Source organism: Suncus etruscus, chromosome 1 (assembly GCF_024139225.1).
Source record: "Suncus etruscus isolate mSunEtr1 chromosome 1, mSunEtr1.pri.cur, whole genome shotgun sequence".
Taxonomy (NCBI): domain Eukaryota; kingdom Metazoa; phylum Chordata; class Mammalia; order Eulipotyphla; family Soricidae; genus Suncus; species Suncus etruscus.
In genome coordinates, this window is record NC_064848.1 from 85,013,307 (window position 1) to 85,083,331 (window position 70,025).

Here is a 70,025-nt window from a genome sequence, read left to right on the forward strand (position 1 = left end):
GGTCAAAGTTTTAGCACAGCTCTAGCCTTTAACAGAATATGCAATAAAGGTTAGCAATTTGGGGCCACATAATATATAATTATTCAACTGCCCAGCATTGTACCACTTATTTCTTCCATTATAGAGATACTTTCTTTCTTAAATTGGTAAACTTGACACCAGACTCAATAATATAGTCACATTTATACCCATGGATTCTACCTCCAACCTAGCCCCAATACCTCAGATACAAACAAACAAACAAACAAACAAAACGGAAAGCACAGAGAAGCCTTGATGAGCAAGCTTTTCTGTAGATTAGTGTGTTTGCAAAGAGGACTCTGATAGGAGGACTTTACCAAAGTTGTGAAAGAAGTTACCTCCTTCATCATGTGGCATTTTGGTATTGAGTGCTTGTAATCTGCCCGACTGACTGCCCTGAAAAAATAGGAAGTCTGTTGCTTTGGTTTTTATTTTAATTTAGCTGTATTAAAAGCATCAAGTACTATTCCACTCAGCATCTTCTCATATAATCCCAGAGAAACTCTGGACAAATGAATCCTCAGGAGGTAAAGCCTCTTGCTGTAGTAATAAGAAGTAATAGTGGGGCCGGGCTGTGGCGCTAAAGGTAAGGTGCGCCTGCCTTGCCTGCACTAGCCTTGGACGGACCGCGGTTCGATCCCCCGGTGTCCCATATGGTCCCCCAAGCCAGGAGCAACTTCTGAGCGCATAGCCAGGAGTAACCCCTGAGCGTTACCGGGTGTGGCTCAAAAACAAAAAAAAAAAAAAAAAAAAAAAAAAGAGAAGTAATAGTAAGATTACTGCTTTCTGGAAGAGCTCTCACTATCTATTTGGCAAATGATGGGCTCATTGGAGTGGATTGTTTTCAAAGTGAACAGTGTTTTACTTTTGCATTTCTCAGGATCAGAGAGTCAGGAAGTGGCAAAACTCTAAAGCAAATTCCCCACTTCCTAAAGATCAGGTAGTAAATCTCCTAATTGATTATCTCATTACTGGATAACTTTTTATTTTAGAAATAATGTTTTTCTTCAGTTTTTAAGGATCCAACATTTCTAAAGTTATTACATCATCTCCAGGCAATAGACTATTGACTATATTTCTCAGTTTAGGCCAACGTTGACCACATTATTACTATTTAAAGGAAACAATGTTTATTTTCCTTATCCAACATGCATCACTTTGTTGCTTTTATTGAATCTAGGTTGCTGAATAATTTTGAACTAATGGCCAGTTACCTTTTTTTTTTGTTTTTTTTTTTTTTTTGTTTAGTTTAGTTTAGTTTTGTTTTGTTTTGGTTTTTGGGCCACACCCTGTGACGCTCAGGGGTTACTCCTGGCTATGCGCTCAGAAGTTGCTCCTGGCTTCTTGGGGGACCATATGGGACACCGGGGGATCGAACCTCGGTCCGTCCTAGGCTAGAGCAGGCAAGGCAGGCACCTTACCTCCAGCGCCACCGCCCGGCCCCGGCCAATTACCTTTTGACATCTATAAAAAAAAAAAAAAAAAAACTATGAAGACCTCAAAGAAGAGTTACCTCATTTTTTTCTACCAGAGCTCTATTGAGTTTCTAATACCCACACAGATTTAAAGCAGTTGACAAATACCTCTGTACAAAAGAATGCATATGTTTCAAATCTGTATATTTGAAATTAAAATTTGTATAAAATGCTTTTGCTTTGGAGATGAACCCTTAATGCTCCTTATTGAAAGAAAAACATTCCATTGTTGAGGCTGTGTTATGTAGGTAAAAGTCTTTGTGGTAGTTTCCCATATAAACTCATCACCTTACCTAAAATATTAATAGAAAGGCTGCCTCTGAGAGAGAAGGATATCTCTCTTCTGAGAGACAAGAATGTCACATGCAACAGTCAACTAACCCATCTCTTTGGAAGTTTCTTTATATTCCGTACCCTTGAAATCTGGCATCCAAAATTTCCCCCAACTCCTTTGAGCAAGGTTATCTGTCTTTTTAATAGGTTTGCCCATTTTTTTTTATGATTTTGAGTACTCTAGTTCTTTATAGTCCAAGAAATCCATCGATGTTCCTGGAATTTAGGTATTGAATAGAAGCAGATTGTTATGCTCAATTTAAGTTCTTTATTATTTTTCAAATGCAGCTTATCTGTAAATTAATAATTTCAGGAAATAATTTATTAAGAACCAAAAATAAAGACCAGTGGATTATATCTAGTTGCTTACTGCTCTCATGACTGTGATTAGCAATTACTCAGATTTCTTCCCTCATTGAAATGAAAATGGACTCCAGACATTTTGTGGTCAGTAGTAACTGATGTGATTAATTTACCCTTAATTGTAGTTACTGTTATGGATTTATTTATCCTGATTAAAACATTGAGAACATTCATTTTAGCTAACATTCTCTGGTTAGATAAAACCTAGGGTCTCTCACATGCAAGGCAAGTGTTCTTCCACTGAACTATATCTGGAGCCCCTTTATTTAATTCTTACAACAGTTATGCAAAAATGAACTAATTTATTCCCATAGTTTTACCTATTGGAAAACTAATCAGTAGGACAAATTCAGTTTGAACCCAGGTCTTCTGAATGCTCATTCTGTCAGACAAAACTGCCTCAGTTTGACCCACAAAGATCCATGATCAAAGATCCTTGCAAAAATTAAACATATCTTGTATTTGGGAGTAACTATTTCATTTCTCAAACCATTGCTGTTATACTTCGGTGGTTCTTGGAGTCCACTAGCCTCCTAAGAATGAGTGTAACATTGGCAGCCTACTGAAATCCTCTGTCTTTACACAATAAATAAAATCATTCTCAACTGGTATAAAGGGAAAATTCTGTACCAGTTTATTTTTTTTTTTTTTTTTTTTTTTTTTTTTTTTTGGTTTTTGGGCCACACCCGGTGACGCTCAGGGGTTACTCCTGGCTATGCGCTCAGAAGTCGCTCCTGGCTTGGGGGACCATATGGGATGCCGGGGGATCGAACCGCCGTCCGTCTCCTAGGCTAGCGCAGGTAAGGCAGGCACCTTACCTCGAGCGCCACCGCCCGGCCCCTGTACCAGTTTATTTTAAGAAAAGGCCAATCATTTATCAACTGTATCTGCTTTTGATGCAGGTTGGCACAGTTTATTTTTCTAATGTAATTTTTTTTTTTTTTTTTGCTTTTTGGGCCACACCCGGCGGTGCTCAGGGGTTACTCCTGGCTGTCTGCTCAGAAATAGCTCCTGGCAGGCACGGGGGACCATATGGGACACCGGGATTCGAACCAACCACCTTTGGTCCTGGATAGGCTGCTTGCAAGGCAAACGCCGCTGTGCTATCTCTCCGGGCCCTAATCTAATTTTAAAAGATGTTTTGACATAGGCTGATTGCTTAAGATGTAAACAGCTTCCAAACCTGTATCACAATTATGTGTCAGGTTTTGAACTTTGATTTTTAATCTTGTGTCAGTGGATTTTTATAATTCTTAGGTTAAAGTACCCTCATAGTAAAATAGACTTAGCCAATTATTTTCTGTATTTTTTCAGAACCTTTTGTTCTAAGTCTTCAGAAACAATTTATAGGCCATCCAGTTATATTTCTTCACTTTATCAATGAGAAAGTGAAAGCCTCGAGATTATGCCTCTACAATCTCCCAACAGACCATAAATCAGGACTAGAAAATTAGCCCAGAACTCAAGAGTTGGGAAGATTGGGATTTTAAAAGAACAGAGTTCAAGTGAGACAGGAAAACGGCTAAGTAGAAAAACTGCCTTTATTTATGAAGCAGAGGAATGTAAGTAAAGGCAAAAACTGCCTTTACAGGTTGTCACTCAGTCCTTTCCGGTGATACGTGATGAAATGGAGGCCTTGAAATCAATGATTGGAACAAGGGCTGGAGAAGAGTAGAATGGGCAGAGTGCTTGCTTTGCATGTGGCTAATCTGGGTTAAATCCTGTGCACTACATATGGTCCCCTGAGCACTGCCAGGACTGATCTTTGAGCACAGAGCCAGCATTAAACTCTGAACACAGCTGGGCATGGCTCAAAACAAAAATATAAAAATAAAAAAAGGCTTGGGACAATATTTTATACTTTTTCTCCCCACTCACTGTCCTTCTTTTGCCCCGTCACTTCGTTTCAGCCAAGACTGACTCCAGATCTACATTTGAATTGAACTGGAAAAAAGAAGAAAATAATCTATTAGAGAGAGTGCATGTTAAAAAAAAATTGCTCTTTAGGGGCAGAACAATGATAGTACAGCAGCTAAGGACTAAGCTAAGCAAAAGAATGTGCAAATAATTGTGAATTTCTGTGCATGGAATTGGGTCAGATACAACCAATGGCCACAGGCACAGAATGCAGCACTCCAGTAGAAAGGTGTTGCATGCAAAAGCAACCTTGGAAATTTGTGTATCTTCCCTGGTCCACCTTTGTAACTGAAAAAAAGGATTTGACAGGCACACAATTGAATAGATAACTAAGGGCCAAATCTGGATCTGAGAAGTGAACATATTAAGGATGAGTACAGAGAAAAAAGGGAAAATAGGATATAAAAAATGCATTGAGGTCAGGGGCCTAGCTAAGAGGTAGAGCATTTGCCTCACCTATGGAGAAATAGGTAAATTTCATCACTACAAATATGTGTGTATATATATGTATATGTATATACATACATATTTTTTCAAAATGGAAAATGGAAAGCTTTAAAACACTTGATAATGTAAGTGGTCTACTCTAAAGAATAAAAATAATTTTAGAATTCTGTCATATTGAAAGAATACAAGTGCTTTTCTATAGTAATTATGTCAAAAATGAATGGGTTTAGAGAAGAAATGAATCAAATAAAGTTAAGAGGAAGTTATGTTAATAAGAAGTACTTCAAAGAAACTAAGACACGGTAACATAGAAATCCACATAGGAAAGAAAAGAACACTGTTGATGCCTAAATAGTATTCAAACCATTTGAAGGGCAAACTTGAGGGTTTTTTCCTTAAGGCTCTTTCAAAAGAAAGGAGATGAAAATAATGCGTAAAGGCAATGAATTTGGAAGACAAAACAATAACATTACTGATATTTGTACTGCTGATGGAAAAACCACATTGAGAAACAAATATAGCAGACTATACAAATGAAATCTCTTCTGAGTAGAGTGAAAATGGAAACAGGCAAAAGTTTAAGTAGAAAGAGACGAATACCCAACTAAGCACCTTTAGCAAAGATACTTAACCTGCCAAAGAAAGACAATGAAAAGTCCTACAGGCATCCAGTTAAAATTTAACAAATATCAGAAAAAAAGAAGGGGCCATAAAGGTTGTATAGGGGTTAATTAAGGTGCTGACCTTGCATTCAGGAACTTGATTTAATTCCCAGATCAAATATGGTCCCCCAGATACTTCCAGGAGTGACCCCTGAGCAGGGCTGTTCGGAACCGAAGCTTTCTGAGCTCCCTCCCCACCACAAAGGAAAATAAGTAAATCTGCCTGTAGGGTTTTCTCCTAGCAAATGCCAGGAAGCAAGGGAATTTTATGACTTTGAAATTTTATACATTTTATATTGAGATACAGAAATATTTTTAGTTACAACAAGCATTCAGGAAATAAACTATAGACTATTCTTATAGAGCTATGGAACTGCAACCTACAAAGCTTGGTTATTTTGTTTTGTTTTATTGTGTTCAATGTCATCACAAAGGGTTCTGGGGTATAAAATGTCAGGTGATTTCCCCCCCCCCCCTCCAGTAGAAGAAAGATGTGTGCTTCTAGCTGGACGATCAGACTTGAAGTGATCGTAAAAGCATCCAAGGCCAGTGAGCTAAGCAATTGCCACACCATACCGTCATGTTTCTTCATTTTTATTTCCAAAAGAAATGCATAGTCAACTATGGTCAAGGAAATTTCAGATACATTTTCTTCAAACGAGATAGTTCTGAATTTCCCCACCACCCTGTGAAATAGTCTGTGTTGAAAGAGCCCACTGCCGCCCTGTGTGAGAAAGCAAAGGGCCTACTCGCCTGTGCTTTAGGATGTGATCATTTAAATTAGAAGCATGTGGACGCCAGCTCATTGTGCACTTCGAACTTAGAGACGCCTGTAGAGAATTAGGAAATTTCAATCTAGTTGTGTTCCAAAGTCATTAGAAACAGGGAAGCTTGTTTGAGAAATACAAATAAGAAAAATACCACATCAACAGTAGGCACTAGCCTGGATCAGTGAGATGCGACCCTTAGCTCTGCTAGAGGTTTTATGGAACAGTGTTGGAATTCTTATATTAAGAGGATAAAATCAGTATTTGGGGGAAAAATAAAAGGAAGTGCTTCTGGAATCTACATGGTTGGTGTGAGAACCCAAGCTATTTTGTTTGGGTTTTCTTTTGCTTGACCTGAAAGAACTTGAAAACACAAGACTGTCAAGTATCATTAGGCCTTAATGCTCCTTTTTTTTTTTTTCCAGTAATATCTGTTCCCTGAGTTTTCTAGTTCACTTAATCTCTAAATTACATTTCCAGAGCCACCAGCATGTTTGTTTTAAATTGAGCAATAGAATCATGAATGCATTTGTTGGGGTTCGCATAGTCCTTCACTCTGAAGCACAACAACCTCTTAGAGGCAGAAACTCTTCTGAACAAGTTCCAAATAGAACTTGTTGCAGAAGGCCTTCTGCTGCGCCATGATCGACAAATGTCTGTTTGCTGTAACTACTTCCAGAACCACTGATGCTTTTCTTTACAGTGTGTTTCCTACATGGCTGTATGTTCCAGATGAGAGCGACAAAACTACTCATGTTTTGGCTATTCTGGAGAGATCTATTTTTTAATGGACAGGAGACCGAGTGTACCTCCGTAAACACTGGAAACATTGCGAATGACGTCGCACATGGTCAGAACCTCAGATAATGTTATTGTGCTGTTTCAACCTTTTCTTCCTTCCACAGGGATATGGGTATATGCACACTCAGATGAGCATGTATGGGAGGGACAGTGCGTGGAAGGAAGGGTGTGTGATGTGTTTCCTATCATGAGTGTTAGAATTGGAAGGGATTTTTATGATTCAACTTAGTCCAACCCTTTAGTGGCTAGTTTAGTGGGGTCTTCCCTGTTTGCAAGGTTCTGGTTTGTTGGGTGATTGTTGTTTTATTTTTATTTCTGTTGTTTGGTTTGGCTTATGTACTTGCAGCTTGCTTAACCCAGATTTTTGAAAATAAAAATATTAACATATATTTTGTCTCTTATTAAAATAACTTGGTTGTTTTAACTTGAGCAGCATTGTGAATGGTTTCTTGAAAAAAATTTTTTGTGGTGACATGTAAAATAAAATCCACACACATTGTGAATCACACCACATGCCTTTGTGAATCACACCCCAGGCAGAAGGGTCTGAAGAAGCGGGATAACAGAGAAGCAGCCAAGCCAGGGGCCGGAGAGATAGCATGGAGGAAAGGCATTTGCCTTGCATGCAGCAGGATGGTAGTTCGAATCCCGGCATCCCATATGGTCTCCTGAGCCTGTCAGGAGCGATTTCTGAGCCAGGAGTAACCTGACTTTGTACAGAAATCGCACCTGGCAGGCTCGGGACCACATGGGATGCCGGAATTCGAACCACTGTCTATCCTGGATTGGCTGCCTACAAAGCAAATGCCCTACCACTGTGTTATCTCTCCAGCCCTGATGTTTTCTTTTGTATTTTACAACCTAAGTTTTTTGTTTTTTGTTGTTTTTTTTTTCGTTTTTGGGTCACACCCAGCAGTGCTCAGGAGTTACTCCTGGCTCTATGCTCAGAAATCGTTCCTGGCAGGCTCGGGGGACCATATGGGATGGCAGGATTTGAACCACCATCCTTCTGCATGCAAGGCAAATGCCCTATCTCCATACTATCTCTCTGGCCCTGAAACCTAAGCCTTTGGAAGTGGTTCCTTAGGTGCCTTGAGCCTAGACTCTTGAGCTAAAGCAGTGGTACAGGCCATCACTGCCTCTCCCTCTTATTTCCAATGGGAATCTCTTCACTTGGTGCTTGAGAGCTAATGGAAAGCTTTCTGGGGATTGTGTATTGGATACTGTATTGGTGACACTAATTTATGGTTTCTGCTCATTAAATAATTATGACGTTTGAAGGTACATTTAGTCCTACAAGCTTTTAGATTAGAGATTTACTGTTCTTTATAAAAAAAAAATCACTTCCCCTAAAAATAAGGTTGTTTTTTTGTTTTGTTTTTTTTTTTTTTTTTTGGTTTTTGGGCCACACCCGGCGGTGCTCAGGGGTGACTCCTGGCTGTCTGCTCAGAAATAGCTCCTGGCAGGCACGGGGGACCATATGGGACACCGGGATTCGAACCAACCACCTTTGGTCCTGGATCGGCTGCTTGCAAGGCAAACATCGCTGTGCTGTCTCTCCTGGCCCTAAAAATAAGTTTTTAATAAATAATTTCTGTAGAGTTTAAAAAAGGTGTATTCATCTTAGAAAAAAATTTAAATTTTAGACCACTGAACCCATTTTTAAATTTGCTGAATTTTCAAAATCCTATTGAAAATGTATATGTATACATGAAACCCTTTATGCACAAACACACTAGTTTAGGGGTTGGAGAGATAGTACAGCGGGTAAGGCACTAGCCTGGCACATTGTCAGTTCAAGTTTGATCCCCGGAATTGAATATGATAGGATCCCCTGAGAACCTACAAGCGTGCCCTGAGCACAGAGCCAAGAATAAGCCCTGACCACAGCCAGGTGTTACTCCAAAACAAATAAAAAAGCAACAACAATCTAACTAGTTTGAAGAATTTTGTTTTAGGGGATACACCTGGCAGTGCTGGGAACTACTCCAATCTGTTTGCTCAAGGTTCACTGCTGACAGTGCTCAGAAAGCTATTATTCCCTCAATGCTAGGAAGACCAGAGAGCGCTGGGCATCAAACCTCATGCCCTCCCACATGCTAAATATGTGCTCCAAACCACTGAGCTGTCTGGCCCCTGGCGCTAGATATTTTAAGGGTGGGGTGTTACTTTTATGTATAAATATATCTATATGCTAAAATATTTGGAATGTGCTTCTAAATCTATAGGTGCTGAGAAAAAGGATGATAGACATATTTCCTTTGAGGAGCTGATTGTTAATGGTATATGAGAGTTCATTATACTTTCTCTGTTATGCATTTATGCATGTGTGTTTTTTATAAGGTAGAATTTAGTGCGCGCGCACATGCGCGTGCGCGCGCGCGCGCACACACACACACACACACACACACACACACACACACACACACACACACACACACACCTGTAATGGGGGGCCAAAACAGCATTCAAAGGACTAGGGTACATGCTCTGCACTACGGAGTCCCAGATTCAAACCTTGACACTGGATGCTCACTTTGCAATGCCAAAGTGACCCCAAAACAAAAAGTTCCCACACTAGAAATACCATAACCCTTCTCAACTGTATCATAGAATCACAGAATCTTCCAGATGAAAGAGAAGAGTAATGGTGCAGACTAGCACAGATGAAATTCTGTCATGGCCTTTTAAACTGTGGGTCTAACATCCACACCACAGGGTCATAAAACTATTTGGAGGAGTGAAAAATGGTTTTAAAATAAATTAGTGGGCCCGGAGGGATAGCACAGTGGCGTTTGCATTGCAAGCAGCCAATCCAGGACCAAAGGTGGTTGGTTCGAATCCCGGTGTCCCATATGGTCCCCCGTGCCTGCCAGGAGCTATTTCTGAGCAGACAGCCAGGAGTAACCCCTGAGCACCGCTGGGTGTGGCCCAAAAACCAAAAAAAAATAAAAATAAAAAATAATAATAAAATAAATTAGTGATGGGGTCAGAGAAATAGTACATAGAGGCTAGGGTATTTGCCTTGCACCCTGTCGACCTCAGTTCTATCCCCCCCCCCACATCCCATATACCGTGGTCCCCCAAGCCTGCTAGTAATAATTTCTGGGGGCCAGAGAGATAGCAGGGAGGTAAGGCATTTGTCTTGCATGCAGAAGGATGGTAGTTCAAATCCTGGCATCCCATATGGTCCCCCGTGCCTGCCAGGGGTGATTTCTGAGTGTAGAGCCAGGAGTAATCCCTGAATACTGCCGGGTGTGACCCAAAAACCAAAAAAAGAATATATATTCCTGAGCTCAGATCCAGAAGAAAACCGAGTGCTGCCAGGTATGGTTCATGAACCCAAAAAAAAAAAAAATGGTGATCATCAGTAAATATTGGCTGATAGACCTATCTTATCTACCTGGGGTCATATAGACATTTTTCATGCAAACAACTCAGGGATGGGAGCATTGGCAGCCCTACCCCATGGCACTGAAGGTGGGAATGCAGATTAGATGCAGGCACCAAAAGCATGAAACTTGATTGACAGCTGAAATTTGGTATCTTGGGACCTACAGGTTGGGAGCATAAATACCAAATGTAGATCTGCAGGAGTTGGGGCATCAGTCCCAACAGCTTGGGGACAGCAACATTTAGGCACACACAGAGCTGGGGTCTGCTCTGCAGGAGGCCCTACATGGACTGACTCAAAATCACCTGGGTCACTGAGCCTCCAGAGCAGTTCCAGAAATGCCAGGATAGCAGCCTCAGAGAGAACCAGAGTCTGCAGGCATCCAAGGAGGCAGGAGTGCCCTGTCACTTAGGAGTTCAGGCTCCTTTCCATTGTCCTAGCAAGTCTGCTGTGAGCACACATTGGTACACTTGAGGCTGTCCTGCCTCCTTTGTGATGTCCTTTCAGATTAGGACCTGCACCAGTGGCTGGCCAGGAGTGTCTTCTCGACCCGCATCATCTCCATCTGTTTCTATTTCCCTGGTTCATGCCTTCCTCTGCCTAAGACCATCTTCACCGCCATTCTTACTAGAAAGGCACTAGGGACAGTGCATGAAAGACATTAAACAAGATATATTTCAGCAATAAACAAGAGTCATGTATTTCTCCTGGGATCCCAAAGAAATACGGATAAGAAATAAAAACTCCTGCTGGGGTATTTACAATGTACTCAGCTGTTGAAATGTTAGAAATGCAATCAAGGAAGTCATTTAGCACATTTTTAATACAGTTAACTATGGTAATAATGTGGCAGAGTTTGGCCAAATTTGAGGAACCCAGTGAATCTTTGAGGACATTATGAATGAATCCCACCCCCCAGTACCCGGATAACAGATGTTGACAGTGAAGAGCAATGCCTTTTCCTGGTTGGTTAATTCTTTGTGTCCCACAATAGTGGCCAGAATGGAAAGAAGATTGGCATTTTCTTGGGCAGGGATCAGCACGATCTGATGCCTCTTTTCATCTTTTTTGTTTGTTTGTTTGTTTTTGGGTCACACCCGGCTGTGCTCAGAGGTTACTCCTGGCTCTAAACTCAGAAATCGCTCCTGGCAAGCTCGGGGGACCATATGGGATGCCAGGATTTGAACCACCGTCCTTCTGCATGCAAGGCAAATGCATTACCTCCACCCCCATCACCCCTTATTCTTAGGACAAGTGTTGCTCAAGTACTGCCCACTCCTGTGTTTCTCTGCACTCTCATTACTCATTTTTCAGTGGAACTAACCTGCCAAGACTATTTTCCAAACATTGTTTGTAATGTACCTCTTCATATTTTTGTGATGACTATCTACTTGGTAGCTTTTTTTTCCACTTATTTATTTTTGGTTTTGGGGCTACACCTGATGTTCAGAGGTTACTCCTAGCTCTGTGCTCAGAAATCACTCCTAACAGGCTCGGGACCAAATGGAATGCTGAGGATCCAACCTGGGCCGACCTCCTGCAAGGCAAATGCCATACCTACTATGCTATTGATTCGGCCCTTTCATTTATTTTGAATCACTGTGAAATTATTACAAAATTGTTCATGATTGAGTTTCAGTCATGAAACTAATTTTTTATTTCTGTCTTTGTAAGAGGGATAACAGGCTGGGGCTGGAACAAAAGTACAGTAAGTAGGGCCTTTGCCTAGCACAAAGACAATCTGGGTTCCATTACCAATGTCCCATATGGTCCTCCAAGCAGACCAGAAGTACTCCCTGAGCATTGCCAGGTGTGGCCCCAAACCCCCTCCCCCAAAAAGAAGATAATATAACTAACTTACATGGTGTGTTGACGATGAAGTAAAACAATTATACAAGCACTCAGAACAATGCCTGGTGAATAGAAACTATAACATAGTTAGGTCAGGACCAGAGATAGCTCAGCAGCCTAGGGCAAGGCATTGCATGAAGGAGGCCCAGGTTCAATCCCCAGGAATGCATTCCCCCTCCACTTCTTACAGTAGGCATGCCCCCCAGCACCATTGGGTATGGCCCCCAAATACCTACAAAAACAGTAATAGCTAGGCTTGCCCTCTCAAGCCGATGGTCTCCCTTGACCACACACACACACACACACACACACACACACACCCACACACACACACAACATATATGAGTTTTCCATTTTGAAGAAGCCCATGTTCTCTCCTGAACACGTACTTTATTACCCTCACATCTAGGAAATTTTGTTCAATTAAAAACTATCTTGCTGGGTCCAGAGAGATAGCACAGCGGCATTTGCCTTGCAAGCAGCCTATCCAGGACCAAAGGTGGTTGGTTCGAATCCCGGTGTCCCATATGGTCCCCCGTGCCTGCCAGGAGCTATTTCTGAGCAGACAGCCAGGAGTAACCCCTGAGCACCCCCGGGTGTGACCCTAAAACTAAATAAAAAAAAAATCTATCTTGCTGGGGCTGGAGAGATATCATGGAGGTAAGGCATTTGTCTTTCATGCAGAAGGACGGTGGTTCAAATTCCAGCATCCCATATGGTCCCCCGTGCCTGCCAGGGGCGATTTCTGAGCATAGAGCCAGGAGTAACCCCTGAGCGCTGCCGGGTATGACCCAAAAGCAAAACAAAACAAAACAAAATTTAAAAAAATGAAAACAAAAACTATCTTGCTTCATCAAAAACAAAAATAGTGGGGCCAGAGTGATAGTACAGTGATAGGGCATTTACTTCACATGCAGAAACCCAGGATGGAGCCAAGTTTGATTCCCAGCATCTCATATGGTACCCCGAGCCTACCAGGAGCAATTTCTGAGCAGAGCCAGAAGTAACCCCTGAGCACTGCCAGGTGTGGCCCAAAAACAAACAAAAAAAAAAGTAACAGTTGTCATTATTTTAATACATAAATCTGCATGACTTGCAACATATAAAAAGGCCAAACTATTAAAAATGTAAATGTTGGGGCCGGAGAGATAGCATGGAGGTAAAGCGTTTGCCTTGCAGACAGGACTGTGGTTCAAATTCTGGCATTCCATATGGCCCTCTGAGCCTGCCAGGAGCAATTTCTGAGCATAGAGCCAGGAGTAACCCCTGAGCGCGGTGTGAACCCCCCCCCCCAAAATGTCAATCACATTGACCTCCCAGGGGCTAAAGCCAGAGGAGGAGACACAGGAAAAAAAATTATTTTTAAATGTAAACGTTAGTCTGTTTACATAAAGAAGGCCCCTGTTGGGGTCAGAGAGATAGCATGGAGGTAAGGTGTTTGCCTTGCGTGCAGAAGGTCGGTGGTTCGAATTCCGGAATCCCATATGGTCCTCCGAGCCGTCCAGGAGTAACCCCTGAGTGCTGCCAGGTGTGACCCAAAATCCAAAGAAAAAAAAAAAAAGAAGGCCCCTGTTGGATGCCAAGCACTGCCAGGCATAACCTAAAATACAAAGTGTTATAGTGATTTTATTTATACATCCAGCAAATGGGATTTTCCCCTAAGAGTTGCAGGTATAAATTCTCCAAGAAATACTAATATCAGCTACATTTTTGTTTGGGTTTGGTGTGTGGGCCATACCCAATAGTGCTCAGAATTTAGTCCTGGTTCTGTGCTCAAGGATCACTCCTGGAGAGGCTTGGGGGCTCATATGGGATGCCAGAGATAAAATCCAGGTTGGTTGTGTACCCTGCCTACTATGTTCTCTCCAACCTCAGAACTACATTTTTGTTTTGTTTTGGGGCCACACCCAGTAGAGGTCAGGGCATACTCTGATTTTGCATTCAAGAATCCCTCTTGGAGGACTTGCGGGAAAGTACGGGGTGTTTAGAATTGAACCTGGGCTGGCCACATGCATGGCAAGTATCTTAACTTACCCACTGTACTGTCTCTCCAGCTCCTGACTTACATTTTTTTTAATATATAAAATCTTTGAGCACCATGATTACAAGCATGACTGTAGTTGGGTTTCAGTCATAAACAGTGCACCCCACTTTACCAATGCAACATTCCTACCACCAATGCCCCCCTCTCCTTCCCAATCCTTGCCTGTATTTGAGACAGGCATTCTATTTCTCTCACTCATCAAGACTGTCATGATAGTTGTTAGTGTTGTTATTTCCCTAATTGCATCACTACTCTTTGTGGTGAGCTTCATATTGTGAGCTGGTCCTTCCACCCCTCATCTCTATTGTCTCGAGATTATTACAATAATGTCCTTAATTTTTCTTAAAATTTATAGATCAGTATGATTATTCTGTTTCTCTCTCTCCCTTTGACTTATTTTACTTAGCAGAATAGATTCAATGTACATCCACATTTAGTAAAATTTCATGACTCCATCTATCCTGATGGCTGCATATTATTCCATTGTGTATATGTACCAGTTTCTTTAGCCATTCATCTGTTGAAGGGCATCTTGGTTGTTTTCAGAGTCTGGCTATTGTAAATAGTGCTGCAATGAATATAGGTGAATGAATATAGGAAGGGATTTTTGAATTTTATTTTTGTGTTCTTAGGGTACATCCCTAGGAGTGGTATAGCTGGATCATACATATGGGAGATCAGTTTGCAGTTTGTGTTTTCTTTTTTCCTTTCCTTTTTGTTTTTGGGTCATATCTGGCAGTGCTCAGGGGTTACTCCTGGCTCTGTGCTCAGAAATCGCTCCTGGCAGGTACAGGGGGACCATAAGGAATGCCGGGATTCGAACCACCATCCATCCTGGATCGGCTGCTTGCAAGGCAAATGCCTTACTGCTGTGCTATCTCTATGCCCCCAATTTTCAGTTTTTTGAGGAATCTCCATATTGTTTTACATAAAGGCTGGACTAGACGGCATTCACACCAGCAGTGAATGAGAATTCCTTTCTCCCCACATCCCTGCCAGCACTGATTGTTCTTGGTCTTTGTGGTGTGCCAGTCTCTGTGGTGTGAGATGGTACCTCACAGTTGTTTTGATTTACATTTCCCTGATGATTAGTGATGTAGAACTTTTTGTTGTTTTTTGAACCACACCCTGTGATGCTCAGGGATCACTCCTGGCAATGCACTCAGAAATCGCTCCTGGCTTGGAGGACCATATGGGATGCCAGGGGATAGAACCACTGTCTGTCCTAGGCTAGCATGCGCAAGGCAGGCACCTTTATGGCCAGCATGTGTCTTTTGGCCATTTGTATTTCTTCTTTGAGGAAGTGTCATTTCTTATCCCCATTTTGTGGGGTTAGATTTTTTTTTTCTTGTAAAGTTCCGTTAGTGCCTTGTATATTTTGGATATTAGCCCCTTATCTGATGGGTATTGGGTGAATAGTTTCTCCTACTCAGTGGGTGGCTCTTGTATCCTGGGAACTATTTCCTTTGAGGTGCAGAAGCTTCTCAGCTTAATATATTCTCATCTGTTTATCTCTGCTTTCACTTGTTTGGAAAGTGCTGTTTCCTCCTTAAAGATGCCTTTAGTTTTAATGTCCTGGAGTGTTTTACCTACATGTTGTTCTATATACCTTATGGTTTCAGGCCTGATATCAAGGTCTTTAATCCATTTGGAATTGACCATTGTGCATGGTATTAGATGAGGCTCTGAGTTAACTTTTTTTAAGTGGTTAACCACAAATATTATTATCAATGAAGATAAACTAAAAGCCTTTCCCCTAAAATCTGGTACAAGACAAGGCTGCCCCCTCTCACCACTCCTATTCAACATGGTGTTGGAAGTACTTGCCATAGCGACTAGGCAAGTAAAAGGTATCAAGGGCATCCAGATAGGTAAGGAAGAAGTCAACCTCTCACTGTTTACAGATGACATAATATATTTAAAAAAAACCCTAAAGACTCTGCCAAAAAGCTTCTAGAAAAAATATTCATGTAGCAAAGTGGCAGGCTACAAAATTAACATGTAAAAGTCATAGCTTTCTTATACACTAATAAAGATAGAGAAGAAATGGACATTAAAAAAACAATCCCAGGCCTGGAGAGATAGCACAGCGGCGTTTGCCTTGCAAGTAGCCAATTCAGGACCTAAGGTGGTTGGTTCGAATCCCGGTGTCCCATATGGTCCCCCGTGCCTGCCAGGAGCTATTTCTGAGCAGACAGCCAGGAGTAACCCCTGAGCATTGCCGGGTGTGGCCCAAAAAACAAAAACAATCCCATTCACATTAGTGCCCCACAAACTCAAATATCTTGGGTTCAACTTAACTAAAGAGGTAAAGGACCTATACAAAGAAAACTACAAAAGCCTGCTTCAACAAATAGTAAGTGGCTAACCAGTTGTGCCAACACCACCACTTACTGAAGAGGCTTTCCTTGCTCCATTTTGGATTTTTTTTTTGGGGGGGGGTCCACACCTGGCAGTGCTCAGGGGTTACTCCTGGCTCTGTGATCAGAAATCGCTCCTGGCAGGCTCGGAACATATGGGACGCTGGGATTCAAACCACTGACCTTCTGCATGAAAGGCAAACGCCTTACCTCCATGCTATCTCTCCAGCCCCCATTTTGGATTTCTTGCCCCTTTATCAAAGACTAGTTGATTGTATGCCTGGGGGTTTACATTTATTTTTAATGGCATGTTTTAAAAGCTGATGTTAAATGGGGGGGTGGGGAGTTTGGTTTATTTTGTATATTAATCAGTCAGTATGCCCAGTTAGCCCAGTCAGCCAAAATGGAGGACTTGACCTTGATTATTTCAAAGTGATGCTGAACTGCACTAACGAATGAATACACTAGTGCTCTTCATTTCATATCATAACCATATTTGCAAAAGTCTTTGCCTCGCTGGTCCTAATTCATGTCAAGAACAGATGAAATAATAATAGGAGACACCTTCTCATGGTTTGTCCCTGAGAAAAAAAGAAATTTACTTTTCAAGTTAGTGAGTCATTTCAATTTTATTCAGAATCACACAAAACACTACTATCATCTGTATTATTTAGTAGTGGCTTTCAAAATTTTTACCAGGACTCAATAAAAAAAAATACTTACCTCATGACCCAGTTCATATTTATTAAATAGCTAGTTATTCACCATGTACAATAAACCAAATACTATTTGCATGGAATACAGCAGTGAACAAAGAGGAAGAAGAGAGAGAAATGCAACTCCTTAGCCTCAAAGACTTTACATACTAGTGGAACTTAACAACCAACATTCAATACACATAAACTGAAGATTCATGAAAATAAAACTTCACATATTACTACAAATCTATTTTTATTTTTCCAATGAAAAATTATGCTGGTCACATCCCACAAAGCCATGCAGGGGTCTTCAAACTTTTTAAACAGGGGGCCAGTTCACTGTCCCTCAGACCATTGGAGGGTCTGACTATAGTAAAAACAAAACTTATGAACGAATTCCTATGCACACTGCATATATCTTATTTTGCAATGAAGAAACAAAACAGATACAAATACAATATGTGGCCTGCGGGCCATAGTTTGAGGACCACTGCTCGGAATGCGTTGAGTGAGACCTGCACTTTAAAAGTAACTCTTTAGACAGTTATGGAGTGGGCAGCATATGTAAAGAGAGGTGAAGGAAGTCACCTCAGCTTAACCCCCCGGGTCAAGAAAGGCTATGCTCTAAATCACATCAGGGCTTCTCACAGTCACCCTCACAACTTTGTTCCTGCTTTGCTCTGAGGATGAAACTTTGACCTCTGTCTGCAGCAGAGGTCTCTGAACGCAGCAGCCCTGCAGCATTCTCAGATTCCTTGGGATCCTTGCAGACCACCCTGTGCAATCACAACATTCCAGCTTTGGGCTGCTCCCAGCAATGCCCAAGATTCCACCGTGGCTTCCTTAAAGTGAAGCTGTTTCTCTTGAGCATGTCTCTCTCCCATGTACAGACCAGTGCTTGACATGGTGGTACTTCCAACACATTTGGAACCAAATACAGTTTTTAAGTGACTTATGGAGGCAGACATAGGAAACACTGAAGGTAGAACTGCAATATTCAGGCTCTATCTGTTATATCTACTGCAGGATCCTAAGGCTAACTATAAGCTGCCACTGGGTTAAAAAAAAAGATATTTATCCCTAGGTTATAAAAGTCAGGTAGTAGGTAGAGTTTTCAAAAGTATAAAAACAATGAACCCAAATGCTTTTTTTTTTTTTTCATTTCCCTAGTATCAGTAGATTTAGAACCAGATCAGACAGAGACATAGAAGAGCAGGATGCTCCTGTAGGTGGGAGAAGAGTCTGAGGCCCCAAGGGAGGAAGGGCACAGACTGGAAAGTGGTCATTCCAGTGGGGACTGCTGCCAACTCACCCAAATTAAAAAAAGAAAAAAAAAAAACCAGTTGAATTGTCAAGGGAAGACTCTCAACACAGCCGTGCCTGGAACTGTCTGGGCAGGCTGCAGTGAGTCTGGGTCAGAAGCAGCTGTGTGGCTGGTGCAGTTCTCCCTGGGAGAAATGGGAGAAAAAGTGAAGCACAGGGAAATGAACTTTGGGGAGGGATTTGTTTGTTTGTTTTGGGGCCACACCTGGCAGCACTCAAAGGTTACTCCTGGCAGGGTCTGGAGACCTTATGGGATACCAGGGATCAAACTCAAGTTGGCTGCATGCAAGACAGACACCTTACACACTGTGCCATCACTCTAGCCCCCATTAAGTTTTCTTAAAAGGAAATTTTAGCCAAATGATTTTGACCTTAAGGATCTATAAAAGTCAATGAATTTATAAGTATCTATCACAAGTAAATTCTCTAACTCATGATTTTATTTTGAATTAGAGATTCTAATTCTGTAGGACTAAAGTAGTGGGGCCTGTAATTTTTTTTTCTGTCCTTTTTCTGGTGTTGGGAATTAGAACCAGGGCCTCCAAGATGAGCACTCTAAGACTGCATTATTTAAATAAGCATCTCTGAGATCAGATGCTGTTCAAGGTGTAGGAGGTGACAGACTTGTTTAACCAAACTCCTTCCTCCTTGAAGTAAATAAAAGGGGGCTCCACTTGCACATATCTTTAATCAGCACAAAATAGACAAGACTCAGACAGCTACGCCATTTGGTGGGTCACACAAAATAGGGACATATACAAATGTGAAAAATAGCCACATTTCTTATTGCTGTTGTTATTAGCATTTAGTCATATCATTTATAGTGGCACATATTTACAAAACATGTTAAGACTGGCAATCCAGGGGCGGTTGAGGTGGCTCTAGAGGTGTCTGCCTTGCAAGCGCTAGCCAAGGAAGGACCGAGGTTCAGTCCCCCGGCGTCCCATATGATCCCCCCAAGCCAGGGGCAATTTCTGAGCGCTTAGCCAGGAGTAACCCCTGAGCATCAAACGGGTGTTGCCGAAAAACAAAACAAAACAAAAAAAAGACTGGTAATCCAGTCTTATTTGGGATTTTCTCTTAAGTTGTGAATAGGGGAACTAGTTATGAGTTAGAGCATTTCAGAATGAGAGACCGATGACACTAATATCAAATGTATTAACAACAAATTTGAATGTGACTTATTTCAGTAACCTTGAGCCTAAAGGTTCACATTTTTTCAAAAGCACCCTTGTTTCTTGAAAGTAGTATCAATGATTCTTGACATGTAGACATGATATATTGAGTCCAACAAATATAGTGGAAATGGGGAGATCAATTTTTGTGGTAGACCAGAACACAGCCAGATTTCAGAGTCAAAAATCAAACTGCTGGGGTTTAAAAAAACTGCAATACAAAAGAGTGATAGTCACAGGTAACATAATTCTCTCTTCAATAAAAGAGCTTCTTAGAACATTCAGCATCCTGTCACTCTCCTTTTTGGCTTTCATTTACACAAATACCTTCCTTTTAACAAAGCAAAAAAAAAAAAAAAAATCAGTTCACCAAAATTCTAAAAGTCACAGTTTGTATAGCACTGAGCGATCATAGCTTTGGCATCTGACGTTACAAAGTCATTTTCATTGCAAATTATGTTCTTCATTCTGGGTCCAGACGAGGTAAGACAGGAAGAATAAGATTCCCAAAAGCAGAGTCTTGAGTTATGAAGTATCCAGACGAGTGTGCATGAGCATGCTGGGAATTAGTTAAAAAAAAAAAAAAAAAAAAAACAGTCAAAATATTTCTGCCAAGGATTAAAGTTACTTACCCTTTGAGTGCTTGAGACCAAATTTATTTCAAAAAGCAGCTCCTATGTTGCTGATTTTGTCTAATGCCTGGGAGACATACAATAATAAAGGATTGATATTAACCAGTTACTCATTTATGGCCCCACTCTCCTCTGATTCTTCAGCCAATAAGTAAGCCCATGGCACATGAATCACTTTATTCCTGGGAATGAGGGAAACCAGCAAAAGGCCCACAGTCCTTTGCTTTTAACCAGTGAAGAAGAGTATGATGGGAAGTGGATGCAAGGAAAGGCAGGGAAGTTAGCTAGACTGGTGATGAAGAGCCCAAGATAGTGTAGAGATTGTATAACATAAAATATAAAAGCACAGGGGCCGGAGAGATAGCATGGAGGTAAGGCGTTTGCCTTTCATGCAGGAGGTCATCGGTTCGAATCCCGGCGCCCCATATGGTCCCCTGTGCCTGCCAGGAGCAATTTCTGAGCCTGGAGCCAGGAATAACCCCTGAGCACAGCCAGGTGTGACCCAAAAACCAAAAAAAAAAAAAAAAAAAAAAAAAATATAAAAGCACAGGTAACTCCTTGTCACTGAAAGAAGACTGGTTTAGGTTCTCACAGTGAGATGGTTTGGTCTAATCTCAAAATCCTCATCTCACATTTAAAAGACTAAGTAGGGGTTGGAGCAGTGGCACCTGCCCACACTAGCTTAGGACGAACTGCAGTTCGATCCCTCGGCGTCCCATATGGTCCCCCAAGTCAAGAGCCATTTCTGAGTGCATAGCTAGGAGTAACCCCGGAGCGTCACTGGGTATGGCCCAAAACCACACAATAAATAAATAAATAAATAAATAAATAAATAAATAAATAGCCTAAGTGAAGGTCTTGAGGTCTGAAAGATAGTACAGTGGGTAGGGCATTTGCCTTGCAGTTGCTGACCTGGATTGGATGCCGGTATCCCATATGGTGCCTCAGAGCATCAGGAGTGATTCCTGAGTACAGAGCTAGGAGTAAACTCTGAATTTTTTTTTTTTTTTTGGTTTTTGAGTCACACCCAGCATTGCTCACGGGTTACAACTGACTCTCTGCTCAGTAATTGCTCCTGGCAGGCTCGGGAACCGTATGGGATGCCAGGGATCGAACCTGGGTCCGTCCCAGATTGGCTGGTACAAGGCAAACGCCCTACCGCTGTGTTATCTCTTTCTTCCACACCAATTTTTTGGGGGGTGTTACACCCGGCAGCGCTCAGGAGTTACCCCTGGCTCTACACTCAGAAATAGCTCCTAGTTAGGCCGGAGAGATAGCATGAAGGTAAGGTGTTTGCCTTGCGTGCAGAAGGTCAGTGGTTCAAATCCTGGCATACCATATGGTCCTGAGCCTGCCAGGAGCGATTTCTGAGCATAGAACCAGGAGTAAGCCCTGAGCGCTGCCAGGTGTGACCCAAAAACCAAAAAAAGAAAAAGAAAAAGAAAAAGAAATAGCTCCTTGCAGGTTCGGGGGATCAAATGGGATGCTGGGATTCGATTCACTGTCCTTCTGCAAGCACACAATTTTTTTTGAAAGGCACAAGTAAAGATTTGGTTTGGAGTTCCTAGGAATCTTCAATTATTCAATACCAATGTAATACTAAACCTCATTAGCATGTGGAAGAACAATAGTTTTTAAACGTGATCACAGATTCCCATGATCAGGAAGTTTTGGATACAGGCATGCTAACCATTAAAAAAAAAGGTTCTAGGGTCTAGGGGCCAGAGTGATAGCACAATGGTGAAGTGTTTACCTTGTATACAGCCAACACAGGAAGGACCCCAGTTCGAATCCCGGCATCCCATATGGTCCCTCAAGCCTGCCAGGAGAGATTTATAAGCACAGAGCCAGGAGTAACCACTGAGCACCACTGGGTATGACGCAAAAATTAAAAAAAAAGAGGTTCTAAATAGTAAACAACAGGGTTAGGGGGCAAGAGAGATGGTTTAAAAGGCAGAGCACAGGGCCAGAGAGATAGCAGAGCAGTAAGGCACATGCCTTACAAGTGGATGACCCAGGGTGGACCTGGGTTCAATTCCCAGCACTCAATATGGTCCCCCGAGCCTGCCAGGAGTGATTTCTGAGTGCAGAGCCAGAAGTAACCCCTGAGTGCCTCTGGGTTTGACCCCCCCCCATGAAAAAAAAGGCAAAGCACATGCTTCACATGTTGGAGCCCCAGGTTGGAACCCTAGCACCTCATGGTTCCTAGGCACATCCAGGAGCGCTAAGCTAGGAGTAGCCTGTGAGGAACCAGAGTGTGTTCCTACAACTAAACTGAAAAGGCGAGAGAGCATGCCCTGTATGCCTGAGTCCTGGTCTCAGAGTGCAAAGCCCCAGCACCTCCAGAGTAGGCCTGAGCATGGCCAGACGTGGTACACCCATGTCAAAAAAACAAACTGAGGCCAGAGAGATAGCATGGAGGTAGGACATTTGCCTTGCATACAGGACAGTGGTTCGAATCCTGGCATCTCATATGGTCCCCCGAGCCTGCCAGGAGTGATTTCTGAGCATAGAGCCAGGAGTAACCTGAGTGCTGCCGGGTATGACCCAAAAACCAAAAACAAAACAAAACAAAAAAACAAACAAACGCGTAGGGCTAGAGGATAGCACGGTGAGGAGGGCATTTGCCTTGCACACAGATGATCCAGGTTTGATCCCAGTCATCCCATCTGGTCACCTGAGTCTGCCAGGAGTAACTCCTTAGTGCAGATCCAGGAGTAACTCCTGAGCGCTGATGAGTATGACCCAAAAAGCAAAACAAACAAACTAAACCAAACCAATAAGACTATGAGAGGATACACTAGCACGACAAATTAAAAACAAATAGGGGGCCAGAGTGATAGCGCAGTGGTAGGGCATTTGCCTTGCACATGGCTAACCCAGGACAGACCTGAGTTTGATCCCCAGCATCCTATATGGTCCCCTGAGCCTGCCAGGAGTGATTTCTGAACACATAGCCAAAGTAACCAATGAGCATCACTGGATCTGGCCCAAAATCAAAACAAAACCAAAAAAAAAAAAAACAAGAAAAAAAAATATATATGTGTGTGTGTGTATTATATATATAATTACATGTTCTATTAAGTAGGCAGTTCAACCCCTTTTCCCCTTGAATTCAGAAAAAGATTTAGAAGGAAAGAAAAGAAGGTAGAAAAGCTCCAAGGTTGGATCAGAGCTGTAGTACAGCAGGTGAAATGCTTGCCTTAAACGTTGCCAACTTGGGTTCAATCCCTGGCAGTCCACATATTGCCCCTGGGCACTGCCAGGAGAAATTCCAGAGTGCAGAGCCAGGAGTTAAAGCCAGTAAAATAAGTTAACCACTGAGCATTGCAGGTGTGGCCCCAAACAAAAACCAAAAAAAGCTCTCTTTTCTCTAGAAGTTTCTCTAGGAAGATTCCCAGCAGTTCAGCTTTCAAAACTATTCAGTCCATCTGAACATACTAAATTGGGGGGGGGGGGGGGGAAGGGGGGATGCTCAAACCTGGCAGTGCTCAGAGGCAACTCTCATTTCTTTTTTTTTTTTTTTTTTTTTTGGTTTTTGGGCCACACCCGGCAATGCTCAGGGGTTACTCCTGGCTGTCTGCTCAGAAATAGCTCCTGGCAGGCACAGGGGACCATATGGGACACCGGGATTCGAACCAACCACCTTTGGTCCTGGATCGGCTGCTTGCAAGGCAAACGCCGCTGTGCTATCTCTCCAGGCCCGGCAACTCTCATTTCTAATGGGGGACTATGTGGCACCAGGGATCTAAGCCAGATCGCACATGCAAAGCCTTCTTTCGCCCCTGAGCTATGTGTCTGGCCCACCAGTGCCCTAAATTCTTTCATGCATAAGCAATCCCTTGCCAGGTACAGCACAGAATCAATCATGATCGCATCAGCCCCATAATGGAGAGTTTTATTACTGCTGTCTTGGTCCTTCCAATTCTTTGGGCATGGGGCCATAGTGGTGTGGTAAGGTGTTTGCCTTGGACGCAGCTGACCCAGGACAAAACATGGTTTGATCCCCCGACGTCCCATATGGTTCCCCAAACCAGGAGCAATTTCTGAGCACATAGCCAGGAGTCACCCCTGAGAGTCACAGGATGTGACCCAAAAACAAAACAATTCTCTGGGCATGACTGATCATTAGCAAGCTACGGCAATTGTGTATGGACATTTTTATTGATATCGCTGCACTACAATGCAAAACAGGTACAGTGCAGGTTTCCAAGACGCAGGCAGTCCCTGACGAGAAAGCCTGCCATTCTCTGTGCTCCTCACCTGTAGCGCGGCCTTCTGTTGGGCTGCAATGTGCTGCTGCTCTGCATGGTCCCGGAAGTCCTTATTCAGTGCCGGTCTTGAGAGAGCAATGCTACAAAGAGAATCACAGTTACTTGGCTGCCCTTCACTTCTCAATCAACAGCCGTCATTATATAGTCTTTATAGGGAATAAAAAAATAAGACCTTCCAGGATGTCTTTTTCTCCCTGTCTCCCACTGTCTACATTAATGATATGAAGAAAGTCTCTATTATTTATTGAAACTTCAAATGCTCGCCTTCTGATGGATAATTTATGGTTTGCTGTTTTTTTTGTTTTTTTTTTTGTTTTTTTTTTTTGTGGTTTTTGGGTCACACCCGGCATTGCTCAGGGGTTACTCCTGGCTCCATGCTCAGAAATTGCTCCTGGCAGACACAGGGGACAACATGGGACGCCGGGATTCGAACAGATGACCTCCTGCATGAAAGGCAAACGCCCTACCTCCATGCTATCTCTCCGGCCCCTGGTTTGCTGCTTTTAGGCACTGAAAGTACTCCAGGTTCTACACAAAGTTACTAGTGTGATGCAACAGCAGTAGGGCGTTTGCCTTGCACACGGCCGGTCGAGGACAGACCTAGTTTCGATTCCTGGTATCCCATATGATCTCCCAAGCCTGCCAGGAGCAATTTCTGAGCACAGAGCCAGGAGTAACCCCTGGGTGCCACTGGTGTGGCCCCAAAACTAAAAATAATAATAAGTGTGATGAAAATGGAAGTGTCTCATGTTTCATGCAGAAAGTTGAGCATGGGAGCTAGAGTGATAGCAACCCATTGGTAGAGAACCTGCCTTGCATGCAGCTGACCCAGATTTAATCCCCAGCATCTCATACTGAACCCACCAGGAGTGAATTCTGAGCGCAGACCCAGGAGTAACCCCTGAGCACCACTGGGTGTTTTGTGGCTGTCCCACAAAACAAATTAAGAAAGTAAAGCATGCAAAGAAAAGCAGAAGAACTTAGCATCTTTGAAGAAATCAAACATGTTTGAAGAAATCAAGGAGAATTTGAAATAGGATCAGGAAAGGGTAATATAGATTAACAAAAACAAAGCAGGTAAAGAACACAAGGGCCAGGATATGAAGATGTAAAGTTAAGAAATGTAGCTATCGGAGTTGGAGAGACAGTGCAATTGGCAGGGTGCTTGCCTTGAACACAGCAGACCCGGGTTCAACCTCTATGTTCCCCCAAGCACTGCCACAAGTGATCTCTGAGAGCAGAGCCAAGAGTAAGCACTGTGGGGAGGGGGCCCCAAACAACAAACAAAATGCAGACATCAGTGTGATGCTAAGAGAAAACGTTCCATCATAAAAAGTGTATTATAGTTCAGTGCCCATGATTCAGCTGTTCACTAATTGAAGAAAATAAGAGAATAGCATTCCAACAAAGAGAATTTTTTTTTTTGGTGGTTTTATGGGTCACACCCGGCAGTGCTCAGGGGATACTTCTGGGTCTACACTTAGAAATTGCTCCTGGCAGGCTTGGGGGACCATATGGGATGCCAGGATTCGAACCACCGTCCTTCTGCATGCAAGGCAAATGCCTTACCTCCATGCTATCTCTCCAGCCCCCAAGGAGGAGAATTTTTAAATGAAAAAAGCACCAGAGATGGAAGACTGAAAGACAGGAACAAAGAGAGGGACAGGGAAAAGGAAAGTGGGGGGAGGGAGAGACAGACTGAGAGAAGGCAACTGTTTGCAATCCAGGAAGAGAACCCTCATTAGAACCTGACCATGCTGTACCCTGATATTTTCCTGTGGCAGGCGGGGTTGGGAGTCTGAGTCACAGTCAGTAGTGCTCAGGGGCTACTCCTGATGATGTTCAGAGACCAGACATGCAAAGCAGGCACCTTAACCCCTGTGCTCTCTCTGACCTGGTACCAGTCTTGGATTTAAGGAGCTTCGGAACCATGAGAAAATTGATTTATTTCCTAAAGCTGAACAACAAGAAATAAAAGTGAGTGGCTAGGAGCAGGGTCAGCATGAACAGCGATCAAAGTATAAACATAAGAGAAAGGGAAGTGCCTGGAGTAAGGGAAACAAAAGGAAAAACTAAATATTTAAATTCCATTGTGATGGTTCTGGTTACTAGAAGATCGACATAATTCATGATAACAAGAAACTTGAATTTATCAAGTAGAGCTAGGAAGGGAGACTACTGGGTTTGGAACAGAGTAATTCTAAAATGTCAGTGGAACACAGAAGCAAAGATGTTCCAGAGAACATCTGGACAGATGGGCAGGCACAGATGCAAATGTGTAATGTGTAAGAATGTCCCCTAAAGGACAAGCTGAAAAAATGGATGCATCTGTCCCGGGAAAAGATGCAAACTAGGGGATCTGGGATATATTTCAAGAGCTGAAGTACAGGATTTCTTTGCTAGAACCACTCATTCAATCCTCACTATTATAAGATCCTCCAAGTGGTACCAGGAACAATCCCTGAAGAATAGCATGTGACCCGCACACCTGCAAAGTATTTGTTAAGTAGCTTTAATTTTTTAAACACTTTTTTAAAATTTAGTTACTGGGCCAGAGTGATAACACAGCAGTAGGGCATTTGCCTTGCATGCAGCCAACCAGGGAAACCCGGGACAGGCCAGGGTTCAATCCCTGGCATCCCATATGGTCTCCTGAGCCTGCCAGGATTGATTTCTGAGTACAGAGCCAGGAGTAACCCCTGAGCACCACTGGGTGTGGCCCCCAAAATTTTAGTTACCATAAGATTACAGTTATTCATGACTGGGTTTCAAGCATACAATATTTCAACATCCATCCCTTCACCAGTGTCCACTTCCTTCCACCCAAAGACAGCCGTGGGATATAATGAAAATGAAGCCTCACCGAGAATACTTTACGCAGCCAGACTCTCATTCAGATCTGAAGGAAAGATATACAACTTCATGGATAAATGACAGCTCAGAAACTTCATAGACTCAAAACTATCTTCACAAGAAGAACTAAAGGGGCTACTTTAGGACAAAACAAATCCCACAACCAGGTCAAATTCCTGCAAGAGTATGGGACAAATTCCAAGACAAAAGTCTCTCTCAAAGTCACATGCACCACTGAAAAGACAGAGTGGCAGGATAGGTTAGGAGCCTGACTGGAAAAGGGTGTGTATTAGGAGAGGGCAGAGTGGAGTCATGAACTGATGGAGGAGATAGTAAATAGAATTAATTCAAGGGTTCAACCACATGAATTTAATCTACTTTGTAAAATGCCTAAAAAGTGGACATAGGCAATCATTTCTTTTTTTTTTGGTTTTTGGGCCACACCCGGTGACGTTCAGGGGTTACTCCTGGCTATGCGCTCAGAAGTCGCTCCTGGCTTGGGGGACCATATGGGACGCCGGGGGATCGAACCGGGGTCCGTCCGAGGCTAGCGCAGTCAAGGCAGGTACCTTACCTTTAGCACCACCGCCCGGCCCCAGGCAATCATTTCTATAGTGAATAAAAGCTAAATAAATCCCTTAAAAAAAAAAAAAAGGCTTGGGGCTGGAATGGTGGCGCAACTGGTAAGGTGTCTGTCTTGCTCGGGCTAGCCTAGGATCGAACCACAGTTCAATCCCCCAGCATCCCAAGCCAGGAGCGATTTCTGAGCACATAGCCAGGAGTAACCCCTGAGTGTCACTGGGTGTGGCCCCAAAACCAAAAATAATAATAATTTTTTAAAAATTACAAAAAAGGCTGTAAGATCTTTTAATTAAAATTGCTAAAACTTATTTAGTTTTTCAAAGCTAACTTGAAAGCAAAAAAAGTCATTTATAGATTCCATTGTTAAAGAAACAAAACCATTAACAATTAATTTGAGTTTTAGTGTTCAAAACATTTCTTATATCACTGAATCTAATAGCCACTTTATTCTTCAATACCTAGCTCCAGGATGATTTGTTGAAGATTGGTTCTGCATTAGTAATTTTCTTTTCTCCTTGTCCAATTCTGCCAAGATTGCAACTCTATTTTTGTTTTGAAAACCTACAAAAGATGAGAGAAGGCGGGTGGGACAGAAAAAGAAAAAAGAAAATCATTCTAGATCTCTTTTATTACTAGGCCAGCTGGAAGCCCTGACACAAAATTTTATTCTCTAACACTGTAATGCATAATGGACTCCCCAGTAAGTACTACCCTGAGTTCCTGCTCCTGAACTCCCCATTTCTCACCAACTATAAAGACATAATATAGAATCTATAAAGCAGAATACGAAGCCTACTATTGATGGAGAACTTTTCAAAGCTTGATTCCTAAAGCATCTGATGCCCCAAAGTTGTAGGAACTCATCTCTAGTCTGCTCAGAGGAAAGTTTGAAACCTTTATGAATAAAAAAAAACTCTTTCATGGGAGGGAAACACACTAAACATACAGGATTGCTTTCTCTCAACTGAGTTTATTCAGAAATGATACACAATGTTTCAAGGAACAAGGAACCAGGAAATACTACAGATTGGAAAATTATTCTGAGATAGGAAGGGAGTGTAATTGAAAGGGTACAGAAAGGCGTTCCTCTACATACTTAATACTTAATATATAAGTCTCCAATCTATAAACTAGATTTTAAAATTTTGGATCAAGTGCTAGCATATAAACCCCAAGAGAATATACAAAATTCTCATTTTTCTTTTTCAATTACTGTAATTTAAGCACCATCTACAAGAATATTCACATTCATGGTTTTGCTGGAGTTACTGCATTTCATCACCACCATGCCCATGTTCCCCACCTATGTACATAGATTATTTCTCAACTCCCTCTTCCTCTCCCCTCCTCCCTATCCTCTGCTTGATCCAGTGTTCAGGGGTTATTCCTGGCTCTACTCTCTGAAATTGTTCCTGGCAGGTTCAAGGAACCATATGCCAGGGATAGAACCCAGGTATGTATAAGGCAAATGCCCTACCTTCTGTGCTCTTACTCCAGCCCCCATCTCAGTTTTGTAATACAAGAATAAGGTTTATCATGATTGGATATTGTCCATTTTTTTGTTTTCTCTATATTCCACATATGAGTGAGGTTACTCAATATTTGTCCTCCCTCTGATTTATTTCACTTATTAACATGATGCCTTCCAGGTCTATCCAAGTCGGAGCAAACTGCATGATTGCATCTTTTCTAATAGCTGCATAGTATTCTATTGTGTACCTAAATCACATTTTTTCTTTAGTTTCTTTAGTTTCTGGATCAGACTCTGTGATGCTCAGGCTTACTCCTGGCTCTACAGTCATGAATTATCCTGGGCAATGCTCTGGGTAATACATATGGGATGTCTGGGACCAAACCCTGGGTTGGCCACATGCAAAGCCAGCACCCTATCTGCTGTGTTATTTCTCTGACTACAACACAACTTCTTTATCCATCTTACTATCATATTCTGGATGTTGTACTAAGTGCTAAAATGAACACAATTGTGCATACAAATACCTTCTTGAATTAATCTTTCACGATAGATGCCAAAAAGTAAAATTTCTGGGTCAGATGGAAGCTCTATACTTACTTAGAGCTTGGTTAATTTAAACCAGAGGTAACCCAATTTTCTCCTCACAATTCCCTTAAATCTCAGTAATTTTTTCACAGTCAAGTCTTTATTAAGTGGTTAGGTTCAAAGCCATGGTGTGGCAAGGAAAGGTGTGTACCACTGGTGAGCAAAGTTTGTGCCCCCAGTAGGATTCACTCCCAGCAGTGCCTACAGATTTGTGCTGTGCTGGGGATCAAACCCAGGCCTTCCACATGCCAACTGAACACTCCAGTTCTTTGTGTTGCTGTCTCCTTAAGTCTCCCTACGTAACACCTCCCTTTTCCCACTTAGTTCAACCAGCTTTATCTCCAACATATATTTTTATCTCTAACATAACTTTCCTGAATTCAGTTCCTACTCTAAGTAGGCAAAATTATCTCTTACATCGCATTCTAGTGCTTTATTCCTTTTTTTAATATAATTTTTATTTTGATCGTAGTGGTTTACTTATTGGCTTTATTCCTAAATATAGGCAGCCAAGAGCCATTTTCACAGGAAAGGTACAGACAGATCTATTAGGCTTTTTAGTCTCTGATTATGATGCTTCCTTCTTGCATTTTAAAAAATAATCTCATAATAGGGGCCAGAGAGATAGCATGGAGGTAGGATGTTTGCCTTGCATGCAGAAGGAGGGTGGTTCGAATCCCAGCATCCTATATGTTCCCCCAAGCCTACCAGGGGTGATTTCTGAGCATAGAGCCTAGAGTAACCCCTGAGCCAAAAACCAAAAACCAAAAAAAAAAAAAATTAAAAAAATTAAAAAAAATCTCATATTAACAGTGCCTGCCCATTTTTACATTGCATTATAAAAGCTAGGAGATATTTGGGTAATAATAGCAGCTTATTTCAAATCTCAAATTTAAAGTAGTCTATCTGCTTATGGGAAGTAATTAAGAATACTTTTTGTTTGTCTGTTTGTTTATGGGTCACACCCGGCAGCACTCAGGGGTTACTCCTGGCTCTATGCTCAGAAATCGCTCCTGGCAGGCTCGGCGGACCATATGGGATGCCAGGATTGGAACCACTGACCTTCTGTACGAAAGGCAAAAGCCTTAGCTTCATGCTCTCTCTCCGGCCCCCAATTAAGAATACTTTTCGGGGCTGGAATGGTGGCCTGGGGCGTAAGGCGTCTGCTTTGTGCGCACTAGCCTAAGACAGACCAGGGTTTGATCCCCCGCTGTCCCATATGATTCCCCAAGTCAGGGGCTATTTCTGAGCATATAGCCAGGAATAACCCCTGAGCGCCACCGGGAGTGGCTCAAAAACAAACAAACAAAAAACCCCAATACTTTTCTTTTTTTGGGGGGGCCACACCCTGTGACGCTCAGGGGTTACTCCTGACTATGCGCTCAGAAGTTGCTCCTGGCTTCTTGGGGGACCATATGGGACGCCGGGGGGATCGAACCGCGGTCCGTCCTAGGCTAGCGCAGGCAAGGCAGGCACCTTACCTCCAGCGCCACCGGCCGGCCCCTCAATACTTTTCTAAGGCAAGGGATGTGGCTGACGTAGATCCAGGCAGGCAGGATCCATGCTGGTAGGTAGAAGCTTTAGTTCTATGCTAGGCCAGGGAATCATACCTGAGATAGTGTTCAGAGACTACTTCCAACTCTGTGCTGGGGGTCACACCTGGTTGTGCTTGGAGGACCAGACAGTCACAGCAAAGCAAACACCTTACCCCCTGAACTAGCCCTCTGGCATAGATTTCCACTCTACAATTTACTTAAACTTATTCTAAATAGTGTACTAATATATATATATATATATATATATATATATATATATATATATATATATACACTATTTTTCATACCATTAGACGAATTCTCTCCTACCCAAAGTGCAGCTTTGGAGTGAATGCTGCCTGGAGCTGAAGCCTGAGTGCAGGGGAGGAGAGCATCTAAAAATTATGTGTGTTTATGTTGTGAAAACTACGGTAATAATTAGCAAAGTGGTTTATCAGTCTGTTTATAAGTTGTGGATTTTTTAAATTATTCTTTTTTGGGGGGTATACCCAGTGATGCTCAGGGGTTACTCCTGGCTATGTGCTCAGAAATCACTCCTGGCTTGGGGACCATATGAGACGCCAGGGGATCAAACCCTGTTTCGTCCTAGGTTAGTGCATGCAAGGCAAACACTCACCACCACTCCAGCCCCCCCCCCCCTTTTTTTAAATTATTCTGGTCTTTGGGTCACACCCAGTATGCTCAGGACTTACTCCTGGCTCTGCATTCAAGGAATCACTCTTGGTAGGGCTCAAGGGACCCCATATGGTGCCAGAGATCAAATCCAGGTCAGCCACATACAAAGTGCTCTACCCACAGTACTACTACCTATCCACCCAAGGTGGTCCTTTTTTTGGGGGGTAGAGGGGGTTTGGATCACACTTGGCAACGCTCAGGAATTACTCCTGGCTCTACGCTCAGAAACCGCTTCTGGCAGGCTTGAGGCACCATTTGGGATGCCAGCATTCGTCCTTCTGCATGCAAGGCAAACCCCCTAACTCCATGCTATCTCTCCAGTCCCTAATATGCCTTTTTTAAATATTCTTAGAATCATGAGATGTTAAATATATTTGATATGTTCATATTTGATATGAATTTCTTAATATTTATAATTTTTCCTAATAAAATAAACTCAAAGCAATAGTTCCTAAATTTTTCTACTTTTAGAACCATACCTCTACCTCCATTCACAATCATATGGAGTTTCATTTCCACATTCATTTATAAACATTTAACTCCCACACACTGCTTTGTGATTAAAATATCATTAACTAGGGGCTGGGCGGTGGCGCTACAGGTAAGGTGCCTGCCTTGCCTGAGCTAGCCTTGGACGAACCACAGTTCGATCCCCCGGTGTCCCATATGGTCCCCCAAGCCAGGAGCAACTTCTGAGCGCATAGCCAGGAGTAACCCCTGATCGTTACTGGGTGTGGCCCAAAAACCAAAAACCAAAAAAAAAAAAAAAAAAAAAGGGGCTGGGCGGTGGCGCTGGAGGTAAGGTGCCTGCCTTGCCTGCGCTAGCCTAGGACGGACCGCGGTTCGATCCCCCGGCGTCCCATATGGTCCCCCAAGAAGCCAGGAGCAACTTCTGAGCGCATAGCCAGGAGTAACCCCTGAGCGTCACAGGGTGTGGCCCAAAAACCAAAAAAAAAAAAAAATATATCATTAACTAACTAGCATTCATTAAGTTGCACTTAAACCCTAGAACCTTATATTCGCTTTCTAGAAATAGCTCTATCACATTTAAATAAGGGTTAGCTGGAATTCTTTTTTATTTTTTTACTGGAAATAAAGCAGTATTATACTTAAGATACCTGTTAGAAATTTCACTGTGGCATTATGCTTCAAATTATTTGTTACGGGGTCAGAAATAAGACAGGGGTAATACTTGTTTTGCATTCTGAATACAGTTAGATCCCAAGCACTGCAGTGGGTTCTACTGAGCATCTCTCAGGATCACTCCTGAGCACCACTGGATGTGGCCCAACTCCCTCCCCAACAGCCCAATGGTCTACTGATTCAGCATACATTTATTTATTGTCTATCCGTCATAGACAAGTGCTAAGGCCAGCACAAAAGAAACATGATTCTAGTCCTCAGGGTCCTCAGTCTAAGGGAAGCAAAAACGAATAGGTCACATGAATAAATGCATTCTTAGTCTCTAAAAGGAGCCATGTAAAAAATCACATAAGCGGGCCCGGAGAGATAGCACAGTGGCGTTTGCCTTGCAAGCAGCCGATTCAGGACCAAAGGTGGTTGGTTCGAATCCCGGTGTCCCATATGGTCCCCCGTGCCTGCCAGGAGCTATTTCTGAGCAGACAATCAGGAGTAACCCCTAAGCACGGCTTGGTGTGGCCCAAACTGCCCCCCCCCCCCAAAATCACATAAGCAACATTCCCACATTGCCTACCATACTCCTTAATATATAAAATGTGTCCAGGGGTAAAAATTCAAACCTTATGAAAGTTACACTGCGATATCTAAATCTTAACAGAACAGGGGCCAGAACGATTATAAATCTGATACTGTGTTTGCCTTATATACTGCTTACTCAAGGTTTGATCCCTGGAACAATCACCCTGGAGCCCTTGCAGGAGTGGCCCTTGAGCACAGAGCCAGGGTTAAGACTTGAGCACTGCCAGGTATGCAAAAAAAAAAAAAAAAAAAGAAAGAAAGAAAGGAAAGAAAGAAAGGAAGGAAGGAAGGAAGGAAGGAAGGAAGGAAGGAAGGAAGGAAGGAAGAAAGGATGGGAGGAAGGAAGGGAGGAAGGAAGAAAGGAAGGAAGGAAGGAAGGAAGGAAGGAAGGAAGGAAGGAAGGAAGGAAGGAAGGAAGGAAGGAAGGAAGGAAGGAAGGAAGGAAAGAAAGAAAGAAAGAAAGAAAGAAAGAAAGAAAGAAAGAAAGAAAGAAAGAAAGAAAGAAAGAAAGAAAGAAAGAAAGAAAGAAAGAAAGAAAGAAAGAAAAGAAAAGAAAAGAAAAGAAAAGAAAAGAAAAGAAAAGAAAAGAAAAGAAAAGATTGCACATGGCCAACCCGGGACAGACCTGGGTTCGATTCCCAGCATCCCATATTGTCCCGAGCCTGCCAGGAGCGACTTCTGAGCCAGAAACCAAGAGTAACCCCTGAGCGCTGTCCGGTGTGGCCCCAAAGCAAACACAAAACTAACAACAAAACTGACTTCAAGTCAAGGAGTAAGGTTCCAAGGACTGGAGCTAGGAATAGACAACTGAACAGCAACGAGTGTGGCCCCCGAAACAATAAAACTCAAGGGGGGAAGCCCAGGGTCGGGAGTGGGGTGGTGGGAAATCATCACCTCAATAAAGACCACGAAACATACCTCAGAGAATGCAAAAGCGAAGTGGGTTTAATCCAGAGCTCTGGGGCTCAGAGGGCAGCCACATGGACTGAAAGCAGAAGCACTGGGTAATCTAGGAAGGTGTCTTTTAAGGAACCGCCCTAGTCCGGGGTTAAATACCATGTCCAATCAGAGGGCAAACTTGTCCTTTTTCAAAAGAAAAGGGGAGAACCTTGGGAGGAGCAAGCAGAAGTCCATTCCTTTGCCCAAATATGTTAAGTTCCTCTTAGGATGGGTGTTGGCTGATGGCAGAAGGCCATTGACGCCTCAAGGTGAAATATGTTCCAGATCAAGGGGATCAAGAAGGCAGAGAGGCTTAACAGGCAACAATATCTAGTCAAGGTGGGGGGTGGAGAAGGGCTTAACAGGCATCCATCACATATCTGAGTTATTATAATATCTATTTTAAATGTTCCCCTAACACTCTGGCCTGCAGTGAAGGATTTTTATGAAGGAGTGCAACCTTGGCGAAAGACCAGTTTGAAAATCTACCTGTATCTTAAAATTTTAAATATTAATTCTCTTTAACGAAATAAATATTGGGAGCAGAGTAAACATTGCACATTCCAGTGGATATCAGAAACAATGTGAGGGGTCAGAGTGATAAAACAGGTAGGTTGCTTGCCTTGCATGCACTGCTAACCCGGGTTTGATCCCTGGCATCCCATATGGTTCCCCCAGCACTGTCACGAGTAATTCTTGAGTGCAGAGGCAAAAGTAAACCTTAAAGACCACCAGGTTTAGCCAAAAAAAAAAAAAAAGTAAATAACAATTAAAACGTGAGATTACAGTGTGTCTTCTAAGACTTCTAAGTCACTAGTCCTGGGGCCGGCGAGGTGGCGCTAGAGGTAAGGTGTCTGCCTTGCAAGTGCTAGCCAAGGAAAGGACCACGGTTCGATCCCCCAGCGTCCCATATGGTTCCCCCCAAGCCAGGGGCAATTTCTGAGCGCGTAGCCAGGAGTAACCCCTGAGCATCAAACGGGTGTGGCCCGAAAAACCAAAAAAAAAAAAAAAAAGAAGTCACTAGTCCTGATTCCTGATTACTATTACAGTATTAGACTGCTGGATCAGACAGAGAAGCAGTAAACACAATGGGATTCTGTCCTCTACAAGAAATATCAATAAGGGCCGGAGAGATTATCATGGAGATAAGGCATTTGCCTTGCATGCAGAAGGTCAGCGGTTCGAATCCCGGCATCTCATGTGGTCCTCTGAGCCTGCCAGGAGTGATTTCTGAGCATAGAGCCAGAAGTAACCCCTGAACACTGCCGAGTGTGACCCAAAAACCAATATATATTATATTATATTATATTATATTATATTATATTATATTATATTATATTATATTATATTATATTATATTATATTATATTATATTACATTACATTATATTACATTATATTATATTATTATATTATATAATTAATAAATTAGAGGGCACAGGCTAAGGTTTTTTTAAGTCATGGTTCTTGCAGTTCTCATTTTAAGATAATTATGGCATTTGGAATTTCAAATGTTCATATTCAGTTCCTATACCAAAGAGTACAGAAGTAATTTAATACAGAGTAAATGCAATAGATCAGAATAATTAAATTTTTTCACTAAGAGCCTGAGTCTGTAGAACATGACACGATCTCCCCCTGCTGGTGTCTATTCGAAGTGGTTAACAGTGCCAGCTACATCACTGACAAAAGAACAAAAGCCAAAGACTAATCTAAATTTATCTCCTTTTTTGTTTGTTTTGTTTTTTGGGCCACACCTGGAGGCAATCGAGTTATTCTTGGCTCTGCACTCAAAAATCGCTCTTGGCAGGCTCGGGGAAGCATATGGGATGCCAGGTCTGTCCTGGATCAGCTTTGTGCAAGGCAAACACCCTACAGCTGTGCTATCACACTGGCCCTCCAAATTCATCTCTATTCAGATTAGTGGCTTTGACTTTGGATCCAATTAAAAGTAACACTAAAAATTTGTTATTTTATTGCAAATGCCAAAAAATAAAAATTAAATTAAAAGTAACCTGCAAATTGTAAATCTCCATCATTAGAATAGAGACAAAATCTAAAGTTTATCTTAATTTTGACAGGACTGATTTTGAACAATGCATCTTCCTAACATAGTCTTAGTTTTCATTTTGGTTCTAATTAACCTATTTTTTTTTTTTTGCTTGTTTGTTTTTGGGTTACACCCCGCAGTGCTCAAGGGTTACTCCTGGCTCTATGCTCAGAAATCGCTCCTGGCAGGCTCAGGGGACCATATGGGATGCCGGGATTTGAGCCACCGTCCTTGTGTATGCAAGGCAAATGCCCTACCTCCAAGCTCTCTCTCCGGCCCCTAATTAACCTTTTTTCATTTTTGGTTTTTGGCTCACACCCAGCGAGCTCAGAGGTTACTCCTGGCTCTACACTCAGAAATCACTCCCAGCAGGCTCGGGGGACCTTATGGGATGCCAGGATTTGAACCACCGAACTTCTGCATGCAAGGCAAACACTTTTACCTCCATGCTATTTCTCCGGCCCCATTAACCTATTTTTAATCTGAGTCCTTATAACCTAGTAATAAGAGGAGGTCAAAGACCATAGGGAAGGCTAAGGATATATTTAGTGATATAGCCCAAGTGTTGAAGACCCCGATTCAATTCCTGGCACCACCAAGACAAAACAAAACACATCAGAGATTCGAGAATGTTGGCTGTGAGCAATCCAGAAAGCCCAGAGACCACACTTGGTTATTTGAGAGAACAGAACAGCACAAGTGGCTCCTCAAACCTGTGTTCTCCCTTGAACATATCTCTCACTTGCTTCTCTTGGCTTACATTTTCCACTCTAGAGAAAGCTTGTGCTCCTTCAATAAAAACTCTTGCTTCTTGCAGAAGGACGGTGGTTCGAATTCCGGCATCCCATATGGTTCCCTGAGCCTGCCAGAAGCAATTTCTGAATGCACAGCCAGGAGTAATTCCTGAGCTCTGCCGAGTGTGGCCCAAAAACAAAACAAAACAAACAAACAAAAAAGCCCTCTTGCTTCACTTAAAAAAGAAGAGGCACCTGAGCAGTGGTGCAAATGGTAGGGCGCTTGCCTTGCACGCGCTAACCTAGGACAAACCAGAGTTCAATCGCCGGGCATCTCATATGGCCCCCCCCCCAAGCCAGGAGCAATTTCTGAGCGCATAGCCAAGAGTAACCCCTGAGTGTCACCGGTCTGTTCCCCCCCCAAAAAAAAAGAGACAGAGAAAGGGACCAAAGTGATAGCACATGCCTTGCATGTGACCAACATGGGACAAACCCTGGTTCAATCTCCAGCATCCCATATGGTCCCCCATGCCTGCCAGGAGTGACTTCTGAGCCAGAGCGAGGAGTAACCTTTGAGCAGCTCCGACGCCAAAAAGAGAGAGAGAGAGAGAGAGAGAGAGAGAGAGAGAGAGAGAGAGAGAGAGAGAGAGAGCAACGCTAGCCAGTTATAACTGGCACACTATCACCAAGGCTAGCATGAGAGTTCTATTAAACTCAAGTAACTTTGGTTTGTCCTAACTGCAATGAAATACATAACAGATTCAGTGGGATGCAAGTAGTGGAGTACTCTGGTGAGACTAATTGTCCCACAACTATAACTGCAAATGCTGAATAAAATATCGAGAATTCATTATTAGAAGGCACTGGGGAGGGGCCGGCGAGGTGGCGCTAGAGGTAAGGTGTCTGCCTTGCAAGCACTAGCCAAGGAAGGACCGTGGTTCGATCCCCCAGTTTCCCATATGGTTCCCCCAAGCCAGGGGCAATTTCTGAGCACTTAGCCAGGAATAACCCCTGAGCATCAAACGGGTGTGGCCCGAAAATCCAAAAACAAAAACAAAAACAAAAAAAAGGCAGCACTGGGGACAGCCATAGTCAGCAGGCACGGCACTTAGTAAGTTCTGGAAGCCTATGGATTTGCCTGGCACATTTCCTGATACACAAACAGCTTAGCTCATATCATCTTAATGGCCTGAAGTACATTGTTTGAAACTGGGAAAAAGTTGGAAATTAGGGTAGAGACTCTGAAGTAGAGGCAAGAGTAAAGCGTAAGGCACAGCACAGCACAGCACAGCATACACACACACACACACACATACACACACACACACACACACACACACACACAGTGTGCACATGAGCAAACACATGAGCACACACACAGACACGAGTGTCATTCAAAGCTTTTGCTTGTTGCTGGACTACTTATATGGTTTCAATAGGCTCCTCAGGGAACCCAGGAATCAGGTAAAAGGAGGAGGAAAAGACTTGAACAGAAGGGCCAGAGTGATAGCACAGCAGTAGGGCATTTGCCTTGCAAGCAACTGATCCAGGATGGACCTCGGTTCGATCCCCGGTGTCCCATATGGTCCCCCAAGCCAGGAACAATTTCTGAGAATATAGCCAGGAGTAAGCCCAGAGTGTCACCAGGTGTGGCCCCAAAACAAAATAAAACAAAACAAAAAAAGACTTGAACAGAGTTTATGGCTACTTCCAAACACTTGGAGTTTGGGATAAGTCACATTTGTCTACTAGAATAAAAAATCACATCTTGGTGAATGACAACAGAATCTAAGATCTAGAGCAGGGGTCTCAAACTCACGGCCCAAGGGCCGGAAATAGCCCTCTGTACAACATTTTGTGCCCTGCCCTAGAGGAATCTTTTTTTGTTTTGTTTTGTTTTAGTTGTTTGGGTCACAACCCCCAATGTTCAAGGCTTACTACGACTTTGCACTCAAGGATCACCCTGACTTTGCCTCCTGTGGCCCCCAGGTAAATTGATTTTGAGACCCCTGATCTAGAGGCTAGAAAAATAGAACAGTGGGGAGGGTATTTGCCTTCCATGCTGCCGACCTGAGTTCAATCCTCAGCATTCCATAGGGTCACCTAAGCACTGCCAAGAGCAACCCTTGAGCACTGCCAGGTGTGGTCTAAAAAAAGAAAAGAATCCAGGTTCTACCATGGCTTAGCTATGATACCTATTATCCAGTAAAAAAAAAATTTTGAAAGAAAAATGGGAAGATATTTAAAACACATGCACCACATCCAGTCCGCCATGTTTGCCAGGAGCGATCCTTGAGCACACAGCCAGGAGTAAGCCCTAAGGACAGCCTGGTGTGGCAAATAAGTCACTAAATAAATAATAAGCTCGAAGCTGGAGAGATAGCATGGAGGTAAGGCATTTGCCTTGCATGCAGAAGGTCGGTGGTTCAAATCCCGCATCCCATATGGTCCCCCGAGCCTGCCAGGAGCGATTTCTGAGCACTGCCAGGTGTGACACCCCCCCCCAAAAAAAAAAAAAAAAAGGAAAGAAACACAAGTTGTTGTAATGATGAGTTACTCACACTCATCACACTCATAGAATGACTAAAAGTAAAGAGTCTGTCAACACTGTATATGAACAACCAGAATTTGCAGAAACTTCAAGAGGAAACGTAAAATGGTACAAACTTTTGGGCAAAGGTTTGGCCATTTTCAAAAAGTTAATTCCGCTATTTCATTTCTATCTGCTCATCCAGAAGAATCTGAAATATATGTCTACAAAAAGTCTTAGAACAGGGTCCAGAGCAATAGCACAGCAAGTAGGCTAAGTTGCCTTGCATGTGGCCAACCTGGGTTTGATCCCCGGCATCCCATGGTACCATGAGCCTGCTAGGAGTAATTATTCCTGAGTGCAGAACCAAGAGTAAGTCCTGAGTGCCACTGGGTGTGACCCCAAAACAAGACAAAACAAAACAAACAAAAGAGTTCCTATAAATAAATCCTAGAAGTCTTTTCACAAAAGCACAAATTGAGACAAGCCCTTAGCCCTCAAGCAAGAGAATGAACAAACAAGCAATGGAAAAGTCACACAGATACTATCACCCCACAAGAAAAAAAAAATGAACCTCTGACACTTTTTTTCTTTTCTGGTTTTTTTTGGGGGGCCACACCCAGTGGCACTCAGGGGTAATCCTGGTTCTGCCAGGTGGTAGGCTTGAGGGACCATATGGGATGCCAGGAATAGAACCCTGGTCCATCATGGGTTGGCGGCATGCAAGGCAAAAAGCCTTACTGCTGTGCTATCTCTCCAGCCCCAAAACTTCTGACATTTAACACTCAGGTGTTCAATGAGGGAAAGAAGCTGAGCATATAGGAAACACACTCCTCAAACACCCTTTACAGAAACTAAAAATTATATAGAAATAGAAAATGTATAGAAATGTTTGCAGGGGTTGGAGAGATAGCATGGAGGTAGGGTGTTTGCCTTGCATGCAGAAGGATGGTGGTTTGAATCCGGCATCCCACATAGTGCCTTGAGCCTGCCAGGGGTGATTTCTGAATGGAGAGCCAGGAGTAACTCTTGAGCGCCACCGGGTGTGAACACCCCCCAAAAGAAATGTATTCAAAACTGAGGCTGGAAAAATAGCACAGAGCTAGGGTGTTTCTCTTGCACACAGCCAATCCAGAATAGACAGTGATTCAAATCCTGTCATCCCATAGGGTCCCCTATGCCTGCCAGGAAAGATTTCTCACTCACTTTTTTTTGTTTGTTTTGGTTTTGGTTTTTGGGCCACACCTGGTGATGCTCAGGGGTTACTCCTGGCTATGCACTCAGAAATTGCTCCTGGCTTGGGGAACCATATGGGACAAGAGGGAGTGGAGTGGGGTCCATCAGAGTTCTGTCCTAGGTCAGCTGATTACAAGGCAAATGCCCTACTGTTGTGCCACACTGCTCAGGAGTGATTTCTGAGTAGAGAGCCAGGAGTAACTAACCCCTGAGCACTGCCGGGTGTGACCCAAAACCAAAAAAAGAAAGAAATATATGCAAAACTAAGATGAACACTATGTATGTTAAATATTACTGTGAAAGATTTGTAATTCACTTTGACCACAATAAAAATTAAAAAAAAAACTAAGATGGAAAAAAAAATCAACAAAGAAGAGAGATCAACCTTCAGTCTTGACAGAAAAGGCAATAGAGGCGTATCAAGTTTTTAAGCAGAACACTGTGCAGTTTGGCCTTTCTATTTTATATTCTAAAAGCTTACTTTTGGGGTGGGGATTTTGGGTCACACCTGGCATCACACAGAAGTTACTTCTGGCTCGGCACTCAGATGTCATTCCTAGCAGGCACGGGGAACCATATGGGATGCTGGGATTCGAATCACTATTTGTCCTAAATCTGCTGCATGCAAGGCAAATGTCCTACTACTGTGCTATCTCTCCATCCCCCTAGGTGTTTTTGTTTTTCAACCACACCCCGTGACACCCAGGGGTTATTCCTGGCTATGCACACAGAAATTGCTCCTAGCTTGGGGGGACTATATGGACGCCATGGTCTAGAAACTCTTTTTTTTTTTTGGCTTTTGGTTTTTGGTTTTTGGGTCACACCTGGCAGCACTCAGGGGATACTCCTGGCTCCATGCTCATAAATTGCCCCTGGCAGATACAGGGGACCATATGGGATGCCGGGATTCGAACCACCATCCTTCTGCATGAAAGGCAAACACCTTATCTCCATGCTATCTCTCCGGTTAGAAACTTTTTTTTCTTTTTTTTTTTTTTTTTTTTTGGTTTTTTGGGCCACACCCATTTGATGCTCAGGGGTTACTACTGGCTAAGGCTCAGAAATTTCCCTGGCTTGGGGGGACCATATGGGACGCCGAGAGATTGAACCGTGGTCTTCCTTGGCTAGCGCTTGCAAGGCAGACACCTTACCTCTAGCACTACCTCTCCGGCCCCTAGAAACTCATTTTTTTTTTTTTTTTTGATTTTTGGGCCACACCCGGTAACACTCAGGGGTTACTCCTGGCTATGTGCTCAGAAGTTGCTCCTGGCTTGGGGGACCATATGGGACACCGGGGGATCGAACCGCGGTCCGTCCAAGGCTAGCGCAGGCAAGGCAGGCACCTTACCTTTAGCGCCACCGCCCGGCCCCTAGAAACTCATTTTTTAAGAAACTGAGGTTGTGTCTAATCAGATTTGCTTTTGAGCTCTCTCAACAAAGGTGACATGTATATTTAATTTTAGGAAAAATGAACAGAAAAGCAAGGATCCTGCATCAAGACATTTCTAATTATTTATTGGAAGAAGGGGAGTTTGGGCCACACCCGGTGGTGCTCAGGGGTTACCACTGGCTCTGCACTCAAAAATCGCTACTGGCATGCTCAGGGGACCATGTGGGATGCTGGGGTTAGAACCCGGGTCTGTCTCAGGTCAACTCCATGCAAGGCAAATGTCCTACTGCTGTGCTATCCCTCTGGCCCCCAACATTTCTTTTTTTTTGGGGGGGGGGTCACACCCGGGCACGCTCAGGGGTTACTCCTGGCTCTATGCTCAGAAATCGCTCCTGACAGGCTCGGGAGACCATATGGGATGCCGGGATTCGAACCATCAACCTTCTGCATGCAAGGCAAACGCCCTACCTTCATGCTATCTCTCCGGCTCCATGCCCCCAACATTTCTAATTCTAAAAAATGGTTCTGATTTAGTAAAACAAACAAACAAACAAAACAAAAACCAATGAACAAGAATATACATGTCGGAGGACCTAGGAATACATGAATGATCTTACCATAGACCAGGATTAGCAGCTCTTAACACTTAGAGTAACCCCTAAGTGCCACTGGGTGTGACTCCCCCAAAACAAAACAAAAATAAACCAAGAAAACCTTGGGGGAAGGTTCAGAAAGCTCTTGCTCCCGCTCATCATATATTTCCTACAACGTTGGAGCTGTCTCAAATACAGGGTTTTGCTCTGGTATTCATTTAGGATTCCTGCTAACTGTCCTATGGTAAATTTTCTCTATTAAAATATTGCCTTACCTTGACCTGAAGGGTTTGCAGCCATTCTCCTATTTTCTGTTTCCACTAGGTTCAGTAGCAGCTAGACCTGTGGGAAATGTGAACACGCATAAAACACGCCATTGAGATTCTCAGTAACAACTAGCCTGATACAATGAAACATCTGTAGCTTCCCACATTCTTCACAAACAGAGCAGGAAAGCAGAGATCCGTTCGCACAATGAACCTCTGCGAAGTCTCTGTTAGAGCTTTGTATTCTTGGGGATACTGACAGCACCTTTAATGTGACTGGTTTTTGGAAGCAAAGACATCCACCCATTGATAACTACATTACAATCCACGGTGCTAGGAAGAAAATTCACTTAGCTCTGTGCTTCTAGGATCGCTTCAAAAACACACCCGGGGGTTGGGGGGGGGGTGCGGAGCGATAGCATAGCGGTAGAGCATTTACCTTACAGGGTCAAACCGGGACGGACCCGGGGTTCTAACCCGGCATTCCATATAGTCCCCCAAGCCTGCCAGGCGCGATTTCTAAGCAAGCACCGCCGGGTGTGGCCCAAAAACCAACCAACCAACCAAACGAAAAACACACAGAAACTAAGATAGAGACCAAAAGGGAAAGTGCATCCTCTCTTGCCCCATCCACTGCGTCAAATATCTGAAATACTTTCACCAAGTCACCATTCATCGTGGGAGATGGTACCCAAGCTCTCAAAGCTAAGAAGCGCCCCTTGGATTATTAAATTAGAGCAAACTTCGGGCTTTTGCACAAGCACTAAGAAAGCCTTGGGGGCCTGGAGCTGGAGAGAGATAAGCACAGCGGTAAGGCTTTTATTTGCCCTGTATGCAGCTAATTCAGGACAGACGGTGCTTCGAATCCCGGCATCCCATGTGGTCCCTGAGCCTGCCAGGGGAGATTTCTGAGCACAGTGCCAGGAGTAACCCTTGCGTGCCGCTGGGTATGATTCCCCCTAAACCCCCCCCCCCAAATCAGGAGCCAGAGAGTTGGCATGGAGGTAGGGGGTTTGTCTTTCATGCAGAAGGACGGTGGTTCGAATCCCGGCATCACATATGATCCCCGCGCCAGGGGCGATTTCTGAGCGTAGAGCCAGGAGGAACCCCTGAGTGCCTCTGGGTGTGACCCCCCAAAATAAAACAAGCAAGCCTCGGGGGAAGGTTCAGCAAGCTCTTGCTCCCGCCCAAAGGCGTCCACGGGCATCCGAAGCACAAAAGGCGGCCCAGGAAGGCCCGGGGAGCCAAGCACGTCGGGGTGGCGCTGGGAGCAAAACACGGGTGGGCCGGGGTCTCGGGCGGCGGCTGGAACCCCAGGAGGGAGCAGGTAGGCGGGCGGGCAGCGAGGGGCGCAGGCCCCAAGAGACGAGCCTGGCAGCCCCGGCCGGTCTGAAGCATCCCTGAAGCGGCCCTGCACGCGGGCTCGGGAAGCCCAGAGACACGCAGTGACGCGGGAGGCCGCCGATCCCCCGAGCCTCCGGGGTCCTACTTACCACGGGGGACGGACCACCCCGCCGTCGGGCCGCGCGCTCTCGCCACAAGGGCGCGACCCGACCACTTAGAGACCGGCCCGCCACTACTAGGCTTGGGCACTCCGCTCGGCGCCTCCGCAACCTTCCCGCCCCCACCGCGCTTCCGCCTCCCGCTTGACGGACAGCCAGAGGGCGGCAGAAGTCCCGCCTTCCCGCCGATTTCCCCTCGCTGATTGGTGCTTCGACTGCTGACCTCACGTTTCGTCACTTCCTGTCCTCAAAGAGCGAGAGTGACGGCTGCAAAGGTTCCGGGCAGAGGCGGGTTGGATTGGTTGAGGCGGGCGGAGGCGGGGCGAAATGTAACGCAACTGAGGGGCGGGGCGGAATCCAAACGGGTCCCTAGCACCGTGAAATATATTTGCTCGCCTAAGGCCCTCGTTGAACTACGTCATCTGACGGGTCTTTCCGCTACGGAAATTCCCTTTCTAGTTGAGAAATTGCTGAAAGCCATTCGAGAGTGTGGCATTATCGGACGAGATTCACTTAATTCATTATTTAATTAATTTAATTTATGTATTTAATTAAATTTTTGGTTTTGGTTTTTGGGTCACACCCAGCAGCGCCCAAGGCTTTTGCCTTGCACGCAGCCAACACAGGCCAGACCCTGGTTCGAACCCCGGCATCCCATAAGTTTTCCTGAGCCTGCCTAGAGCGACTTCTGAGCGCAGAGCCAGGAGTAATTCCTGGGTGCAGGCAGGTGTGACCCAAAATTAAGAAAAAACAAAAAACAAAAAAACAGGAGTGGCCCCTAAGCGCCACCGGGTTTGACCCAAAAACCAATATATACATATATTAGATGTGTGTATGTGTATCTAAAACATGTTAACTGTGGACTTTGACTCCATAGTATATTTCTTTAATACTGTTTACGTAATTGTGCACACGAAAAGCACGAACATGTCAATGTATTTTTTTCTACTGCGCAATAATGGTTTAAGAAATGGGTGTTGGGCCCGGAGAGACAGCACAGCGGCGTTTGCCTTGCAAGCAGCCAGTCCTGGACCAAAGGTGGTTGGTTCGAATCCTGGTGACCCATATGGTCCCTCGTGCCTGCCAGGAGCTATTTCTGAGCAGACAGCCAGGAGTAACCCCTGAGCACCGCCGGGTGTGGCCCAAAAACAAAACAAAACAAAACAAAAACAAAAACAAAAAATAACAACAACAAAAAGAAATGGGTGTTAAAAGAAAGAAAGAAAGAAAAGAAATGGGTGTTGGGACCAGAGCAGTGGCGCTAGAAGTACAGTGTCTACCTGGCAAGTGCTAGCCTAGGACGGACCGTGGTTTGATCCCCCGGAGTCCCATATGGTCCCCCCAAGCCAGGAGCGATTTCTGAGTGCGTAGCCAGAATTAACCCCTGAGCATCAAATGGGTGTGGCCCAAAAACAAAACAAACAAAAAAGAAATGGGTGTTGCAGGGGCTGGAGTGATAGTTCAGTGAATAAGGCCTTGAACAATCCCTTTTCCATACCAGCATCCCATATGGCCCCTCAAGCCAGCCAGAAGTGATTTATGAGTAACCCCTGAGTACTGCCAGGTATGTTCCAACCCCATCCCTTCCAGAAAAAGAAAAAAAACTAGGGGTTCCCAGACCAGAGGGCTAAGCACCTGCCTTGTCTGAGGCCTATTGTGGTTCAATCCCTGGCGCCCTATATAGTCCCCCAAGCCTCCCAGAAATGACCCCAGAGCACAGAGCCAATAGTATAAACCCTGTGTCCACTGCACAACCCTCCAAAAAAAGATGGACTTTTCAAGCCTAGAGCACTAAAATAACCCTAGTGGGATCACCTGGTGGCCTAATTCCAGCACAATAATTCTGCATATTTACATTGTAAGGTAACTATATTCATGCACGCCATCTATTCTGTGATTAATCATTTTAGTTACACATCTTTTTAAAAAATATGTAGTTATCATAGATGTTAACTGGACTTGACTTCATAGTAAATGTGATGCAGAGTTTTACCTGGTTGTTGGTCCATGGTTAAAATACTACCACCAAACATTTACAAAGAACCTTTATGTGCAAGAAATTTCTTGTGCAACAGATAACATCCTTCCATTTCCTGACTTAGATGTGAATCTCAGAAATAATAAAGTACTCTGTGTCAAGTTGAATTTCAAAGGTCTAAGACCTTTAGTCTGTTTAAAAAATTATTTTAAATTTAAACACCATGGTTACAAGGTTATTCTTAATAAAGGTTTATTCCCCATAGTCAAAGTGTTCATGACTGAGTTATACAATGTTCAACAACCTTCACTAGTGTGCACCTTCACTAGGACCACTATGGACTGGTCCTCCTAATCCTTATCTCTATCAAGACTTTATTCTTAACTCTCACCGATGTCTCTGGGAGAAGGTATTCTTCACAGGCCATTTTTAACTGATAACTTTAATTAAATGATCAAAAGTAGCATGAAAGCTTTGGATTAGTTGTCCCAAACCCTTTCCAATAAGAGGCCATATTGAGTCATATGACTGAAAAAAAAATTCCTGATATGTCCATATTTTATACCAAATGTTAAAAGAACCGAGAATAAAGAAGCTCCAGGGATTGAAGTGATAACACTAGTAGGTAGGGCTTTTTCCTTGCATGCAACTGACCCGGGACTAACCTGGGTTTGAACCCTCGTCATCTCATATGCCCCCCCCCCCCAGTCTGTCAAGAGTGATTTCTGGGGCCCGGAGAAATAGCACAGCAGTGTTTGCCTTGCAAGCAGCCGATCCAGGACCAAAGGTGGTTGGTTTGAATCCTGGTGTCCCATATGCCCCCCCCCCCCCGTGCCTGCCAGGAGCTATTTCTGAGCAGACAGCCAGGAGTAACCCCTGAGCGCCGCCGGGTGTGGCCCAAAAACCAAAAAAAAAAAAAAAAAAAAAGTGATTTCTTGGGGCCGGAGAGATAGCATGGAGGTAAGGCGTTTGCCTTTCATGCAGAAGGTCATTGGTTCGAATCCCGGCATCCCATATAATCTCCCGAGCCTGCCAGGCACGATTTCTGAGCGTGGAGCCAGGAGTAATCCCTGAGTGCTGCCTGGTGTGTGACCCCCCCAAAAAAAAAAAGAGTGATTTCTGAGTACATAGCCAGGGGTAATCACTGAGTGTCGCTGGATGTGGCCCCAAAACATAAACATAAACAGAAATATAGGAAAGAAAGACCCTGGAAGGGGAAGTGAGTTTCCATTAAATCAAGAGAAAGATATATTGGTGGCTGAATTGATGAAAGGGAGAATACAGGTAACTGTTTTCTTTCTTTTTTTTTTTTTTTTTTTTTTTTTTTTATTTTTGGTTTTTGGGCCACACCCGGTGATGCTCAGGGGTTACTCCTGGCTATGCGCTCAGAAATTGCCCCTGGCTTGGGGGGACCATATGGGACGCCGGGGGATCGAACCGTGGTCCGTTCCTTGGCTAGCGCTTGCAAGGCAGACACCTTACCTCTAGCGCCACCTCGCCGGCCCCTAACTGTTTTCTTTCAATGACACTTAACGTCGTGTTTGGACTCCATAGGCATTGACTCAAGACCAGCCTTTCAGGAGACCAAAATCATCTTCCTATTTTATTTTGGTTTTGAATTGAGCACCCAGCAGTGCTCAGAACTTACTGCTGCCTCTGCACTCAGGGATTATTCTTGGCAGGGTTCAAGGGACCACATGGAATGCTGGAGATTGAACCCTGGTTGGCTGCATACAAGGCAAACAAACATCCTACCTGCTGTAGTATTGGTCTGGCATCATCTTTCTGTTTTAAAGATGTGAAAATGGGACCAGAGTGATAGCACAGTGGTAGGGCATTTGGCTTGCACGCTACTGACCCAGGACAGACTCGGGTTTGATCACCGACATTCCATTTGGTCCCCAGAGCCTACCAGGACAGATTTCTGAGCACAGAGCCATACTCTTAGCACCGCCAGGTATGTCCCCTCACCAAAAAAAAAAAAAAAAAAAGTGAAACATTGAGACTTGGAGAAATAAAAAAATAAAGTAGCTTGTCCAGGATATCATCATTTTTCTGTTGTTTACAAGAATGAACTACATAAATGATTCCTTGTAGGGGCCAGAGTGATAGTCAGGAGGCCGAGCACATGCTTTGCATGGAGGAGGTCTGCATTTGATTCCCAGTACCTCATAGTTTTCTGAGCACCAGAAGCAATTCTCTCTTCCCCTTACTCTAAGCACAGAGACTGTAATAGCTCTGAGGGAAAATAAGAAAGAAAAAAGAAAGGGAAGAAGAAAGGAAGGAAGGAAGAAGGAAGGAAGGAAGGAAGGAAGGAAGGAAGGAAGGAAGGAAGGAAGGAAGGAAGGAAGGAAGGAAGGAAGAGAAGAAAGAAAGAGAAGAAAAGAAAAGACAGATGGAGCCAGAGATAGTGCAACAATAGGGCATTTGTCTTACATGTGGCCACCTGGAAAGCACCCAATTAGATTCCCCACATCCCATATGGTCCTCAGCCTGCCAGGATGATTTCTGAGTGCAGAGCCAGAAGTGACCCCTGAGCAATGCTGGGTGTGACCCAAAAACCAACCAATCATTCAATCAATAAATAAATAAGGCTTAAATTTTTTTATAAATTATCTTTATTTAAACACCGTGATTACAAATATAATTGCAGTTGTATGATTACAGTCATGTAAAGAACACCCCCCTTTCACCAGTGCAGGATTCCCACCACCAATTTCCCAGATCTATCTAATCCCCACCCCACCCACACCTGTACTCGAGACAGGCTTTCTTTTTTCCTCATTCATTCACATTTTATGATAGTTTTTAGTGTAGTTATTTCTCTAACTGCACTCATCACTCTATGTGGTGAGCTTCATGTCATGAGCTGCACCTACTAAGAAGATAGGGGGAAATAAGGGTTGGGACTGAGGCAGTAAAATATTAGAAATGAGATTTGTAGGGCAGTATCAAGGTCACAATACAAGATGGATGTTATGGATATATAAAATATATTCATACAATACTATCAATAGGAAAACAAGGAGAAAAAAATTCCAGTGACTGTCCTAACATAAACCAGTACTAAAACGGCCCGCCCTCTTCCCAAAGTGCATTTCCATTAGTGTAGGGAGAGGTAGGGGGGAAGCCTGAGAACCACTAAGAGTCCATCTGAACCCACTTCTGGCCATCTGAGCTGGCACCCAGGAAAGGCCTGGAGTCAGGGGAAAAAGACAAGGACGGCTGGGGGCCTGCCAAGCCTCCCAGCACTCCCCAGGCCAGGGAGAAGGGCTCCAGTGTGGGGCCTCCCAAACCCCATACCTGGCAAGAGCTGGTCTCCAGAATTAAAGAGGAAATGGGAGGCCAGATGTCTGCCCGCCCTCCTCCCCAAGCACCTCCCCCCTGGAGCACGGAGGGAGGGGGGAAGCCTGAGGACCACTAAGAGTACACCTGAACCTACTTCTGGCCACCTGGAGGCTTAAATTTTTTTAAAAAGAAAGAGATGAAGAAAGGAAGAAGAAAACCCATCATTTTGTAAAACTCTAAGAAAGAGAGAGAGAGAAAGAAGAAAGAAAGAAAGAAAGAAAGAAAGAAAGAAAGAAAGAAAGAAAGAAAGAAAGAAAGAAAGAAAGAAAGAAAGAAAGAAAGAAAGAAAGAAAGAAAGAAAGAGGGGCTGGGCGGTGGCGCTGGAGGTAAGGTGCCTGACTTGCCTGCGCTAGCCTAGGATGGACCACGGTTCGATCCCCCGGCGTCCCATATGGTCCCCCAAGAAGCCAGGAGCAACTTCTGAGCGCATAGCCAGGAGTAACCCCTGAGCGTCACCGGGTGTGGCCCAAAAACCAAAAAAAAAAAAAAAGAAAGAAAGAAAGAAAGGAAAAGAAAGAAGGAAGGAAGGAAGAAAGAAAGAAAGAAAGAAAGAAAGAAAGAAAGAAAGAAAGAAAGAAAGAAAGAAAGAAAGAAAGAAAGAAAGAAAGAAAGAAAGAAAGAAAGAAGAAAGAAAGAAAGAAAGAAAGAAGAGAGAGAAGAAAGAAGAGAGAGAAAGAAAGAATGAAAGAAAGAAAGAAAGAAGAAAGAAAGAAAGAAAGAAAGAAAGAAAGAAAGAAAGAAAGAAAGAAAGAAAGAAAGAAAGAAAGAAAGAAAGAAAGAAAGAAGAGAGAGAAGAAAGAAGAGAGAGAAAGAAAGAATGAAAGAAAGAAAGAAAGAAAGAAAGAAAGAAAGAAAGAAAGAAAGAAAGAAAGAAAGAAAGAAAGAAAGAAAGAAAGAAAGAAAGAAGGAAGGAAGGTAGGAAGGATAGAAGGAAGAAAACCCATCATTTTGTAAAGCCCTGAGAGGGAGGGAGGGAGGGAGGGAGGGAGGGAGGAAGGAAGGAAGGAAGGAACGAAGGAAGGAAGGAAGGAAGGAAGGAAGGAAGGAAGGAAGGAAGGAAGGAAGGAGAATAAACAATCATTCTGTCAAGCTGCCCCTGGTGATAACAGCTAGAGTAAGAAGGAAAGGTGGTCTCTGTGCCACCTTCTTTTTTTTTTTTTTTTTTTTTGTGGTTTTTGGGTCACACCCGGCAGTGCTCAGGGGTTACTCCTGGCTCCAGGCTCAGAAATCGCTCCTGGCAGGCACAGGGGACCATATGGGATGCCGGGATTCGAACCGATGACCTCCTGCATGAAAGGCAAATGCCTTACCTCCATGCTATCTCTCCGGCCCCTGTGCCACCTTCTTATACATATTGAAACCCCACATCACATGGAGCAGGGGCCAATCTCATTTTGCACTCAAATTTATGTAGCACAAACAACAGCTGGATAGTGCACCTTTCTCACAGAGAAAAGGAAGGCAGTGCCTCCTCCTGTGATATGGGGAGAGGAGGATGAGAAGAGTGGAGGATTAGATTGGAATCGGATCAACAGATTTGAATTTACAAAGTGAGAATTTTGCCATCAGTGTTCCCTTAAGCAGATAGTTGGAAGCCTGACGTTTTTTAGTGGATCAGGCAAAGAACTTACTAAACTGTATTAAGCTCTGCAGGGTGTCTGGCAGCAAAATTGCAGTGAAATGCTTCATGTCAACTCGTTTTAATTTGGAGCCAGTTTCTAGCACCATTGGAGTGTCCTAAACCATGGAGCAAACTGTAAATCTTACATTGAACCCCTATTTAAACTAACCTTTATTTATAAACTAACTGTCCGTTAATTCATTTATTTCATAAAATATGAAATATGAAGATGCAAACAAACATAAATATAAAAATAAAATGCAGGGGCCAGAGCGATAGCACAGTGGTAAGGCATTTGCCTTGCATGTGGCCAACACAGGACGGAGCTCAGTTCGAATCTCAGCATCCCATATGATGTCCTGAGTCTGCCAGGAGTAACTCCTGAGCAATGCCGAGTATGATGCCCCCCTCAAAAAAAAAGAAGAAGAAAGAAAAGACAAGAAATGCAAACTAAATCATTTTCTTTGCCTATTAGATAGATACATTTGGGTGTGTTGGCCAGAACCCTGCTTTTGCTTTGTCATTTCTTTCCAGGCTGATCTGATCTTTGTTTTTCCTTTTCTAATTAATATCTTTATTTAAACACTTTGATTACAAATATGATTGTAGTTGGGTTTCAGTCATGTAAAGAACACCCCCCATTACCAGTGCAACATTATCATCACCAATGTCCCAAGTCTCCCTCCTCCCCACCCCACCCCCGCCTGTACACTAGACAGGCTTTCTACTTCCCATTTTTATGATAGTAAAAATGGTAAAAAATTTTTATGATAGTAACTAACTGTACTTACCACTCTTTGTGGTGAGCTTTATGTCGTGATCTGGACCTTCCAGCCCTCCTCTCTTTGTCTCTGAGGATTATTGCAAAAATGTCTTTATTTTTTCTTAAAACCCATAGATGAGTGAGACTATTCTGCGTCTATCTCTCTCCCTCTGACTTATTTCACTCAGCATAATAGATTCCATTTCCATTTCCATCCATGTATAGAAAAATTTCATGACTTCATCTCTCTGATCTGATCTTTGAGTTCAATAATACACTGTCAGCTTTTCATGTGTCCTTTTCCATTCCTGTTCCATGAAAGCTCAGGGTGTTCGCTCTTCACAAACTCGTGCACTGTACCCATTGCACAACCTTCTCCAGGGTTGGTGCCATTTACAAATGGAATAAATTATCTGAGGTGTTCTTATTAAGAAAATTGATGAGGGGCTTGGAGAGATAGCTCAGCGGTGTTTGCCTTGCAAGCAGCCGATCCAGGACCAAAGGTGGTTGGTTCGAATACCGGTGTCCCATAAGGTCCCCCGTGCCTGCCAGGAGCTATTTCTGAGCAGACAGCCAGGAGTAACCCTTGAGCGCCGCCGGACGGTAGCGCAAGTGGTAAGGTGTCTGTCTGCCTTGTGCGTGTTAACCTAGGAAGGACTGCGGTTCGATTTTCCGGCATCCCATATGGTTCCCCAAGCCAGGAGTTATTTCTGAGCACATAACCAGTAGTAACCCCTGAGCGTCACTGGGTGTGGTCCAAAAACCAAAAGTAAAAAAAAAAAGATCATTGATGATAAAATACCAGCCTTGGGCAGTGGCTATCCTCAAATCTCCCAGCATTCTTAGAGTTCCTTGTGAATGAATTGGTAGTTTTTTTTATTTACTCCCAAACCCATTTTATTTGACCCAACTATGGGCAAAGACTGCATTCCTCTTTGACTAAAGGTTAGGTTCTAAATCCTGGAATCTGTGGCTATTACCTTTTATGGAGAAAAGGTTTTTTTTTGTTTGTTTGTTTGTTTTTTGTTTTGCCAGTGTATTAGCTTTAAGGATCTGCACTGGGGAAATTATCTGGATTATCTAAATAGGCCCTAAAAGACAGCTACAAATGTCTTTTGTACAGAAGACTAAGGTGGCGTGGGGGTGAGAATCAAAGAGAACTGATAGGGCTGAGTTCAGACTTTGCATAGAGACCTGCAATTAATCCCTGAGAGCACCAATGGAGAAAGAGAGAGACAAAGACAGAGACAGACAGACAAACAGACAGAATGAGAGAATATGGGAAGGATTTTTTGAGTTTATGTGTTGTTTCTTAATTAAGTTGTTCAGTCTTTTGGGGGGCCACACCCGATGACATTCTGAGGTTACTCCTGGCTATGCACTCAGAAATCGCTCTTGGTTTGGGGAACCATATGGGACACCAGGGGATCGAAACTTGGTCCATCCTAGGTTAGCATGTGCAAGGCAAATGCCCTACAGCTTGCGCCACTGCTCCAGCCCCAAGTTGTTTAGACTTTTAAAAACATGTGACTAGGACCAGAGATATAATAAGGAAGCAGGGCACTTGCCTTATATGTAGTACAGCATCCCAGACCGTGATTCACATTCCAGCACTACATATTTCTATTTCCTTGAATCATAGCAGTGGGATGGTCACAATTCCCCATGCCCCATACATAGCTAGTAATAAAACAGACACGGGAGCATCCTATCAAGCCTAAAACACATTTCCAATGCATTTGAATTCCTTTCACATCTCTCTATACATTTTTTTAAAACTTTATTTATTGATTGATCATTTTTTGGGCCACACTTGGAGGATCTCAGAGGCCACTCCTGACTCTGCACTCAGAAATCACCCCAGCAGGCTGGGGGACCATATGGGATGCTGGGAATCAAACTGAGTCCCTCCCAGGTTGGCCGTATGCAAGGCAAATGCCCCACCACTGTGCTATCTCTCTGGCCCTCTTTTCTCTCTATACTTTTGAGGCAAGTTCTTTGCCTGAACTTAGTTTTCATGGCTACAGTATATATCTTTAAACTGTTACTATATTGTATCAGTAAAAGTAAATCACATTGTCTTTAAAATTTTTTTTTTGTTTGTTTTTGGGTCACACCAGGCAGTACTCAGGGGTTATTCCTGGCTCCAGGCTCAGAAATTGCTCCTGGCAGGCACGGGGGACCATATGGGACGCCGGGATTTGAACCGATGACCTCCTGCATGAAAGGCAAACGCTTTACCTCCATGCTATCTCTCCGGCCCCAAATGGATTTTTTTTCAGGCAGTTTTTTTTTTCTTATGGTTCTTTCGAGCCACACCCGTTTGATGCTCAGGGGTTACTAATGGCTAAGCGCTCAGAAATTGCCCCTGGCTTGGGGGGACCATATGGGACACCGGGGGATCGAACCGCGGTCCTTCCTTGGCTAGCGCTTGCAAGGCAGGCACCTTACCTCTAGCGCCACCTCACCGGCCCCTGTCTTTAAAATTTTATAAAAGTGTTGACATATCATAATTTAGGTTTTGTTTTGGTACACACTGGCGGTACTTGAGGGTTATTTCTGGCTCTGTGCTCAGGGGATCAGACGTAGTACTAGTGATTGAATTGGAGTCTGCCACATGGAAGGCAAACATTTTGCCTTCTGTACTCTCTGGTCCTGACATTTCATATTGTTAGGAATTAAAATACTCCATATTTTAAGACACTTTAAAATATGCCAAAGTAATAGATGAGCAAAATGATTAGTGGTATCTTAGAGGGAAAGAAGATGAGAATTGCACACAGGATGACTTTCATAAAAATTTATTGACTACATTTTAAAAAGTCCTAAAAGACCTTTAATTTATTTTATTTTAAGATTTTTGTTTGGAGGCCACACTCAATGGTTCTCAGGGGCTACTTCTGGTTATGTGATCAGACGTTACTACTGACAGTTCTTAGGAAAAAAATCATATGATTCTGGAGATTGAACCATAGTCAGCTATATGCAAGGGAAGTATCCTGTCCTTTGTACAATATAAGTTGCTTGAGAAAGAGCTGATGTAAAATGAGGCCCTGACCTCTCCCCAAAGACAGGAGATAATTCTCCCATGTAAGACTCATCTTTGCTATTTTGGGTGGGGGAATAAAATTATTATTGTCAGAGACAGAGAATTCATGGTCTATCTAAATAAACTGCTTAGATTTATACTAAATGCAACTAACTTGGGTGAAATTAAACACAAATATAACTTATCAGGCCAGGGTGATAGGACATCAGTAGGGCATTTGTCTTACATGTGGATGGCCTGAGACGGACCCAGGTTGGATCTCTGCCATCCCACATGGTCCCTGAGTCTGCCAGGAGCGATTTCTGAGCACAGAGCTAGAATGACCCCTGAGCGATACTGGGTGTGGCCCAAAAGCAAACGAACAGAAAAAACAACTAACTTTGCCTTGTCCTTATAGGTTTTGATTTTTTCTAAGAGTTATGCCACTATGAAGGTGTCGTTCTACAGGGTCAGTTCATCAAGGGACAGGATGATAAGTAGAAAAGATCTCAACAAGCCTGAGGGGTGCAAGATAGCAGAATAATATTCAAGAGGACAGTCCCCAGAAACAGCTTATCTAAGAAAAGAAAAGAAAAGAAAAGAAAAGAAAAGAAAAGAAAAGAAAAGAAAAGAAAAGAAAAGAAAAGAAAAGAAAAGAAAAGAAAAGAAAAGAAAAGAAAAGGAAGCATGTTGTAAGAACGGTCACTTGTCCTCTGGGCACCAGGGTGGCTATACATCCCATTATGGAGCTCTGAATGTAGGTTCTGTAACTTCTGTTTTATAAACCGAAATATTTTTGATGAAAGACTATGTGTACATGCTGTGTTTCATCTGTATGCTTTTTCAGGACAAGATAAAGGGAAATAGAACATTCTTTCTATTTTAGCTGGGTCAGCCTAGGCTCCTTCAACAGCATACGCCCAGAGGACTTTGCTGTTTAGTTCTCATCTACATTCCTTTCATGCCTTTTTCAGGTCTGCTGACTTCCTACTTTGTTTATTTCGCAGACCCTATATTTATTGGCCTCTGTGAGCATGGAATTAGTTATTTTTTCTGTTAATCTCTCTTAGTTTGATTTAATGACTGACCAAGAGCTCTAAAATAGCCAAGATAAGATATAGGAAGCAAGGCACTTGCCTTACATGAGGCCACTTTGAAGATGACCCTGTTGCAATCTGTGATCCCATATATGGTTTGCTGAGCACCACCTGGGATCACTGCTGGCCTGGAACCAGGAATAGTCCCTGAGCATCACTGAGGAGGGCCCAGACCAAGACTGGTAGTGGAAACACACACACACACACACACACACACACACACATACACACACACACACACACTCCTTTTGCAATTTGCCTTTTCAAAATAACTAAGGTTTTTCTTTCTTTTTTTTTTTTTTTCTTTTTTTGGAGGGGAGTGTCACACTCAGCCACCCAGCAGTGCTCAGGGCATAATTCTGACCCTGCATTCAGGAATTACTCAGGATACCATATGGGATATCGGGTATAAAACTTGGGTTGGTCATGTTCAAGGCAAGCACTCTACCCACTGTCTTATCAGTCTGGCCCATCAAAATAACTGAGTTTTTTAAATTTGTGCTTGTTTTGGTGGTGGTGGGGGCACACCTGGCTCTGCACAGTGGTTATCCTGGATCTACACTCAGGAATCACTTCTTCTAGTACTGAGAGAACATATGGAATGTTAAGGATTGAACCCAGGACAGCTACTTGCAAGCACCCTACCTACTGTACTATTATTAATTCTTAATTTTTTCTTGTTTGTTTTTTGTTTTTGGGTCACAACTGGCAGTGCTCAGCGGTTACTCCTGTCTCTACACTCAGAAATCGCTCCTGGCAGGTTCAGGGGACCATATGGGTTGCTGGGATTCAAACCACCTTCCTTATGAATGCAAGGCAAATGCCCTACCTCCATCTATCTCCCTGGCCCCTGGCCTCTTTGTTTGTTTGTTTGTTTTTGGGTCACACCCATTGGTGCTCAGGGGTTACTCCTGGCTGTCTGCTCAGAAATAGCTCCTGGCAGGCACGGGGGATCATATGGGACACCGGGATTCGAACCAAGCACCTTTGGTCCTGGGTCGGCTGCTTGCAAGGCAAACGCCACTGTGCTATCTCTCTGGGCCCGGGCCCTGGCCTCTTAATTTGTGCTTTTTATAAGACAAAGTATCATGTTGGGTAGCATGGGTGATATAAGACAGATGAAATGGGACAATTTTGTGCCAACATTATACCATTGAAAAGGTATAAATATAATCTTTTTTTGTTTGTTTGTTTGTTTTGTTTTTTTGTTTTTGGGCCACACCCGGCGTTGCTCAGGGGTTACTCCTGGCTGTCTGCTCAGAAATAGCTCCTGGCAGGCACGGGGGACCATATGGGACACCGGGATTCGAACCAACCACCTTTGGTCCTGGATCGGCTGCTTGCAAGGCAAACGCCGCTGTGCTATCTCTCCGGGCCCAAAAAAGGTATAAATATAATCTTAAAGGCATTGTTTTACGAGAAATTTCCTGCCTGCCTTTTGCTATTGCATAACTAAATGTTTAAATGTAGCTTTGAATTAGTAACATGCTGACCTCTCTTGTTGCATGGATGTGGTATTGATTCTGAAGCATGTGGTCACCCACTGGCATTCTACAAAAAATACTTTCATTAGTTTGAAAAAAAATTTAGCTGAAAACCAGGATAATTTGTGTGTGTGTGTGTGTGTGTGTGTGTGTGTGTGTGTGTATGCCATTACCAATAGTGCTCAGGGCTTACTCTTGGCTCTGTGTTCAGGGGTTACTCCTGTTAGTGTTTGGGGAACTGCCAATGGTTAATTGAACCTAGGTCAGCTGCATGCAAGGCAAGCGCCCTAGCCACTCTATTATCTCTAGCTCCAGAATTAAATTTAATAATCTCCTTCTAACCCCTGTCAGTATACTCAAGTTGTGTGCCCCACAAGATGACTTACCAGGGCTGGAGAGATAGCATGGAGGTAGGGTGTTTGCCTTGCATGCAGAAGGATGGTGGTTCAAATCCCGGCATCCCATAGGATCCTCTGAGCCTGCCAGGGGCAATTTCTGAGTGTAGAGCCAGGAGGAACCCCTGAGTGCTGCGAGGTGTGACCCAAAAATCAATAAAAAAAAAAAAGACTTACCTTTACAAAGTTTGCAAAGCAAGTATAGTTTTCACAACTAATAAATGTTTAGTTATAGGCTTAGGCTTATGGCATGAACAAACCTCCAAAATAGCACATATGAAATTTTATGTGAATGTTGTTTTAACAAAATGGTTCATGCTCAAAATGTGAAGCAGACGCCATGGCTGTGGCTCATGTTTGTTTGGGTTTTGTTTGCTGCTACTATTCTTCTTTGCAAAGATCTCAAAGTCCTCCACACATACACACACACACACACACACCACACAACTAAAGAAGAGATTAAAAAAAACTGGCATTGGGGCTGGAGCAGTGGCGCAAGAAGTAGGGCATCTACCTTGCATGCTCTAACCTAGGATAGACTGCAGTTCAATCCCTCGGCGTCCCATATGGTCCCCCCAGCCAGGAGAGATTTTTGAGCCAGGTGTAACCCCTGAGCGTCACCGGGTGTGGCCCCCCAAAAACAATACAAAAATTAAAAAAATAAAAGAAACTGGCATTGAGGGGGCTGCTCAGCACTGGGACAGATCCTTCTAAAACCCTGGACACCTGCTTCAGTGAGTAATGCTGCTCAGGTTCCTTTGCAACATTTCCCCTCTCTTGCCTGGTGTTCTGAAAGCACAGGGTGGGTGGGTGCCAAGAGAAAAGTCTTAGCACTGCCTGGAGAAAAACCAGATGCCCTTCTGAATTTCCTCACTCCTTTCCTCTCCAAATACTGCTTTTCTTTCTTTCTTTTTATTTTTTTCCTTTTTTCTTTTACGGTGCTCCTGAGATCAGATGCAGTGGTGAGGTTGGGTGGGTTATTCTCCATACCAGGTCATCTTTTGGGTTTGTTTTTGGGTCATACCCAACTACTCCTGGTTCTGAACTCAGGAATTACTCATTGGCTGGGACCATATGGGCTGCTGGGGCTTGAACCTAGGTCAGCCTATGCAAGGCAAGTGCCCTACCTGCTGTACTATCACTTCAAACCAGGTGATTTGGGTGATCTGTGTTGGGTGCTCTGCCAGTTAAATCTTGGAATGCCTTGTGTTTCACAGAGAAGACTCAGTCCCAGGACACTTTGTTTCAGAGACCAATTGCAATTCGTAGATCATCCCCCTCCTCAGGCTGCTCACACTTCTGCCTGACTTGGCTGCAAATCTGAGATTTCCAAAATCTGTTCCCCATTGCAGTCATTTTCTGTAACCACTCACAGAGCTCAGGGTGCACTTATCTTTGGCAGCTCATTATAGTATAGGTTCTGAAAAAGGTATAGGAGTGGGGAGGCTGCCAAGAGAAAAAACAGAGAGGCCACATAAGGCTTTCCAGTTGGCACCACAAGAGTTTGAACAAATGTAGAGTTGGGGTGCTTCCCTCTACCACCAAGAAGGGTTCACAAGTCAAGAAGGTCTTTAAGGCCCAGACTGGGGATTTTTCTGCAGGATCCATCATCATGGGCATATACAAGGTCAGTAAATTCCTTTTCCAGTCCTCCTCTGCTCTCTGGAGAATAGACGGTGGGGCTAAAAAACCCACACCCTTAATTGACACTGGTCAAGAGACACTCCATGTAGGAGTGTAGGAGCTTTGTGTCAAGAACTGATGCAAAAGAGCAAATATTAGGACAGAAAGTGATCAGAGAGCTCTCATTACTCAGGAATTCACAAGGGCTCCTGGAAATCAACGGGAGAGGGTCTGTGAGAAGTGGGGGTGGGCTGGACATGGAGAGAGACTTTTCCACCACCTCACAAGGTCAAGCATAGACGCTGCTTTGGGTGCAGAAGTCCTTAGGTAAGAGAAACAAAACAAATGATTAACTTCCCAGTACTTCCTCCCAAATGGAGCAGATTCAGTAAATTCTGCATCATCATCAGCTCCTCTGTTTAGTGCTGAATGTCCATTTTCTGTCTTCCCTTTTTCTTTTTTTAGGGGGGGGCATCACAACAGTACTGGGAGGGGCAAGGAGTCATTCTTAGAGATGGGCGCTGTCCATGTGTAGGACTATCAAACCCATTCCAGTAATATTGGGGATCTTGGGAGGGACTTGTAATACTGGGGTTGGAACTCAGGTCTTGCACACTCTGCATTTTTTTTGGGGGGGGAAGGGTACTATCTGGATTACACTTGGTGGTGCTCAGGGGACCATATATGCCTTATCCCCTATAACTATCTCTCTAGCCCAACTTTATTTATCTTGTCATTTATTAATTTGAAAATTCCTATGAATTAATAAGTAGTCACAACAGTATTCATAACCAGTGACTAAAACAAGAAACTTTTTTGGAGGGCCACACCTGATGGTACTTGAGGGTTACTCCTAACTCTACGCTCAGAAATCACCCCTGGCAGGCTCAGGGGACCATATGGATTCCGGAGATTGAACCCAGGTCGTCCGGGGTCAGCAAATGCCCTACCCCCTGTTGTATCACTCCGGGCTCCATAACATGAGAAACATTGTCTCGTAATACTGTTATTTCTCTTAGGTTTGTATATATGTTGGCTAATTTGTAGTGCTGATTCTTTTATAGGCATTGATTTACAAAGTCTTAGTAACAAAGTTTCAGGCATTCATTGTTCACCTAGAAACCTACCCTAGTGTCAGTGTTCATCCACTATATTAACTATTTTTTACAGTAAGTATTTCATTAAGGAGACAGAGAGATAATAAAGTGGGTAGGTCACTTACCTTGCACACAGTAGACCTGGGTTCAATCCCCTGTACCTCAGATGGTCCCCTGAATTCCATCCAAACTGATTGCTGAGCACAGAGTCTGAGCATTGCCCCAAAGCCAAAAACAAGTTTTATTTAAAAATTAATTAAAACCGGGGCCGGCGAGGTGGCGCTAGAGGTAAGGTGTCTGCCTTGCAAGCGCTAGCCAAGGAAAGGACCACGGTTCGATCCCCCGGTGTCCCATATGGTCCCCCCAAGCCAGGGGCAATTTCTGAGCGCGTAGCCAGGAGTAACCCCTGAGCATCTAACGGGTGTGGCCCGAAAAAACCAAAAAAAAAAAAAAATTAATTAAAACCATCACCAGATCAATAGTTTAGTGGGCAGGACATTATACGGCCCGCGGGCCACATATTGTATTAGTTCCCGTTTTGTTTCTTCACTTCAAAATAAGATATATGCAGTGTGCATAGGAATTTGTTCATAGTTTTTATTTTCACTACAGTCCGGTCCTTCAACGGTCTGAGGGACAGTGAACTGGCCCCCTGTTTAAAAAGTTTGAGGACCACTGTAAGCCATATGGTCCCCTGAGAATGTCGAGTGATTCCTGGGGCCGGAGAGATAGCACAGCGGTATGGCAGGAGACGGTGGTTCGAAACCCAATTCGGGCATTATTATGGTCCCCCGAGCCTGCAAGGAGTGATTTCTTTTCTTTTTTTTTTGGGGGGGGCACACCCGTTTGACGCTCAGGGGTTACTCCTGGCTATGCGCTCAGAAATCGCTCCTGGCTTGGGGGGACCATATGGGACGCCGGGGGATCGAACCCCGGGCCGTCCTATGCTAGCGCTTGCAAGGCAGACACCTTACCTCTAGCGCCACCTTCCCGGTCCCTAATTTTTTATTTTTAATTATGAGAACAATAATGTAAAGAAAGAGGACAAAATAAAGTTACAGTGGAAGGACAATCACCCATAAACAGAATTCTCAGAAGAAATCCCCTTGGTGACGGCTAAATTTTGAACTTACAGTCAAAGAACATTAAGAAAAATAAAACAGAATCCATGTACAATTACTTTGTCCACAAGTCCCCAGATTGTAGTACATTATAACTGCACAGTGGTTATCCTGGATCTACACTCAGGAATCACTTCTAGTACTGGGAGAACATATGGAATGTTAAGAATTGAACCCAGGACAACTGCTTGCAAGCACCCTACCTACTGTACTATTACTCTGGCTTCTTAATTTTTTTCTTGTTTGTTTTTTGTTTTTGGGTCACAACTGGCAGTGCTCAGGGGTTACTCCTGTCTCTCACCCAGAAATCGCTCCTGGCAGGCTCAGGGGACCATATGGGTTGCTGAGATTCAAACCACCATCCTTCTGAATGCAAGGCAAATGCCCTACCTCCATCTATCTCCCCAGCCCCTGGCCTCTTAATTTGTGCTTTTTATAAGACAAAGTATCATGTTGGGTAGCATGGGTGATATAAGACAGATGAAATGGGACTTTTCTTAGCAGTACACAAAGCAATATAAGGCCATGAAATTTATGTGACTCCTTAAACATTGAAGGCAGAGTATTTTTTTTACATTTTCTTTTTTTTTTTTTTTTTTTTTTTTTTTTGGTTTTTGGGCCACACCCGGTAACGCTCAGGGGTTACTCCTGGCTATGCGCTCAGAAGTCGCTCCTGGCTTGGTGGACCATATGGGACACCGGGGGATCGAACCGCGGTCCGTCCAAGGCTAGCGCAGGCAAGGCAGGCACCTTACCTCTTGCACCACCGCCCGGCCCCTTTTTTTACATTTTCATGCACATGCATATTAGTTTAAGTTAACATCAAAAGTTTAAGTGGTTTTTTTTAAGGTTTAGAGTCAAAGGAGCACAGTAAAAACGGTGTTAGAGTGGTAAATATTGTTTGCATAGGCCCACCAAAATGCCGTGTGTGGCTCAAGAACTAAAATTTTTAATTAAAAACGATTGTCATATAAGCAATATATTTTGTTTTGTTTTGTTTTGGGGCCACACCCAGCAGTGCTCAAGGGTTACTCCTGGCTCTCTGCTCAGAAATCTCTCCTGGCAGGCATGAGGGATCATATGGGATGCTGGGATTCGAACCACTGTTGGTCCTCCTGGGTCAGCCACTTGCAAGGGAAAGGCCCTACCGCTGTGCTATCTCTCTGGCCCAAGCAATATTTTTTGGCAAAATTTAAAATACTTCTCAGGGGGCTGGAGAGATAGCACAGCAGTAGGGTGTTTGCCTTGCACACAGCTGATCTGGGACAGACCCAGGTTTGATTCCTGGCATCCTAAGTGGTCGCCTGAGCCTGCCAGGAGTGATTTCTGAGTGCAGAGCCAGGAGTAACCCTTGAACACCTGGAGAGATAGTACAGAAGGCAAGGCTGTACAATCATCAGCACCCTATATGACCCCCCAAAAGTCTTGCAAGTAAAACTCAGAACAGTTACTGGATGTGGACACACACACACACACACACACACACACACACACACAAAAGAAAAGAACAGAACAGAACCACCTTCTAATATTCTGTGATAATCATTTTGAGAGTCGGGCTATAGCTCAGCATAGAGAACTTGCCTTGCACATGTGAGCCCTTGGTCCAACCCCAGCACTAAAAAATATTATATAAATTCTTGATTCTATGTTTTGACATGATATGCAAAATTCACAATTCATTTCTGAATCATAAACTGTTGTGTATGTATATATTTTTGGGATTATTATGTTACTGACCCCTACCCTGATTGTGCCCTACCCTAGGGTGTGACCTGGCATTCTGCCCCCACCCTAGGGTGGTACCTGATTCTGCTTCCACCATTGGGTGGTATCTGATCCCACCATTGGGAGGTACCTGATTCTGGGGGATAAAAACAAGGGTCTGTGGAAGGCGATTGGTGGTTGGCTGGAACTGAGGCTGAGACCTTGGACTTCAGTCTTGTCCACCGAATAAAGCTATTATTTCCACAAGCCTGACTGTCTGCGAGCTGTTTACCCGCCATTTCACCTCAGAATCGTCAGCTGGACAGGGTGGCAGACCCGTGCTCAGAGCTGGAGGGGAAAGACCTCATCCTCCATCCCTCCATCAGTTAACCTCTTCAGGGGCTGACTTGCAACAATAAACAGCCCTTTAAGAATTTACTGGGCCGGGGCCGGAGAGATAGCATGGAGGTAAGGCGTTTGCCTTTCATGCAGAAGGTCATCAGTTCAAATCCCCGTGTCCCATATGGTCCCCTGTGCCTGCCAGGAGCAATTTCTGAGCATGGAGCCAGGAATAACCCCTGAGCACTGCAGGGTGTGACCCAAAAACCAAAAAAAAAAAAAAAAAAAAAAAAAAAAAAAAAATTACTGGGCCATTTTAACATGGCTTCCTTAACAGAGGATACATTTTCTTCCCATTGAAATTAATAAAGACTATAAGACCAAGTTCACTCAGGAAGGTTGGCCCAGTTTGACATTCGAGTTAAATTCATTAAAGAAGGACCCAGTAGAAGGTGGTTGTAGGAGCAGGAGAGATAGCACAGCAGTAGGGCATTTGCCTTAGACGCAGAAGGATGGTGGTTTGAATCCCGACATCCTATATGGTCCCCCGAGCCTGCCAGGAGCAATTTCTGAGCATAGAGCCAGGAGTAACCCTTGAGCGCTGCTGGGTCTGACCCAAAAACCAAAAACAAACAAACAAAAAAAAAGGTGGCTGTGATGCCAGGAATTATATGAGCAAATAAATTCTTATATATAATATAATATAATATAATATAATATAATATAATATAATATAATATAATATAATATAATATAATATAATATAATATAATATAATATAATATAATATAATATAATATATAATATAATATAATATAATATACATATGTACATATGTACATATATATGTATATACACACATATATACATATATGTGTGTGTATATATATATATATATATATTTGTTTGCTTGCTTTTTGGGCAAGACCCAGTGATGCTCAAGGGTTACTCCTGGCTATGCACTCAGAAATCGCTCCTGGTGGGGACGGAGAAATAGCACTGCGGTAAGGCGTTTGCCTTAGATGCAGAAGGACGATGGTTCAAATCCTGGCATCCGGGCCCCGGAGAGATAGCACAGCGGCGTTTGCCTTGCAAGCAGCCGATCCAGGACCAAAGGTGGTTGGTTCGAATCCCGGTGTCCCATATGGTCCCCCGTGCCTGCCAGGAGCTATTTCTGAGCAGACAGCCAGGAGTAACCCCTGAGCAGCGCCGGGTGTGGCCCAAAAACAAAAACAAACAAAAACAAAAACAAAAAACAAATCCTGGCATCCCATATAGTTCCCCGAGCCTGCCAGGAGCGATTTCTGAGTGTAGAGCCAGGAATAACCCCTGAGCGCTGCCGGGTGTGACCCCCTCAATAAAAAACAAAAACGAAAACAAACAAAAAAACAGAAATCGCTCCTGGCTTGGGGGAACCATATGGGCACTGGGGGATCGAGTCGCGGTTCGTCCTAGGCTAGTGCGCACAAGGAAGATGCCTTAATGCTTGTGCCACCGCTCGGGCCCTGAATTCTAAAAATTTTAAGCCAGATGTAAGCCCTGATCACTGCCAAATATGTACCCCCCCACACAAAAAAGTGTTATGCCCTGCTTATTTATTTTCTTGGTAGGGTTAGGGATCACTTCCAGATATAAGGCCTGATGGTGGGGAGGGATGCTTGCCAGATAGGGTGTTCTGTTGCTCTGAAAGACTTTTTTTTTTTTTTTTGGTTTTTGGGCCACACCCGGTAACGTTCAGGGGTTACTCCTGGCTATGCGCTCAGAAGTCACTCCTGGCTTCGGGGACCATATGGGACTCTGGGGGATCAAACCATGGTCTGTCCTAGGCTAGCGCTGGCAAGGCAGACACCTTACCTCTAGCGCCACTGCACGGGCCCCAACTCTGAAAGTCTTTTAAACATATTTTAAATACATAAAAAAGACTTTTAAACATATTTTAAATACATTATTATTATTATTACTATTATTATTATTATTAGTTTTTGGGTCACACCCGGCAGCGCTCAGGGATTACTCCTGGCTCTACGCTCAGAATTCGCTCCTGGCAGGCTTGGAGGACCATTTGGGATGCCGGGATTTGAACCACCGACCTTCTGCATGCAAGGCAAATGCCCTACCTCCATGCTATCTCTCTGGCCCCCCTTTTTTGTCTTTGGGTCACACTTGGCTGCATTCAGGGGTTAATTCTGGCAGGCTTGGGGGACCATATGGGATGCCGGGATTTGAACCATTGACCTTCTGCATGCAAGGCAAACGCCCTATCTCCATGTTATCTCTTCAGCTCCTTAAATACATATTTTAAATACATAAATACATAGGTGCTGTTTGCAGCTACTTTTCCCCAATCATTCTTTTTTTTTTTTTTTTGTACTTGTTTTTGGTATACCAGATGTGAGCTCATGGGAAGCACCCACTGTGTTATCATTCTGACCTCCAATCTCTTTAACAGCTAACCACAAGTTTTGCCAAAGGTCTTCTAATCTTATAATAACATAAATAATTATTTTGCTGCTATAAAGGAAAGAAAAAGGCATTTGGGGAAATGTTTATTATGTTTTACTACCCATATTACTCAATATCAACAAACCAACCAGACATGAAAAAATAATAAAGGTAGTTGTTTTTGATATTTTGTCAGCTCCCAGTCATCTCAAAGTCATGGCTTTACATGTATTTGTTAGCTTCTTTTTTTGTTGGTTTTTTTGTCAGGGTTTACTCCTGGCTCTGTGCTCAGAAATCCCTCCTGGCAGGCGCAGGGAATCAGATGGGATGCTGGGATTTGAACCACTGTCTGTCCTGGATTGGCTGCATGGAAGGCAAACGTCCTACCGCTGTGCTATCTTTATGGCCCTTGTTTGCTTCACTTTGAACTTTATTTTTAAAAATTGAGGAGAGGGTGTTGTGAATCAAATCCGGTATTGTTTAGGACTACTCATAGTACATGTGGAAGTGGGTGTCCCAGGATCAAATCCCAGTTTCTGGCCTTCAAAGCATTTGAGATATCACTCCAGCCCTGATTTTTAACTTTTGAGTATTTGAAGTATTGAGTATGAAGTATGAGTCTGCATCTGGACTATTGTTACGGGGCCTGGAGCCCACAAATGCCCAACTGGGCCTGGATAGGTCCAAATTTAGCTTATTTAGCAGGATGCTGTTCTTTCAGTGTTGGTACAAGGAAATGCAAATGGAAATATATGAGAGTTCCTTGATCTTAAATAAATGCAGTTGTAGGAACTAATATCTATTTCATAAGTATATTAAATGATAGTCCTCCAGGCAACTCAAAATATTTCATGTTTTATTTTAATATGTATTTAAAATATGTTTAAAAGTCTTTTAAGATAGTTGTCAAAAAAGAAAATGCCAATTCCAGTAAAATTTTTACTTTAGGGGCTAGGAGATAGTAGAGCACTTAGCATGCACATGTTCGATTCCCATTTTTTTTTTTTTTTTTTGGTTTTTTGGTTTTTGGGCCACTCCCGTTTGACACTCAGGGGTTACTCCTGGCTATGCGCTCAGAAATCGCCTCTGGCTTGGGGGGACCATAAGGGACGCCGGGGGATCGAACCGCTGTCCGTCCTACGCTAGTGCTTGCAAGGCAGACACCCTACCTCTAGCGCCACCTTCCCGGCCCCCGATCCCCATTCTTGTTGAACTCAAACCCAGAGTTTTTTCATACTAGAAATTAATTTATTTGCTAAATAAGTTGATTCAATGATAAACTAGCCAGATAAGTTTTGTTTTTAATAGGGTGTGTGTGTTTGGGCCAGTGCTCAGTCACTCCTTTTGGCTTAGTGTGCAAGGAACTCTGTGGTGCCAGGGATCAAACCAGGGTTGACTGCATACAAGGCAAGGCTCTTAACCTATGTTCTTTCTTTTCAGTTATTTATTCAGATTTTTCTTTTATGTGTTTTGCTTCTGTGTGTATTTACTTGAAACAGAATGAGAATTTCTATTTATAGGCCAAAGATCTACAATGCCACAGATAGTAGATTAATGTGCTTTTTTATTTTTTATTTTTTATTTTATTTTGATTTTTGGGTCACACCCGGCGGTGCTCAGGGGTTACTCCTGGCTGTCTGCTCAGAAATAGCTCCTGGCAGGCACCGGGGACCATATGGGACACCGGGATTCGAACCAACCACCTTTGGTCCTGGATCAGCTGCTTGCAAGGCAAACACCACTGTGCTATCTCTCCGGGCCCGCTTTTTTTTTTTTTTTTTTGGTTTTTGGGTCACACCCGGCAGCACTCAGGGGTTACTCCTGGCTCTATGCTCAGAAATTGCTCCTGGCAGGCTCGGGGGACCATATGGGATGCCAGGATTCGAATCAATTACCTTCTGCATGCAAGGCAAATGCCTCACCTCCATGCTATCTCACCGGTCCGATTAATGTACTTTATTTATTTTTTTTGTTTTTTGGGCCACACCCGTTTGATGCTCAGGGGTTACTCCTAGCTAAGTGCTCAGAAATCGCCCCTGGCTTGGGGGGACCATATGGGATGCTGGGGGATCGAACCGTGGTCTGTCCTGGGCTAGCGCTTGCAAGGCAGACACCTTACCTCTAGAGCCACCTCACCGGCCCTCGAAAGAAACTTCTAAACTAGTAATAGTACAAAAGCAAATTTCAATCAATCATGTTTGAACAAAGATTTTAGAATCATTCTAGTCTCCTGATAGAAAATAAATGAGAAGCTAGTTGTTTTATAAAAAGCATAAAAAGTATGCATATGGTACCAGAGTCTGCCAGGAGTGACAGGAGCCAGCAGTCAAAAGTAAGCACTGAGCACTGCTGGGTGTGGCACCTCCCCACTAGAAAAACAAAAGTAGGGGCTGGAGAAATAGCATGAAGGTAAGGCATTTGCCTTGCATGCAGAAGGACAGTGGTTAGAATCCTGGCATCTCATATGGTCCCTCAAGCCTGCTGGGGGCTATTTCTGAGCATAGAGTTAGGAGTAGCCCCTGAGCGCTACTGGATGTGACCCAAAACCAAAAAAAAAAAAGAAAGAAAGAAAAAGAAAAAAAAGTATCCATTTGGGGCCAGAGCTCAGATTGACATAGCATAATCCTCCCCCCCTTAACAAACAAACAAAAAAGCATCTGAAGATTAGCAAAATGGTAGTATAGAGGTGTGGTAAGCAGTTACTAATATGTTTCCATTTTTGTGATTTAGGGGTATTTATGGTTTATGACTTTATTGCTAGT

At 43.5% G+C, this 70,025-nt stretch overlaps 1 protein-coding gene across 1 annotated transcript; it reads right to left on the bottom strand.

Moving 5' to 3' along the window:
• Positions 1-19,479: 19,479 nt before the first annotated feature.
• INIP (INTS3 and NABP interacting protein) lies at positions 19,480-45,342 on the bottom strand. The gene is made up of 5 exons (XM_049785085.1): positions 45,212-45,342; positions 43,728-43,794; positions 28,431-28,533; positions 24,527-24,617; positions 19,480-20,190 (listed from the first exon to the last, which is right to left on the bottom strand). The coding sequence occupies exons 2-5, from the start codon at positions 43,750-43,752 to the stop codon at positions 20,095-20,097; spliced, it is 315 nt and encodes a 104-aa protein (XP_049641042.1). The 5' UTR covers positions 43,753-43,794; positions 45,212-45,342; the 3' UTR covers positions 19,480-20,094.
• Between the last annotated feature and the right edge of the window lie 24,683 nt (positions 45,343-70,025).

Coding starts and splice junctions, on each gene's coding strand:
- INIP (XM_049785085.1), bottom strand. CDS start 43,752: ATGGCTGCAAACCCTTCAGGTCAAG. Junction 24,618..28,430: donor ACAAATCATCCTGGAGCTAG/GTATTGAAGAAT, acceptor TTCTCTTTGTAG/CATTGCTCTCTCAAGACCGG. Junction 20,191..24,526: donor AACAGAAGGCCGCGCTACAG/GTGAGGAGCACA, acceptor ACTAATTCCCAG/CATGCTCATGCACACTCGTC.